Here is a 72,089-nt window from a genome sequence, read left to right as displayed (position 1 = left end):
TTCTGAGTGGTGGAGTTCATCTACATATATATTTCTTTAATTGGGACTGAGCATTATGCTAGAAACTGGGGATACAGTGTAGAAAAAGAGGAAATTGTTGCTCTCAGAGTTTATATTCTAGATACTAAACCGAATAAAAGTAAACTAATTAAAATTATTACAGACTGAGGCAGAGAGTATTTTATATAGGCAATAGCTGTATCTTATAAATTTTGATATGTTGTATTTTAATTATATCACAATATTTTATTATTTCTCTTTTGATGTATTCAGAACTGTGAGATATTGAGAACTGTGCTATTTAGTTTCCAAGTATTTGGGGATTTCCAGATATCTTTCTGTTATTGAATTCAAATTGAATTCCACTGTGGTCATAGAATATACTTTCTATAACTTGATTCACAGCTTTTTAAAATGATAAGTAGTAGATGGGAATTAATCCTATTGATTCAGCCTATTTTCTTCTTAAAACCTTCCCTAACTCTTCTGGCCTTCTTGCCAGCTTGCTTTCTTCTCTTAAATCATCAACAAATGTTTATTCTTTTCCCAGTGTTCATTCACCCAAGTAAATGGCTATATGTCTGTTATGAGAGGTTCGGGGATTCGATCGGAGACGTAAAAGACACTTTCCACTCCAAACAAATGGACCGAAGGTATATTTTATTATATAGAGGATAGTAAAGGTGACAGTCTGCAAACAGATCTAAATAGGTCAAATATTAAGAGGGAAAAAACATCAGCCCGACTGGAAAGGGAAAACACCCACATCGGCTGAAGAGAAATGACACAAATCAACCAGAAAGAGAAACACCAGGTTGACCGAAAAGAGAACACATCAAATCAATTACTTCACATCAAATCAATTACTTCACATCAAATCAGTTACTCACAACATCCACGCCCCACTGCCGGGAGAGTCCTGTCAATCGACGCGGCTGGGCAAGGATCACACGTCCTGGGCAAGGTGTCCCTTCCACAGGTGGAACTCTCACTAGGGCTCAGTTTCCAGCAGTTTTTATACCATCAGTAATTTTCAGAGTAAGCAATTACAGAGTTTGCAGAGCAAGCATTTAGTGTTTCCATGCACAAAATGGTTATCAGTGGCGTACGTGCACTGAGCCCCCTGGCTAACGTCCCAGCCCAGTAGTTGTGTACGTGCATTGTTCTCTTTGGTTATCGTCCCAGCCCGGCATAGATGGCCAGTCCATCCCGTGCTACGACGCTCCAAGAGCCTTGAAATGTTACAACCTGCAACTCCCTCTGTGAGAGAAGGGCCGGTTCCCACCATGCAGAAAGCAGCTTTGTATTTCTTTTTGTGCTGGTGGCTGTAGGTCAATGGAGCGGCCAAACATGGCTGTACTCATGTCAAGACATATTCGGCCGTGGCCGTCTCCATTAACCATAAGACACCATATGCACAGACAATGAACTTCGTACACAAGTACATAAGGCACATCCAAGAATCCAAAATCCAATGACTACAATAATTATAAAACTATCTCGCAATAAAGGACCCAAACCCCAAGGTAACCAATCAAACAACCCCTTAGAATATGAAATGTTATTAACTTGATCTTGCAAATCATGTACAGTATCAAAGATAACATTAGATAAGGTAACACTTAGGCCTAACAAACCAGCTTGTAGAAGTCCAGATCAGCCCCCATCACAGAGGGTAGCAGAAGGCAGGGTAATAGAGAAATTATCTTATATTGCGAAGTTGCTTGTTGTTTCTGAGACCAAATTTTTCGGCCATTTGTAGTCCAGGTTATAGGCCCCACTGGTGTAGAGCAGTTGGTCTAACAGTGCAGGGTCAAAGGTTGTCCTACAGAGGCAACTAATGCCTCTGTGTGTAGGTCTGCAGCAGACATGGAGGTGCAGCACAGCATAGCGAACACAGCAGGAGTATCTATTCACGCAAAGAAACAGAATTTTTAGGAACATGATATAACTGTTCGTTTCCTGGATACATAACTATGAGTGTTGCAGTGGGCCCTTGGGCCACTACTTCTGCGGCACGGGGAGCCACATTGGGTGGATGTGTCACCCACATCTTTGCTTCAGGTTTCCATCCATCTGTAGACCCAAATCCTTGCATTCCTCTTTTAGTTAATTCACTTGGAGGTTGTCCTTGTGACACATTTGGAGTCAGGAGGGGAAGCACCAATAATTGTCCCACTCGTTCCCCAGACTCGACAGTTAGTACTGTGTCACTACCATTATATAATATAAATTTTATTTCTCCCTGGTAATCTGGATCAATGACTCCTCCCAGTACATCAATACCTTTTGCTGCCAGTCCAGAGTGTCCTTTTAACAAACCAAAGGTATTTTTGGGAAATTGTACCCCTATCCCGGTAGGGACTATAGACTGCTTCTTAGGGGGCAGTTGAATAGAATGAACAGTAGATAAATCCAATCCAGCCGCTTCGCCGTGGCACGAAAAGGCGGTTTAGCAGACTGAGTCAGGGGCCAATAGGTTAAGGTCATAAGCTCATGGGTGGCGGCTGCCACTTCTGTAATCTTTGTTGGTAACAACCTTGACAGAGGAGTCTCATTAGGGCCTAGTGGCCTGTTATTTAACATATTTAGAGCAGTACTTAGATGGTTGTGCCACCCATTTAATGAGCCATGACCAAGTTTCCTCAATTGTTGTTTAAGCAATCCATTCATTTGTTCTATGAGGCCTGCAGCTTGGGGGTAATAAGGTATATGATAAATCCATTCTATATAATTTTCCTTGGTATAGGTTTGAATCAACTTACCTGTAAAGTGGGAACCGTTGTCACTCTGAATTTGTCTTGGTGTTCCATAATATAACTTAATTGTATCTAATAATTTTATGGCACTCTGTTGGGTGGCCACTTTAGCTGGTATAGCCAATAAATAACCAGAATATGTATCAACAGCAGTGCAGGCATAAGTATATCCACAAGAATTTGGCAATGGTCCAATAAAATCTATTTGCCAGGTATGAGTGGGAAATAATCTCTTTTGGATATGACCTTGGTAGGGGTGTGGAACTCCCCATTTATTTAACTGTTGGCATAACTGACATTGTTTTACTGCAGTGGCAGTAAAACATCATGGGTGACAAGGATTCCCCTTTGTTGTGCCCACCTGTATGAAGTTTGTTCTCCCAAGTGTCCACTCTTTTCGTGGACCTATTGTGCTAAGCCTGGGTTGTGCGTTGCATGACTTTGCACCAGCTGATCAGCATAAGAGTTATACTTCTGTTCTGTAGAAATTAAAGAACTGTGAGCATCAACATGAAATACAGTAACAATTGTATTTTGGCATCATAATCATATGTCTTTTTTGTAATTTCTTTTTTAAGTTAAAAAAACTTTAATTTTGGCAGAAGTTTATCAAAAATATCAAAAGATTTTAAAACACTTGGTCAAATAGGAAACAATGCCTAGTTATTTATTTAATCAAGTTGACAACAGAAACAGTTAAAGGCAAACAGAGAGTTAAAACAGTCAAAAAACAAAAACAAAAACCTTAAGGGAGAGACTTCAGTCCTTTTGAACATAGAAAATTATTTTAACAAAACATAGGTGTTTTGTCTTTTACATAGACTTACTCAAAAGAACACCTTTTAATCTCTATATAAAGAGCACACTAAAAGTTTAAGAAAATTACCTTTATAAGAGAGAAAGCCAAATTTTAATTTTTTATCAGCTTACTTTAGCCAACTTGATCATGTGCAAAACTCCTCAGGGCTTTACTTTTACAAACCTTCTGTCACTTATTTTTTACATTTAGAATTTGTCCTACGCCTTTTTTCTTTTCTTAGTACTTTAGGACAAATTTATTTTTCTTAACAAAACAAACATAAATATCTTTATTCTTTATACCTTCTTTATGGACAACATACCTTTTGCTTTTTTTTGTATACAGACTTTCCAGAAATGTGTACTTTCTCATAGAAAATTCCTCAACATGCACATAACATGTTTATCAATAAATGTAAGCATCTTTCAGTTTTTCTGAGATAAGAAACCAAAGGCAGACAAATCTATGCTTAGTAACCAATTTTTAATGTTTTATCTTATGTGGGAATGACCAGAGACTCAATAAATTTTTATCAACTTAATTTAGCAAAACTCTAAAGCTTCAAGTTACCAAAAAGATTTTGGAAGCTGTTTTTGAAATAACTTTGTCTTTTAGAAGTCTCTGTGTATTAATTAAAGATTGTATTTCATCGTGAGAGGTTTTGAATCCTCTCTTTTAAGAGTGACCCTTAAGGTGAACTCATCTGAAACAGATTCTCCAGAATAGCCATCCCAATTTCAAATTACTTCAAAAGTTTACTTATTTTCACTTGCTTAATTTCAGATCAGAAATTCCGGGGGAGTTGAAGCGGGGAAGCTCAGCAAGAGAGGGGAGGGGAGCAGCAGATTCAGCTTAGGCTGCTGGCATGTTTAATTGCTTCATTATTTTCTCTTAAAGAGGCAATACAGTATTCCTGATTTTATTTAGAAACCTCAAAAGATTAAAATAGGCTTCCCACTAGTGGTTTAACATTTTAGCTGGCTTTTTCTAATTGCATAAGCAAATACATCAGTTTTGGTAAATTGAAATTGCCCCATTTTGGCCACTTTTCCTCTCTGGAGTCTATGGAATATTGTGGCAATGTGGTGCTACAATAAAAAACCTATCTTCTTGGATATGGGCTCCTAGCTGAATGTAGCCCATTTAGCCAAGAGGTGGCCCAGAGGGCTCTCCTTGGGGACAGATGGAACATCCCCCCTTCAAAATTACAAACATACAGAACAGACAGTTAAATGGGATCCCAAACAGAACAGATAGATGCATCTAACAGATTCCGGGTAAAAGTCCTACAATTATTCCCACTCCAGTAGGGATAGCCCTGCCTCTTAAAGAGACAGGAGTCCAGATGGAGGGGAAGGGAGTTGTTGGTGTAAGCAAAAACAAACAAATAGGCAAACAAACAAATAATTCTAGAGCCTGTTTCCCTGTCATAAGAAAAATGTGCCCAGGGTCAGCGGTGCCAGGTCAGATGGAAAGCACTGGGAGCAGTCCCTAGGGCAAATCACCTAGGCAGCTGCTGGACTGTTTCCCAGGACATCCCACCCAGCCCAGGCCCACCGAGCCATGGACAAAGAGCCTCCCGGCTGGCTCGCCAAATTATTATTGGATACTCATTTAGGCTCACTATTTGTCACTTAAGAGGGGCCGAATAAAACTAGAATGCCAGGCTCACGGCAAGGAAAGAGTTTATTTTGGGTGACATCAGCCGGGACTGTAAATTTGAAACTTCTTTTTTCAAGAGTACATTCTCCCTTGTATTTTATCCCTATCGTCCATAGCCCGACGATAAGCAGTCAATAAACATTAACCTCGCCGTGCCAGAAAAGAAACATTATCTCTTTTTTCCTGCTGTCTGCAAAGTTTTGGTCACATCCAATGATTCATATCTTGCAGACGAACATCCCAAGTTTCACATAATCCTGACCTGTGAGCCCACTCCCCAGCCAGAGTGCAAGAGGGAGGGTCCTCCCATCCTGGAATTTCTTCCACCTTGGCTTCAGTTAACTTTTGTTTGAATAGGAAAGGCATCTCCTTAATCGAATCCTGCTCACAGCGCCAATTATGTTATGAGAGGTTCGGGGATTCGATCGGAGACGTAAAAGACACTTTCCACTCCAAACAAATGGACCGAAGGTATATTTTATTATATAGAGGATAGTAAAGGTGACAGTCTGCAAACAGATCTAAATAGGTCAAATATTAAGAGGGAAAAAACATCAGCCCGACTGGAAAGGGAAAACACCCACATCGGCTGAAGAGAAATGACACAAATCAACCAGAAAGAGAAACACCAGGTTGACCGAAAAGAGAACACATCAAATCAATTACTTCACATCAAATCAATTACTTCACATCAAATCAGTTACTCACAACATCCACGCCCCACTGCCGGGAGAGTCCTGTCAATTGACGCGGCTGGGCAAGGATCACACGTCCTGGGCAAGGTGTCCCTTCCACAGGTGGAACTCTCACTAGGGCTCAGTTTCCAGCAGTTTTTATACCATCAGTAATTTTCAGAGTAAGCAATTACAGAGTTTGCAGAGCAAGCATTTAGTGTTTCCATGCACAAAATGGTTATCAGTGGCGTACGTGCACTGAGCCCCCTGGCTAACGTCCCAGCCCAGTAGTTGTGTACGTGCATTGTTCTCTTTGGTTATCGTCCCAGCCCGGCATAGATGGCCAGTCCATCCCGTGCTACGACGCTCCAAGAGCCTTGAAATGTTACAACCTGCAACTCCCTCTGTGAGAGAAGGGCCGGTTCCCACCACGCAGAAAGCAGCTTTGTATTTCTTTTTGTGCTGGTGGCTGTAGGTCAATGGAGCGGCCAAACATGGCTGTACTCATGTCAAGACAATGTCCCTTTGGGGAAAGGCCTGGGAAAATCATCACCAGTATATAATGCAGGGTCTTCTTCCTAGGGGCCTGGCCATCTTTTCAGCCAATGGGTTCCAATTCTGGTCCTGAAAATCAGCTCAGGTCTGGAAAATGAGCAAAAGATTGTAAATTTTTATTGGAGCAATCACCTTCAATGTGATGTCCTGTTCCTCCATTCTTGCTCCCCTCTCCCTAACATTAGAGATGTTAACAACACCTTGGTTGGCTGGCTGTCTATTTTGCTTTTTGGTTCACCATTCTCTATTTCCCCCCGCCCCCAAAGCCCCAGTAGATAGTTTGTATGTCATAGCTGCACATCCTTCTAGTTGCTGCATGTGGGACGCGGCCTCAGCATGGCTAGAGAAGCGGTGCGTCGGTGCGCGCCCGGATCCGAACCCGGGCCGCCAGCAGTGGAGCACGTGCACTTAACTGCTAAGCCACGGGGCCGGCCCTCACCATTCTCTATTAACTGTCTCAACTCCTTGCAGGTCCAGTGGCCTTGGCTACCCCTCTGACCTTGCTGGTCCTCGTAGTAATTGTAGCCTTGTGGGTCCAGCAGTTGAGCATCACACCACCTGATCTCAATTACTTCAGGATCCCATCATCTCCTGAGATAAAACTAGCCCAGTTCCGTGAAGGCCTTTCCTGCCACCATACCTGGTCTGCAAGGAGAGCTGCCACTGAACTTCTCAGTGGTGCGGGCGCCCCTCTCACCAGCACATTCCTGATGGCCTTGGTGAACAGTGTGGACTCTGGGCCCTCCCATGGAACATAATCCTCTGGTAGTTCTTCTGCCCTCACATATTATTCCACTTCTCCCAGGGTCTCTATTCCTTTCTCATTTTCTGCAAGGACAAATCAGGCATTTCCGCTTTGTTCACAGTGGCTGTCATTTTTTCCAGCCCTCTAAGAGTCATCCCAGCAGTGAATTGGCCATTCCCTGGAGCCATTGCTAAGGTGCTAAATCCTGTGTCCCAAGAAAATGCCCCCATATCACTGAATTATTGCTTTTGCAGTCTTATAGTCTTTCTTCACTTGATCAAATATCTTCAAAACCCCGTCCTAGGAGTTCTCCCTTAGCTCCTGCTGGCAAATGCTGACTAACTCTTGCAACACTTGAGGTAAATCATCTCTTTCCTCTCTTATCTGATCCATTATGTATCCCGTCTGGTTCTGCTGGGTTTTACCTCTGGTAGTTGTCAGCCTGGTAGATCAAATAGGAAGTTCCTGAGAGGAGCACATAATGCTTTGTGAGGGAGAGGCCTCTGCAGCATGTTCTAGCAAGGCAGAAGTAATAGCTCTTATTAGGGAAGTGTGGACCACTTGTGTAAATCTGTAGGTCTCAGGGGTTGCAGAGTCAACATCCTCAGGGGCATCCATTCGGGATGTTTAAGGGCCTTAGGTTTTCCTACCAGGAAGCTGACTGTTACATAACACACCTGCCTTGGCTGAGCATTCCTACATCTCTGGGACTCTAAGACTAACAATTAAGTCTTTAGCTTACTGCTCAGCTATGTCTGTCTGCCCTTCTTCTATTTGAGGTAAGGACATCCTGTGGGTTATTAGAGAGGACATAGTGCTTTCACATTTAACCCTTAACGGCTTGTTAACATCCCTTAGTCTCTCATTATCCTTCTGCAGTGTGTCAAAACAACTTGGCAATGACTAGGATCATTTTTCAAATGCCTATCATTGCACATGGCATAGCATTCTCCTCCACCGGGACATTTCCCCAGGTTTCTACAGTTGAAATTTTAACATTTGTGCTGCCACCTTGTGTCAAGGACAATCCGTGCCCACTCTACTAACCAGATGACATCCTATTCAACTGCCAGGTAGCAGGGTAACCAACCCAAATTTTGATCTTACTGCCTTTATCTTGGTTTACTCTTGGTACAGCTGAGCTTAGTTTGAGTCATCCAGGAAACAGACACCGAGATAGGGTTAAATGTAGAAGAAATTCATTAATTAGGGAAATGCCTGGCCTCCAGCATGGCCTCAATAAAACTGTGATGGTTTCAGAGTGCTGCTGGGGCCCTGAGTGAACTGACCGAGTCACACTGCCTGCAGGCAGAGATCTGAGAGGCCCATTCTCATGGCCATCGCATATGCCAAATGCTAGAAGAAATAAGTTCTGGACATATTTTTATTTTGAAAGCTATACAAGTGATACTAATATATATGTCTAACTTAGATACGATGGTGAATAATGAAATGAAGAAGGTTCAAAGGTAGAAAAAAGTTAATCTTGGGTGACATCGATATTTTAGGGATGGTAAATTAGGAGTCACATGGAAAAAAAGAAGTGGCCAGAAAAGTCAAATCAAAACCAGAATAAAGTGGCCTCCAGCTATGTCTCTTCATCTCCATCAACACCAGCCTATTCTCAACCATCATCGTCTTTACTTGAACTATTACAGTAGCCTCCTATGTGGCCTGTCCACACTATCCAACCTACCAATGTTTTCTCCTGACTGTAGCCAGGGTGGTCTTTAGTGAACTATTTATATCACGTCCTTCCTCAGTTTTCATCCTTTCTTCTTAGGGTAAAATCTATAGTCTTAAAAATGGTCTGCATTACCTAGTTTCTACCTACCTTTCCAGCTCACCTTCTGCTATGCTCACCCCTACTATCTATATTCCAATCACAATGGCTATCCTTTAATTCTTTGATTCACTTCCCTTGTGCCCTGGAGTCTTTATATATGTTGTTGTTTTTGTCTTGAAAGCTTTCTGTTCCTTTTCCATTCCATCCTCCTCCAACACAAAAGCCAAGGAAGGAAAGAGTATCAATAAGATGACAGCAATCAATTTTTTGTCAAAACCAGCTCAAAAGTCCAGTCATTCAAAACTGAGAAATTCCCATTGGGATTATTGATAAAAATGTCACTGGTTAAGTGGGCAATAATTATTTCAATGGCATAGAAGAAGTAGAAGGCACAGGGGAGTGGGTTGAAGGATAAATAAGAGGTCAGAAAGTGGAGACAATTATTATAGACTGTCTTTGAGAAGGTTAACTGAGAAGAGATAGAATGGTGTCTATCTAAGTAGGACATAGGGTCAAGAAAAGTTTGGTTTATTCGTTTGGTATTTGAGAGACTTGGGATAGTCACATATATATATCAGAGGAAAAAATCCAGTAGAAATGGAGATATGAAGACAAATAAGAATAGGGTATCATTGATTAAGTACAATTCCTGGGAAGTAGGATTGGATAGGATCTAAAATAAAGATGAAGGATTTGCCTTGGGAGAAAGGCACCTACCCTTTCTGTTACCAAATTTGCAACGAATCAGCCCAGACTTGGATTTTTTTCATGTCTTCTCCCTCTTCTCCCTCTTAACAGGAATCCTGGCATCTGTCTAAGAGCAAAAGGTTTGGTTCAACATACAGGTGGCACAACTTTGGGAAAGTCACTTAATACTCTGAGGCATGATTTTCTCATTTCTCATTACTCTACACGTTTTAGGGTAATTTTGATGACCACATGAGTGGTCTTTTGATGTAAAAACTCTTTGGAGAGCTATATAAATAAAGGGCAATATTATGACCATTGTCACTTCAGATGGGGGGGAAACTCTTATTTGCATTTCCTAGATAATTGATTACATTGTATTACTTTTGCCACCTCTCTTGAAGGTCTTTCTTCATTCTTAATGGGAGAAACATAGTTAAGAGAGAATAGTTTATAGGTCTCTAGAAAAAAACAACAAGTTTATAATCTGTGTGTGGTACAGAGCAGTTGGGCAAAATTGGTCTTTATATATCCAATTTTCTCACTAATAACAATTGATAGTGGGAAAAGACAAGTTTACAGATTTTTTAAATAGACTGTATTTTTTGGAGCAAGAGTTCACAGTAAAAGTGATGAGAAGGTGTAGAGATTTTCCATGTATTCCTTGTCCTGACATATGCATAGCCTCTTCCATTATCAACATCCTCTACCAGAGTGGTGCATTTGTTACAATTGATGAACCTATATCAACACATCATTATCACGCAAAGTCCATAGTTTACATTAGGGTTCACTCTTGGTGTTGTACATGCCATGGGTTTTTGCAAATGTATAATGACATGCATCCACCATTGTAGTATCACACTGAATAGTTTCACTCCTGTAAAAATCCTCTGTGCTCAGGTTTATGCATTTTATATATAACTTGCTGGCACAGTTGTATCCTTCCTAGCTTCATAAGATCTCTGCCAAAGATGTTCTTGAAAACATTCAAGATTTACACTGAACATAGCTTCTTTTAGGAGGGCTGCACACCAGTTTTTGCAGGGCCAGCCCCAGCATACAACAAACCCTGAGTCTTGCAGATGGGAGAGGAAACCCCTTCACCGGCTCATCTCATTGGAATTGTCTCCTCATTTTACATTTTTGTTTCTGAGTTCCATACTTGCCTAGCACTCCCTCTATTGACAGAATTCATGAATTTCACATTTTCCCCGGGTTTGATTTTTTTCAATGGCCTTGTCCTGTGATTCCTTCTACTTGTCCTAGGGATGTAATGTTTACCCAGCATCTTCATACCAAAAGAGAACTTCCAATATGAATTAATACAGTGGTTTTCAGAGTTTTAAAAACAATGTAACTCTTTATTCAAACAAAATGTCAACACATAAAACTGACAAAATCATGAGATAGCTCTGTAAAAGAAGACGTACGGGAGAGGTAGAGACTCACCCATGCACCTCGTCTTCCAGGAAGTTTATAAGATACTGTTCCAGAGGCTGCAGGATTCCATGGACGATGAAAATTTCTGCACTAGCTTATACTAACATGGTTATTTCATCACATGAATTAATGTATAGTGCTCCTAATTGAGAAATTAACATTAGTTTTATAAAGGGTCTCTTGGAAAGAATACAATGAAACTAATTAGAGAACATTTTAGACAGTGGTAAAAATATTTTAAGGCTGGTGGGCTATACCATTTAGCTTTTTTCAGTGTTTGTAAGATTGCTCTATCCCTTCAAAGAATTTGAGGACCTCCTTTTCTTGTTTAATTTTAAAATCAGATGGAGAAAGGAGATACTATTTCTTACTTCGATATCATAAGCCCTTCGTTTCCCAATAGTTTTTCTCTGATTGTGATTCTCTGGTTTGGTGTAGTAGACAGAGAATTAGATTTAGAGCTGGGAGACATGAGTTTAAGTCTTGGTTCTTCTATATGGTCCACAACTTCTGTCTAAGCTTCAGGATTTTTTCTAAGTTGGGGAAGATTATGACTACATCCCCTGCTCCCCCAAAATGGGAAAGTCATATCTACAAATGCATGACTTTAGTGAGAGTGACTTAGAACAATGTACAAATAGGACAAGAAGTCTGATTTTCACTGTTAATCATAGAACAACATTCATGCAAACATATACATACTCACACACATGCACAAATGCACGCACACATATGCATACGCCATCTTTCCAACACATTTTTACCACTGCCTATTCAGAGTGACCAGAGAGGGGTAACTTCAGATTTGATGCATCTCAAGAAGCACAATTTTTAAGGCTCTTTTATATGTGGAAAGAAAACTAGATTAGATATATCTACTTGGCTCATATCATGTTGACCAGTTGATATCCAGGGAAGTTAATACCTGGATAGGTTGGTATTAGGATGGGATTCCTTTAATTAATATACACCCACCAGTCCATTCAGTAAAAACTACTTAGTGCAGTTGGTAGACAGAAAGGCCAGCAAGTGAGGCAGTTTTTCATATTTGACTCCTGTTTGTTTTGAAGTGAAAACTTGAATGGCCAGCTGATATTCTACAGGGCCACTTTCATCCTGTAGCTTGTTGTGTATCCATTTTAATCAGTCGAGTCTTCAGGAAACATGTGGAAATCATCTCAGTGGCACCTCCACTTTGCCTCATTCTCCTTCCTCACTGAAACTTCAGCCTGTTTTTACTGGCAGTGGAATACACTTGTTAATCTCTGCAAATGAAACAATTATATGTTTCAGGTTTGTTCTTCAACATCTTTACACTTTTCTTTTTTACATCTTTTTAAACAATAGCTATTACTAAAGTTACAATTATATTTTGATACATAATGCTTTGCACATCTCACATGATTATTGAGAAGATGGGGTTAAATATGGTCTGAGGAAGTGCTGTTGACCTAAGTAATCAGAGGGTGTGGAATTCGCAGCACGAGTGGGCAAAATATAGAATGATGGGTCAGAACTGAAAAGAAAATGACAGGGGGTTCATAGATGAGAAATGAGATCTAGAAAAATTGAGATTCAGGAAGGCAAAGCACATCATGGAAATATAATAACATGTTGAAAAGAATGTGAATCCTTACAGACAGATAGGCCTTGTTTTGACTTTCTCTTCTGCCACTTATCATCTGTATGACCTTGGGCAATTAACATCCCTTGGTCTTAGGCTCTTTGACCAATATGGTGAAATGGGGATATCTATCTCAGAGTACTACTGTAAAAACTAAATGAGATAATACTTTATAAATATGTGCTTGTAAGTGAGTAGACACTCAATAAACACTAGTGTGGTAGCCAGCCTCTGAGATGGCACCCAATGACCCCACCTCCTGGTATTCACACGCTGGTGCAGTTCCTTCCTACACTGTGCCTGTGTTGGTCTGTGTGACAATCAAATACAGCAGAAGCGTCACTTCTGAGATTAAGTGATAAAAAGATTGCAGTTTCCATTTAAGGTTCTCTGTCTCTCTTGGTATTACTTGCCATGGCGGAAGCCATGTTGTGTGCAGTCCCAGAGAGGCTTAGGTGGCGAGGAACTGAAGCTTCCTGCCGATAGCTCTCTGCTTGAGCTTGGAAGCAGATCCTCCTGACCCAGTCAAGCCTCGGATAACTGCAGCCCCACCTGACGCTCCGACTGCAGCCTGATGGAGAGACGATGAGCCAGAACCACTGAGCTAAGCTGCTGCCCACCCAAACTGTGAGATAATAAATACTTCTCTTTTAAGTCACTAAGTTTGCGTTAATTTGTTAAGCAGCAATCAATAACTAATACATCTAGCTATATTTTGTTAGGATTTTTTTTTTTTTTGGTGAGGAAGACTAGCTCTGAGCTAACATCTGTTGCCAATCCTCCTTTTTTTTTTTTTTTTGCTGAGGAAGATTGGCCTTGGGCCAACATCTGTGCCCATCTTCCTCTACTTTACATGTGGGACGCCTGCCACAGCATGGCTTGATAAGCAGTGCACAGGTCCACACCTGGGATCCGAATCTGTGAACCCCAGGCTGCTGAAGCAGTGTGCACGAACTTGACTACTACGCCCCTGGGCTGGCCCCATCTAGCTATTATTTTGAAGATCTGGGAAGTGAGGTTTAAAATGTAAACTAAGTTGGGGCTAGTGTGGGAGTGAGAATTTTAAGTGGATTCGGGAGTGAGAAGGAAATTTAAGCCCTGGTGTCCTAAGCCAGTTTGCAGTTTGTCATCTAGTGGAGGACTCTGAGGCAGGCCTTCCCAGCAGCTATGCTGTGACTGGGTGTGGCTATTTGGAAATATTGATTCTTCTCAGTCCTTGGGTGGTTTGGTGAGGTCTGGGGATGCTGGGTTTTTGGGGCCGGTCACCTCTGGTCTTGAGAAGGTTTCTTTCTTTATGCCTGGGTGCCATGCAGTATTATCATTTTCTATATGTGCCACCATGTGAAAACAGTCAGACAGCACTGTCATTTACAAAGCTAGCCTCTTTGCTTTGAGTACAGAGATACGAGACAGACCATTTTAGACCAACCTTCACAATTCACATTTTATATAAGTCAGAAATTTTAAATCTGGGGTCCTATGGTCCCCTAAGATCTATAAATGGGATTCAGAGATTCCATAAGCAACACAAAATTTTATGCGTAATTGTGTGTGTCTGTTGCTGTGCCATCATGTGTGTTTATGCATTTTTCAGAAGACAAGTTTTATTCCTTTTAGCAGATTTTCAAAGAAGTCTGTAAACCAAAAGAGATTAAAGAGCACCAGATTACATGTTCTCCAAGGCCCTTTCCAGCTCTTAAATTTCTAGAATTCTAGATCTAATAGAATTGGGCTGTAGGAGATCTCTATCTGATTCAGGGTTATGCAGGGCACCTATAATTCTAGGATGGACCCTTTGGGACCAATTTTTGGGCTTGTTATGTTTTCTCATAATGTGAGATTAACAGCATGAGCTGTGGATCCATACCGCATGGGTTTGAACCTTCACTGAGTGACCTTGGGGAAGTGGCTCAATCTCTCTGTGCCTCAGTTTCCTTAATTATACTAGCAGTTTTATCCTATGCAGGATAGCTGTGATGATTACGTGAGTTATCCCATGTCAAGTGCTTAGGACTGTGCCTGCCTAGCACATACTTGGTGCTCAATAACGTTTGTCATGATTATTATTATTGCTCCTGCCCCTGAATCCAAACTTCCTCCTAGCAGCTTGAATGCTTGGAACCAAGCTCAGATTAGGTCTTCCTGTATCCACAGCAGAACTGGGTTCTTGTGGCCCAGAGCTGCAACTCTGCTGTCCATGTCCCTTCTCTTGCTTGAGGAGATATGTCCCTAGAAGATGAGTGTCTCTGGGAGTTATCTGTTCATCTCGCCCTGACTTGGCAAGGACAGGTAGAGGCTGTTGTTCATCTCTATGGGTCTCAGATGTCTTCCTTGTAAAATGAAAGGGCTGAACTATACGACTTCTAAGGTCTCTTTCAGTCGTAATAATACATGAATTTATGAATAATAGAAAGAATGCACAAGTAAGTGACATTAGGGTGAAGTGGGGTGAAGTGGAGTGAAGGGTTACCAGTCCAACTGCATTTTCAAGCTTTAAAAAATTGCTCTGAACATTTAGATAAAAACTTGTCTTCCAAGGGTGTCTAGATATATATTACGTATGAAACAAGTCTAGTTTCTGGAAAAATGAGAAATTTCTTAATAATTATGTTATTAAAATTTTATTCTAATTTGATACTAAATTCCATGTTCTGTGTCATGAGGATGTATCTATATCTATATATACACACTTCATCTAAATATATCTGTATGCAGCCACTATGTCAAATAAAAATGAAGTCATTATTCATGAACAAATTTAATTTGCTTTAAAACATTAATAATATTAAAATTAATATTTTCATCCAATAGTCTTACTTTTAATGTTTTTCTTTTTAAAAAGTAAAGCAACTGTTGTGGAAATGAAAGACTCAAATTGCTGAAAGTGCGGTAGAACCAATAATTAAAGTTTTAGGAAGGCAATTAAGGGATTCTAAGTAAAAAGGAATACTTCAGATTAAAGCGAGAGTTTCACCTTTCCTCTTGTCAGTATTATGGTTTAAAAAAAATAATGCCTCAAAACTGCCAGCAGAGGTCCTCAGTCCCATAGTTTATCAATTGTATTTACTGAACAATCTCTCTCCTTGTGGTATATAACAAACTGATTTCAAGGACTCATTTGTTTACTTCAAATAACTAATCATAATGAATGGCCTACAGGTTTAAACTATTAATGCAAAAGAATACATTTATATTAAAAATGCAATTAATATGTACAACAGTGCATAATGTGTTGGAAAACATTATACAGACATAAAAGAACTAGAGAATAAAAGTGCAAGTTACATGTTTTTAAATTGATGGTTTTTAGAAAAATTCAGCAGATAAAGGTGCAGAATGGTGAGGAAAAGAGTCAACTATTATGTGTGGGTATAATTTTTTTTTAATCTTTTCAGTTTTGTTCTTTTCTTGGTTTGAATTATTCTACTTCTGGGAGAAAAATAAAAGGATTCATATAGGATCTCCTCTAGGTAAAAATTCTGAATATTCTATATTTTTTTCATTAAAGATGAATTTTAAAGAGGAAATAAAACAATCAGATATAGAAATAAGTAGTGGGAGGTTATTCTATCTGAAATAATTAGATAAGGCTTTTTGAGTTGCCAGTCTTCCTCATCTCTGTTTCTTTTTTGGCTTTACACTGAGATATCCCTGTAAATTCTTTCAAAAAGAAACAGTTAATAAGGTGACTGCCAGAGAAACTTGGGTATGCGTCTTGATAGAGCTTATTAGCTCCCTGGTGTTGCATTAGGGGTTAGTTGACAATATATGTGCAAAATATCAAAAGTTTACATTTGATCATAAGAAGACAACTAAATTTCAAGGCAATGGCCAAGGCTCAGTCTCTCTGGGCCTCAGTTTCCTAATCTAATCTTCCTAATCAACTTCCTAATGCCTGGGGTGTGGTTGTGGTTATGGAGGGCCTGTTTCAGGGAGTGGAGGCAGAAGGGTGTAACTAAATGATCTGACATAGACATAAATGCTAGGCAGATTAAGTAGGTATTATCTCGTGGCCAAGAAGTAATATAATGGAAGTTAGATAAAGAAAAAGGAAAGATTCTAAAGAATGAAATTATGATAATCTCAAAGTAAAAGAAAAGAGAAAGACATTTCTGAGTCTTTTCATTCTTTTTAATTCTTCTTGAGTTTGCTTACGTTTTCTTTTTTTCTGATATTCTCTGCTCCCTACCTTTTTTTGTGGCCCCTGGCTGCCTTGAGAATTAGAGTCTTTTGAAATCAAACTAGAGACAAGCTAATGGAATATGGGAGACGTTCTTAGCCTTTCTCAAGAGTTGATCTAGAAGACTCTATCTATGAAAACTAAACAGCCTTTTAATATTTTTTTTAAGGCTTCTGCAGAGAAGGGGTGGGTGGCACTTAATTAAATTCATGGTAGCTTCTAGAGCAAGTAAACATCTTTGGAGAAGGACTTGTTTATCTTCCTTCCTTCTATACCTTAACCAGCAAGAATGAACTGAGTGAGAAAGAATAACCAAAAGGAATGCTATTGTCATTTTTAATTTGTTTGTTGAGTGTGACTGTCCACTTTCTTTCTAAAAAGCAGGCTCTCAGATATTCTCAGTGCTACACAGAATGATCTGAGTAACTAATTTTCACGTGCATGATAATAAAATAGGCATAGACATGCATAGAGGTTTTCAGAGCTAGTTATCACAGGCTTTGGTATACATAAAGATGTTTGGGGTATATGTAGTGTTTTATTAATTCAAATGTTGCATGTACATAGCACAGCATCTTTCCAGTGCATTAAAAATGCTGTTCAAGTGTATACATTTTATTAATCTGTCTTTTCCTTTCTCATAAAATTCTTTAAGTGCTACTCTTTGTTTGAGGCATTCCATTATACCCAATATTTCTACGAACCACCTCTGAATAGTAATAACTATCTCTAAAATATTTGTTGACCAAGTAAAATTATTATATAACATATTGCAAAGAGTTATAAAGAAACTCATAAACATATCTGTTTTATATACAAATTAGATCTTAAGAGCATATCCAACCATATTATAGAACCCTTAAAATAACATTTTGTTAGACTCAAGCTTTTATGTATTGTTTTGCAATTATACTCATATGCATTCTTAAATTCTCTCCATATAGAAAATGAATCTGTAAATTTCATGATTCACATTGGTAAATTATACTTCAATTCTTGGCTGTTATCCTAGTCTGGTTTGGTATTTTTCTGTGACTTGATGAAGTTGAGGGGATTGGATTTTATTTTCTCATTTCTCTATCTCTAAGCAACAGCAAATATCTTAAACTATGGATTAAAAAAATTTGATCCCCTTCTTGCTAACTAAACTCAAATAATATAAATCAGACTACCCGTTTATAGGGTAGGGCATTCATTGTTCAAGAGGCACGAATGTTCTTTCTTCTGTATTTCTTAATCAGTGGGGCTTCTAATCTAGTGTGGTGTTTACTAGTCTTTAAGGGAAAAGAAAAGGCAGGAGAGCTGACCATTGTCCCTAAGGGACTGGCATTGGAAATGCACTAAACATTGCCCAGAGCGTGATGAGAGCGACTTATGTTTCCTTCCTTACACATGTAAATGTTACAAGACACATCCGGATTGTAGTATAATGGAAATTCTGAAATTAGTTTTAAGAAGTGAGTTTGGAAGTATTATTTTCTTTTAGTGCTTGAAAATGTAATCTAGAATACCCAAGGAGTACAACCATTCATTTCCACATATTTCAGAGCCATTTTGTACTTATTTACTCCTGTTTAGTTCCTAGGTGGTGAGTTACTCACAGTCTCTTAATCTTTCTCATTTCGTTAGTTTTCAGTTTTGCTCATCAAATATCTTCAATGATGACTGCTTCTTTTCCATAGAGAAATGCTGATGTGCTCAGGCTGTTACAGAGAAGAGTGGAAGGGGGAAAGAAATGGAGAGAAAGCTAATGGACAATTTCTCCCCGAAGGCCACCTAACTGGCAAAAGGATGGATTGGTTCCTAAGTCCCCACATTGGGGTTAGACTTTGGCATTCTAAAAGAAAGTGATAGTGGTGGTGCTGGAAAAATTTGATCTTCTGGTTATATTAAAAATAGAAATAAATTTTAAAATGAAGTTTGAATTTTTAATTTTCACATTAATATTTGTTGCCAGTTCCCTTACATTAGATGGGCAAGAAGAATTATTCTGAAACCAAACCAAGCCAAACAGAAACCAAGAAAACTTATGTTTTATGATTGTGCTAAGAACCTTTACACTGAGATAGAGACAAATATCCTGGGCCAGTATCTAGTCCTGATTATTATTATTATTATTATTTTAAATCATATTTTTATGTCATTCTATCAGTAACTCAACACAGGTATGTGTGTGAATAAGGAGATTGTATTGTTCTTTTGATAAAGGGACAATTTGTAAATCTTCTCCTGCTCCTAAAATCATTTACTCCTTTTGGGTATTTATTATTTCTACTTTCTGAAAAAACATATGAATGCTAATCTCTTTCCAATGTTGTACTAACTTTGCCAGGATGGAAAAAGGGTTAAATCAAAGAAAGGTTAAATTTAACATTTGTTAAATAAGCATCAGATTAGATATGGTGGCACAGGGGATGAGCTGACTGGTAGGTATCCCATTGCTTCTGCTTTTATTCAGGTCTTGTTCCTAATATATGGCCAGTAGTGGCAGTAAGACTGAATCTCCTTTTCAGCATTTTCTGGTGGCGGTGGTGGGGGAATCTGGGAGGGAGTTGGTCCGTCTTATGATCAGACTGTTAAGGTTGGTCGACATTTACAGAGGAAATGAAAAGTTCAGAAAGGGAAGGTTCTGGTGGCCGTAAAAGATGGGAAGGAAGCTCATACCATATCAGTCTATGTATTTGCCTCTCTCTGTAGTTTTGCTCTTCTACCTTTATCTAAAACTTATGAAGAATTACTTGGGGCAGAATATTGATAGGTCTATTTTCTAAATTGATTATTTTGTAACGCTAAGGCTTAAAAAGTAATTAAGGTTGACAAGGGGCTGGTGGAAAAGGATATATTTGTTTGTAAGCTCTTTTCTTCAAGCTTCCCTATTCTTTTCATTTTAGAAAATATCATGATAAATATTTTCCTGCACACTTAATTTTTTGTTATTTAAATGTTGTCACTATTAACATATAAAATATTTTATTTCAAATTTCATTAATTATGAATGAATATTAATTTGAAGAGGGGCTTAACTGAAATTTACCTTTGTTTTCAATGAAAATTTTGCTAAGAAAATTAATAGTAAGTGAAATTTCAATGGCATATCTACCTAATTAGGCAAAATAATTATTTTCAGCCAGTTTAGAAACACTCTAAACTTAATATAGTATAATTGCTATTTATGAAATAAGTATATAAATTAGATTTCAGGTACTTCAATAATTTAATTAAAATTATTTTTATCTATTCATTAAAGTAGGACTGTAATGTTGAGTAGCTCAGTTAATGTAAACAACTGGATAATAAAGCCATACACTTAAAATTATACTATATTTATAATTAGATATATAATAATGGACACTTTTCATTAGATAAGATAGTTTTTTTACAATTAATAAAAACTTGATGAAGTTTTACAGTACCAGTTTTTCAAAAGACAGTAAAGGACAAGGAAGATTTGGAAACACATCAGTTTATTCTTTCGTTAACTCCTTACAGTTAAAAAGATTACATTAGAAGTTACTTCTACATGCTGAAGTATAATATTGGCAAAATATTTTAAAGTATCCTTAGAGATTACAGTATTGCTCATGTAAGTAATTGCTGGAAGTGTGGGTACTTTGATTATTTTTAATAGAAAACACTGCACAGTATAAAAATAGTATCAATGCTGCAGTAGTACAAAAACAGTATAATAGTACAAAATAGTATTAATTCATCTTGCGGCATTGATTGAGTCACTAAGCATCTCTGAGTCTCAATTTTCTAATCCAAAATGTGAAGAATTTGGACTGAATGATCTGTAGGGTTACTTGTAATTCTAAAGTAGTCTATATCTATAATATTACTATCACATAGCCTCAAAGAACATCAGTGTCATGTAATTTTTAAGGGTGTATTTATTTAAAACAGCAAGACTTCTGGGATATGAGTTTATTCATAAGGTTAGTTTATTAGATCAAAACATTTCATTTTGAGGAGATTGCTGAGATTGCATGATTGTTACTATTCAAGGAAAAGCTGCTTTATTCCCTGGCAGAGGGAATGATATGCTATCTGGAAGTTTCATTCTGTTGCTGGCACTCACATTTTAGGGACACCTGGAGAAAGCAAAGTGGCTTTTTCATATTGGTTGTAGTTGGTACTGATGGTACCAAAGGATGTAATCAGTTATTTGGAGTGAGATGTTCAATACTTTCCTTCCTGCATGCAACATTTAAAAAACCTTGCTTGGAAGAGAAGTTTATTTTTCATACAGGAGCTGGTGATCCTTTTGAAATGGAATTATCTTGTTGTCATGGCAACATAGGATTCCATGCTCCTGCTTTCTACAATGTGTATTTCTCTGAGTCTGGTTGTAAGTGTTTTATTCATTGGTGGCAGTGTGTGGTACTGGCATCAAGAAAATAGATCAGTCAGATGACATCTATAGTGCCTATCAACTTTGTTTTTTGGTTTTTTATTGAAGCATAGTTGACATACATTATTATGTTAGTCTCGGGTGTACAACACAGTGATTCGACATTTATATACATTATGAAATGATCACCACAGTAAGTCTAGTAACCATCTGTCACCATAGAAAATTTTACAATATTATTGACTATATTCCCTATGCTGTATATTTATATCCCCGTGACTTATTTATTTCATAGCTAGAAGTTTGTACCTCTTAATCCCCTTCACCTATTTTGCCCAATCCCCCACTTCCCTCCCCTCTGGTAACCACCAGTTCTCTGTATCTATGAGTCTGTTTCTGTTTTGTTTTGTTTGTTCATTTGTTTTGTTTTTTAGATTCCACATATGAGTGAAATCATACAGTATTTGTCTTCCTCTGTCTAACTTATTTCACCTAGCATAATACCTCTAGGTCTATCCATATTGTTGCAAATGGCACGATTTCATTCTTTTTTATGGCTGAGTGATATTCCTTGTGTGTATATATATATATATATATATATATATATATATCCCCCTCAACTTCTTTATGGTATATAGAAGTGTCCATCGATAGATGGACACTTAGGTTGCTTCCATATCTTGGCTATTGTAAATAATGTTTCAATTAACATAGGATACATATATCTTTTCAAATTAGTGTTTGTGTTTTCTTCAGATGAATATCCAGAAGTGCAATTGCTGGATCATATGGTACTACTACTTTTAATTTTGGGGGGAATCTCCATACTGGTTTTTTTTTTTTTTATTTTGTGAGGAAGATTAGCCCTGAGGTAACATCCCTTGCCAATCCTCCTCTTTTTGCTGGGGAAGATTGGCCCTGGGCTAACATCCATGCCCATCTTTCCTTTACTTCACATGGGATGCCTGCCACCGCATGGCTTGGTAAGTGGTGCATTGGTGTGTGCCTGGGATCCAAACCTGCAAATCCTGGGCTGCCGAAGCAGAGTGCACGAGCTTAACTGCTACACCACCAGGCCAGCTCCCCTCCATACTGTTTTTGATAGTGGATGCACCAATTTACATTCTTACCAAAAGTGCATGAGGGTTCCCTTTTCTCTATTTCCTTGCCAACACTTGTTATTTGTTGTCTTTTTGATGCTGGCCATTATGACATTAAAAGGATCATGCACCAGGATCAAGTGAGATTTATCCCAAGGATGCAAGGATGGGTTCAATATCCACAAATCAATCAATGTAATATACTACATTAATAAAACAAAGAATAAAAATCAGACAATCCTCTCAATAGATGCAGAAAAAGCTTTTGACAAAATTCAGCATCCATTTATGATAAAAACTCTCAATGAAGTTGGGAACATACCTCAACATAATAAAGGCCATATATGACAAACCTACAGCTAACATCCTACTCAAGAGTGAGAAGCTGACAGCATTTCCTCTAAGATCAGGAACAATGCAGGGATGCCCACTCTTGTCACTTTTATTCAACACAGTATTGAAAGTCCTAGTCACAGCAATTAGATAAGAAAAAGAAATAAAAGGCATCCACATTGGAAAGGAAGAAGTAAAACTCTAACTGTTTGTAAATGACGTGATACTATATATAGAAAACCCTACAAGACTCCACCAAAAAACTATTAGAACTAAGAAATGAATTCAGTGAAGTTACAGGATACAAAATTAATATACAGAAACCTGTTGCACAGGATTTCTATATACTAATAACAATCTGTCAGAAAGGGAAATTAAAACAATCCCATTTACAATTGCGTTGAAAAGAATAAAATAGCTAAGAATATTTTTATCCAAGGAGGTGAAAGACTTGTACTCTGAAAACTATGAGACGTTGATGAAAGAAATTGAAGACAACACAAATGAAAACACATACCGCGTTCATGGATTGGAAGAATTAATACTGTTGAAATGTCCATACTACCTAAAGCAATCTGAAGAGTCAATGTAATCCCATCAAAATACCAATGGCATTTTTAAAAGAACCAGAACAAATAACCTAAAGCTTATATGGAACCACAAAAGACCTTGAATAGCCAAAGCAATCTTGAGAAAGAAGAATAAAGCTGGAGGTATCACACTCCCCGATTTCAAACTATACTACAAAACTATGGTATCAAAACAGTACGGTACTGGCCCTGAAACAGACACGTGGATCAATGGAACAGAATAGAGAGCCTAGAAATAAAACCATGCTTATATGGTCAATTAATCTATGACAAAGGAGGCAAGAATACACAATGGGAAAAGACAGTCTCTTCAATAAATGATGTTGGGAAAACTGGACAGCTACATGCAAAAGAATGAAACTGGACCACGTTCTTACACCATATATAAAAATAAACTCAAAATGGATTAAAGACTTAAATGTAAGACCTGATACCATAAAACTCCCAGAAGAAAACATAGGCAGTAAACTCTTTGACATTGGTCTATGTAGGCAGTAAACTCTTTGACATTGGTCTATGTAGGCAGTAAACTCTTTGACATTGGTCTATGTAGGCAGTAAACTCTTTGACATTGGTCTATGTAGGCAGTAAACTCTTTGACATTGGTCTATGTAGGCAGTAAACTCTTTGACATTGGTCTATGTTGGCAGTAAACTCTTTGACATTGGTCTATGTTGGCAGTAAACTCTTTGACATCAGTCTTAGCAGCATATTTTTGGATTTGTCTCCTCAGGCAAGGGCAACAAAAGCAAAAATAAACAAATGGGACTACATCAAACTAAAAAGTTTTTGCACATAGAAGGAAACCATCAACAAAATGAAAAGGCAACCTACTGAGTGGGAGAAGATATTTGCAAATGATATATGCGATAATGGGTTAATATCTAAAATATATAAAGAACTCATAGAACTCAATATCAAAACAAAACAAACAATCCAATTAAAAAATGGACAGAGGACCTGAAAAGACATTTTTCCTAAGACATACAGATGGTCAACAGACGCGTGAAAAGACGCTGAATATCACTAATCATCAGGGTGCCTGCCAACTTTGAATTTCCAAGATACACTAAGCATTCCAAAAAAGGTGATTACAGTGTCTCTTTTAGGAAGAAGGTGGAATACTAATTTTTACTTTCTGTATTAGTCAGTGTATTAATGCTAGTGGCTGTAACAAGCAACTCTCATATGTCAGTGGCATAGCACAACAAAGGATTTTCTTTTCTTGCTCATGTCAGACGTGGACAGGGCAAATCTCTACCAGAAGATGACTCATCTTTGTTGACCCTTAGAGGCTACTGGGAGTCCTCCACTGTATCTCTTTCATCTGCCTGGCTAAGAAGCAAAAAAGAGAAAGCATGCAGGATTGTATAGGTAGTTTTACAGCTAGCTTTTGAAGTGGTGCACATCAATTCTGAGCACATTCCATTGGCTGGAACCCAATCATGTAGCCCTGACTAACTGCAAGGGAGGCAGGGGTATGTAGTCTTACCAAGGCCCAGAAAGAGAAAATAGGGTTGACAAGCATCCTATCTCTGCCATAGTGCCTTTCTGTTTACAAATGTTTTATGTTTAAATGGAATATCTTTGGAGAAATTTAGATCTCTCTATTTAAAATTCACTCTGAATTATGAACAGGTGGTAGCTGATATATTAATTAAAATTTATCGTTGTTGCTTTTTCATGAAAGACTTATTCACTTTTTTTCCTTACAATTTAGAGTATTCTGAACATAACCATTAAGTTCTTATTTTTATATTTATTGCTACCTTAGGATCTCACTTTAATTATCAAGCTCTTTGCTTCTGTTGAAGAGAACTCCATAACTTACCAAGTAATAATCATAACAGGACTTTTTGTAATTCCTTAGAGGCCAGATGAACTTCATTTGAAGTAATTTAAAGTAAATTATTTTGTTCTGAAATATCACTTTTAGTTTAATTATCTGGTAATACAAAAAAAAACTGTTCTTAATGATCTCTTTGCTGTTCCTTACATCTGCAGTGAGTGTCTAGCCGTCTGTGGCCAATTAAAGGTGTTCGCAAATTCTTTGACCCTTCTCCATTGAGAAGAGGAGTCCATGGCCTCTCTCCTTAAATCTGGGTGAGCTCTGTGACTACTTTGACAATAGAGTATGGCAGGGTTAGTGCTGTGCCAGTTTTCAGGCCTAGACCTTAAGAGAACAGCAGCTTCTACTTTTGGTCACTTGGACTAGACACTCTTGGAATAAAGCCACCTTACTCCAAAGCTTAAGCCACTATAGACGCCATGTGTAGGAGCTCTGGATAACAGCTCCAGCTGACCTCCCATCCTGCAGCCAGTATCAGTTGTCAGCCATCTTGGATGTCAGTCCAATAGAGCTTTTAGATCAGTTCTGCTTGCTGAAAACAATCAATGAGAGACTCCAAGCAAAAACTATCTGACTGTTCCAGCCAAGTCAGAAAAGTGAGGGGTCATAATAAATTGTTGTTTTATGTGACAATAAAATCCTGGAATATGCTAGTTTTCTGTATTAAGATTTTACTCCTAAAAAGCTTTCAGCACCATTCAAGTTTTCAATAACCTTTGAATATAGTTGAACAGCCTTTGAATTTGGAGAAATGAACATGAATCACTTTTCTATCTATTATGTATCCGTCTGTCTATTATCTGTCTATCTATAATCTATTATCTGTCTATCATCTATCTATCTGTTTATGTTGGTTGCAATCTAGCTGGCAGCTGGGACAAGTGGGTGGAATAATATTTGAGTCTGAGTGACACTGCCAAGGACTGGGTTCACTAAGTTATATTTCTCAAGGTTGGAAGTAGGCAATGTTCTTACAGTTTTCTGGGTCACTGTCATAAACTAGATTTCTAAGAACATAATAATTTAGTTTAAAGGAACATCAAGCTCACTAGTTTGTCCCTGGTGACAGTGTCAAAGTGTAGTTGGGGGGGAAAGCTTTGTCCTCAGGGGAAAACTGCACACTTGAAGCTGTACAAGACGAAGGGGATGCAAACATTATCGTGTACATGTGAATGCACAACAATGCATGTGAATGCAAGGAGGTCAGACTGTATGTAGCTTATAATGAGCTGATTCCTTATATTGGATGACTTGGAAGAGCTGGTAAGGATCAGAGTACCTTAAGTACTTCCCTCGTATAGGAGTCTAAATCCTGAAATATAGCCATTATAGTTTAGTCATTTGTTTTCTTTTCCTCCAAAACCACCATTAAAATGTCAATATTCTTTGGAGAATATTACTGGAACAAACTATATTCAGATAATAGGGATTTTCAGATATGATCTTTCTGCTATGGGGAGAAGACTCTTCAAAGAGTTGGTGTTCTCCTTGTTTAAAGAGTCTTTCAACAGCTAGTGGTGTTCTTGGGAAGATGCTGAGTATTGAAATAGAGAAAAAGGAGAGGACATATATTGCATACTTCAAAATTGTATCAGAGCTTATGCTAAACGCACTGTGTACTTAGAATTCTATATATGCTGCATTCTGCTGGTCTCCTTTGAAGTCATATGCTCTTTGAGGAAGGTTCATATATTGTACATATTTTATAAAATAGTAAGTCAATAGCATTTATTAAAACCTACTGTTAACTGATAAGCCTTTTATCAGCCTTATTCCAGGGCATATGTAAATTTTTGGAAAATGGCAATGTGAATTCTGAACAGAATATGACAGTGCTTTCTTCAACAGGCACGTGCTTAGAATGATAATTCTTTTGGCAGTTCCTTAATGCGTTATGTATAAATGGAATAATAACCCGAAAGAACAGTTTCTCCGGGTAGTACAGCTAAAGTAATTTCACTGGCAGACTCCCCTTCCTCCTACCATTCCATTTTCTCTTTCTTTGGGAGCACATAGCCACCTAGCTAGAGACTACATTTCCCAGAATTCTTTTCAAGAGTGCCCACATGACTAAGTGATCACTAGTAGAACGGGACTAGAAGAGATGTGGACAACTTCTGCCTCATTTGCTTAAAAATAAAAAAAATATTCTGGATTTCCTCTCTTTTTTCCCCCTTCTTGTGAGTAGGAACATAATGTGTTTGTGATCCAGTTTGCAGATGAAGATAATATTTCAGGGAAGTGGTAGCGCAAGAAGACGAAAGGGATCTATAATCCTGAAGGACTTTGTGTATCAAAGCCGCCCCAGCACCCTTGAATGCTCTCCTCGGGATTGTTATATGAAAGAGAAGCCAATTATATCTTATAGAAGCCACTGTGGTTTTTTCTTCTTTTTGAGGAAGATCAGCCCTGAGCTGACATCACGCCAATCCTCCTCTTTTTGCTGAGGAGGACGGGCCCTGAGCTAACATCTATTGCCAATCCTCCTCCTTTTTCTCCCCAAAGCCCCAATAGATAGTTGTATGTCATAGTTGCACATCCTTCTAGTTGCTGTATGTGGGATGCCGCCTCAGCATGGCCGGAGAAGCGGGGCATCGGTGCATGCCCGGGATCTGAACCTGGGCTGCCAGTAGTGGAGCACGCGCACTTAACCGCTAAGACACAGGGCTGGCTCACCACTGTGTTTTTTCCCTAATCCCTTTGTTAAAGCACCTTACCCTTTACTGTAACTAAAATATCTCACCTTTTATGGTTAAAATAAATATTCTCTTCTCTGAAAGAGTTCAACATATACCCTATGTGGTTGTTAATTGCCTCAGTAACTCAATGATGTTAAAAAAAGTTCTGAAAATGATGTACTTGGTTGAATGCTTTCATAAATGTAGTCATAAAACAGTATGTAAGTGACCCAATGAGCATATCTAATTCAGGGTGTAGATCCCGTGGGAAGGCATCAAATTTCTTCCTGTCAAAATATTCCTTACTTTTGTTGTTCACTTATTTCTTTAAAACTTAGACTTCTATAGCTGCTTAATAAGTATCTCTTTCCTTCCCTTATTGTGTCCTACTTTGTTTTAAGTACTAGAGAAATCAAAGAAGTATTGGCTCTGATGTGAAGGAGAACATGCCCTTGTATGTTTTGATAAACATCATCTCCCAGAACTCAGAACAGTGCCTACCATGTAGGATACTTGACAGAAAAGCTTAGTAATACAAGGCAGGACTGGAATGACAAGTGGCCTTGAAATAAGAGCCATGGAGTTTAGAATAGTGACAGTCGACCATAGAAGTAGAAGTTCTGAAGGATGTATGAATAATGTTGCAAAAAAAAGAGTTCTCAGCAATATATGCTTTACTTTCTAACAAAATTATTTGTAATTTGGTATTTCATGAGTCTGCATATAGCCATGGGAGTGTGCTGCACACTAAGAACAACCTCCATCTACTGCTTTTAACTTTGTGCATACTATCTGTTCCCATCCCCAGGAACCAACATGAACACATATTTTATTACTTGTGCTTTTAACTTAGAAATTGTGGATAATTCCAAGCATATGCAAAATAGTGACAGTAGTAAAAGGAACCCTCATGTACACATCATCTAGCTTTCACATATTTCATCTCATGGCCAGTCTAGTTTAATCTGTAAATTCTGTCTACTGCCCCTCTCCCACCCGATTATTTTGAGACATATAATTTCCACGTGTTAGGCTACTGCAATAAATTAAGAGAATCAGCCATTGATCACTTGAGCATTCTTGCCTTAACCCCTGGAGAACAAATAGGGATGCTCTATTAATCTTGGCTTTTTAGTCTGCATTTTTTCCAGCTTTACTGAGATATAATTGACATAATATATGTGTAAGGTTAAGGTGTACAATGAGTTGATTTGATACACTTATATATTGCGAAATGATTACCACCATAGTGTCAGCTAACAGCTCCTTCACATCACACATTTCTTTTTTGTGATGAGAATATTGAAGATTTACTCTCTTAGCAACTTCCAAGTACACAATACAGTATTGTTGACTATAATCAGGATGCTGTGCTGAGATCCCCAGAACTCATTCATCTTCTAACTGGAAGTTTGTACCCCTTGACCAACATCTCCCCATTTCCCCCACCCCCAGCCCCTGGTCACCACCATTCTACTCTCTGTTTCTGAGTTCAGCTATTTTAGATTCCACATGTAAGTGAGGTCACACATGATTTGTCTTTGTCTGACTTATTTCATTAGTATAATGCCCTCAAGGTTCATCCATGTTGTTGCAAATAGCAAGATTTCCTTCCTTTTCATAGCAGAGTAATATTCCATTGCATATATATATATATATATATATATATATATCACATCATCTTTACCCATTCATCCACTGATGGACACTTAGGTTGTTTCTGCACCTTGGCTATCCTGATTTATTCTGTATTTTTGATGCTTTGACTGTGTGCATGTGTATAAGTTTTGTAAGCCTGAAATATTTTGTAATTTCAAATTTTGAAATTAAAAATGTATTTAGAAATAAAATAATGAAACCCTGTAGTTCCAGCTTTATTGTGAGTTTTCCTTTCATCTCCCAGATGAAACAAAACTACAAGGCTACAAGCTTCTCAAAGTGGAGCAACAACAGCATCAGCCTCACCTGGAAGCTTGTTAGAAATGCAGATTCTCAGGCCCCACCCTGGACCTGCTGAACCAGAATCTTTCGGCAGGACCAGAACTCTGTGTTCTAACAAGCCCTCCTGCAGATTCTCGTACACCTTTAAGCAAGAGGACCCGCTGGTCTGAGACAACTGCCTCACAAGCCAGACTCACTGTCCATCTTTCAGACGATAGGGGGAATGAAGAATTTAAGAATTTTGAAGACCCAGATCTGTAGATCTCCAATTGCCGCACATTAAGTTCTTCTGGGAGCTTTTAAAAATCACTGATGCTTGGTCTCCATCTGCAGAGATTCCCATTCAATCGGTCTGGGGTGCAGCCAGGATCTGGGGATTTGTTTAAGTTCCCCCGGTGATTCTAATTTGCAACCAAGGTTGAGAACTCCCGACCAAGAGAACACAGTAGCTGCAGGGGAAGGAAAAGATGCTGGTGGTCTTGGGCGCCCCCTGCCGGCGGGAAGCTGTACATGTCGTCTCCCAGCACCCTCAGGCAGGCGGATAGAGATGCCGGCCCACGTGGGCTTTGGAGGAGTTGGCTGCACATATCTGAAGTCTGGTTGATGTGTGTGCACGAAATGCCCTTTCAATGGAAATGCCTATTTAAATCCATTTAATCCTGCATAATTCCATTTCAAAGCTGTTACTTGGATGTTTCCAGTTGTCATTTGCTCACACACACGCACATACAGACTACATTACCTGTAATTTACCTAACACTCTCATATAGCACTTACTATGCGCCATCCACGGACCTTAACCCTGCACAAATAACTCATCCCTCCCCATACCTGCCCTTTGACGTCAGTACTATTATTACGTACAATTTGCTAATGGGGAAGATGAGGCACAGAGAGAATAGTAGTTTGTCTCAGCCATGAAGGGGAGGAGCTGGCTCCCCAGCAGCTGGCTCCAGATCTGTGGTCTTAACAATATCACGGCATTGCTGCCTCTAATCATGACGGTCTCTGCCCTGTTTGCTGTGGTATCCCAGGATCTAGCATCTGTTATGTGCCAGACACAATATCCCCTCAGAGAGTCCCAACCTCCACTTCCACCGTTTGGGCTGGATCTGAGACCTCACAATTTCCGGGACTCACAGTCAGTCACTGCAGTATCTCAGAGATCTGGGTTCAAATCCTGCTCCTGCCACGCCCCAGCTGTGTGACTTTGGGCAAGTCACTTCACCTCTCTGAGCCTCTATTTCCTGATCAGAAAAAATGGTCATAGTACCCATTTCTAAGTCATCATGATGCCCCCTTCCAAGCTGTCATCTATCACCCCTTTCACTTGCCATGAGGAATCTTTAAAGGGAAAAAATGTTTATTATTGTCTTAAGTGGCTGTAACCTAAATTCGCCACAATACTCTTTCATGGGGTCAAGGGTCCATCCTGCAGATGTGCTGAACAAGGAGGAGAAATGGGAGACACCTCCTCGTCCACACACAGCTGTATCACTATCGGCACTAAAGGCTGGACCCTCAACAGAGTCTGTTCAATTCTTAATGGAATAATCCATCTGAGCTAAATGTGTCCTTTTAACATGCTGATACTCAAAGCTCTATTACAACCTCACACTCATTAGGATAGCTGTAACTTTTTTAAAAACCAGAAACAAGCATTGACGAGGATGTGGAGTAAGTGAAACCCTCTACATGGCTAGTGGGAATGTAAAATGGTGTTGCAGCTATGGAAAACAGTATGATGGTCTCACAAAAAAATAGAAATAGAACTACCATATGATCCAGCAATCCCACTTTTGGGTGTATACCTAAGAGAATTGAAAGCAAGGTCCCAAAGAGATATTTGTACACCCATGTTCACAGCAGCATCATTCACAATAGCCAAGAGGCAGAGGCAACTCTAATTTACATTGACGGATGAATGGATAAACAAAATGTGGTATATACTTATAATGGAGTATTAATCAGCCTTAAAAAGGAAGGGAATTCTGACATGTGCTACAATGTGGATGAACCTTGAGGACATTATGCTCAGTGAAATAAGCCAGTCACAAAAAGACAAACACTGTATAATTCCACTTATAGGAGGTCCCTAGAGGAGTCAAAGTCATAGAGACAGAAAGTAGGATGGTGGGGTCAGGGGCTATGAGAAGCTGTGGTTTAATAGGTTTAGAGTTTTGGTTTTATGAGATGAAATGTTTTGAAGATTGGATGCACAACAATGTGAATGTACTTAACACCACTGGACGGCACACTTAAAAATGACTAAGATGGTAAATTTTATGTTATGTTTATTTTACCACAAATGAAGCTTCCTTAAATTTGTTTTGAAAGTGTGATTTCAATAAACTCTCCAAATGATAAAGACAAAACCATCTGATTACATCACCACTATGGCTCTTTGTATAAGCATGAGGACGAAACACTTCTAGCCAAAATGCTTCCTCTTATTCTTTAAACAAAAATATTTGAAAACAGCAAGGCTGTGCACCAAAGCGTTAATCAGGTCACCTCTGAGCAGGGGCATCAGAAGGTCGGAGGCAGAATCCTGACTTCTTAAGCAGTGAGATTATGGGTGACTTCATTTCCTCCTGTTGTTTTTTTCAGCCTTCTGAGAATTAAAAAGTAAAATTGAAAACTAAATTTGAAAATAATGGAGAAGATGCTGTTGTTTAGTATATTTCTGGTCATTGTGAACAGTCCAAAAAAGTGCCTGCATCCAAAATAAGTAAAGAACTCATACAACTCAATAACAAAAACAAACAAACAATGCAATTGAAAAATGAGCAGAGGATGTGAGTAGGTATTTTTCCAAAGAAGACCTATAGATGGCCAACAGGTTTATGAAAATGTGCTCAGCATCACTAATCATCAGGAAATGCAAATCAAATCCACAATGAGATATCCCCTCACACCTGTTAGAATGGCTGTTATCAAAAAGACAAGAAATAACAAGAGTTAGTGAGGATGTGGAGAAAAGGGAACCCCTGTGCATTGCTGGTGGGAATGTAAACTGGTGCAGCCACTGTGGAAAACAGTATGGGAGTTCTTCAAAAACTTAAAAATAGAGGCACCATATGATCCAACTATCCCACTTCTGGGTATATACCCAAAGGAAATGAAAATAGGGTCCTGAAAAGATATCTGTCCTCCTGTATTCATTGAAGCATTTTTCACAACAGCTGAGATATGGAAACAAACTAAGCATCCATCAATGGATGAATGGATAAAGATGTGGTATATATATACAAAGAAATATTATTCAGCCATGGCAAAGAAGGAAAACTTGCCATTTGCAACAACATGGATGAACACATTATGCTAAGTGAGATGTCAGACAGAGGATAAATACCGTGTGATCTCACTTATATACAGAAAATAAAAAAGGCAGACTCATAGAAACAGAGAGTAGAATGGTGGTTACCAGGGGCTGGGGGGTGGAGGAAATGGGGAGATGTCGGTCAAAGGGTATAAATTTCCATTTGGAAGATGAATAAATTATATATACTTGAATGAAATAATAAAACAAATTATATACTTGAAAGATGCTAAGAAAGCAGATATTAAATGTTCTCGCCACAAAAATGGTAACTATGTAATGTGATGGAGGTGTTAGCTAATGCTACAGTGGTAATCATTTTGCAATACATAAGTGTATCAAATCAACATGTTGTACACCGTAAACTTTCAAAATCTTGTATGTCAATTACATCTCAATAAAGCTGGAGGAAATAAAAGCCCCTGGACCCTCAATAAATGGCTGAGTAAATGAACATTTCAAAATGGCCACACACACAATTAATTGATTGATTAATTAATTTAATAAAAACTCAACCCTGCTCTCTGGCCACGGTAATAAATCTAGACACAACTAGGAAATGAAGTCTCTCTCAGCTCGATATCTCCACGGCACATTTAGCACTAGTCATGATGATTTCTAGCACTCCACACAAACACACACACACAAATTTTTAATTTGTTATTTGTTGTAACAGGTGATACCTACCACCACCAAAAACAGGTTTTGAAGCAACTCTCCTGATCCATTGTCCAGCCTGCTCTCCTTAGTCAAGACTATTACTTCCTCTCACATGCAACCACCTTTTATCTGTACTGAAAGCCCCTTTTGGTAGCCCCATGGATGCCCCCTCCCCACCAAGGGGAAGCAGAGAAAATCCCTAGAGAGAAGGAAGACACCCCACACTGCCACCATGTAGTAGAGAGAGGGAGTGGAAATCAGGGAAGGCTTCTAGGAGGAGGTAGTGTCCCACTGAGATTGGAAGAGGCAAACGTCTGCTTTGCAGGAAGGGGGCACAGAGGCTGTTCCAGGCAGTGGGAAGAGCAGAAGAGTCAAAGAACCTAGTACAGGGGTCTCTGTGCCTCTCCTTGCCTCCTCCTGAAGCTGGTTTCTGTTTCCTCTTGGAAACAAGAAAGCCACACTAGCTGATCACCTTCCGATGACTATTATAAGGATTAATATTTTAATATTCTAAGGAGGCCTGTGGCCAGCTCTCTCATACTACAATGTGAATAACTTCCAGATAAGGCCCCAAGAGACAGATTCCTGGGTCTTACTGGGTTCTGGATCAGGGAGCTGGGTCAGACATCCCTCCTCAGGCACCCTCTATCCTCCTCCTCCGAATTTGGCACTTTGACGGGAATGCAGAATAGATGAGTGTCCTGGGAGCTTTCTGGGACAGGGAGGGGCCCTATCCCCACCCCTTCATTGTGATGTCTTCTAAAGGGGGCAGAGGGCAGGGTGATGTCACAGACCACTGGCCGGCCCCTCTCCCTCTCTGCCTGTGCCTGCCACAGGCCCGGCCTCACCTTTTCCCCCCACACCTCTACACCCTAGAGGAAACGGGTCAGCTTTGCCAAGCAGCCCACTCGGCCACCTGCAGCCATGGATGCAAATCACTCCAACCCCTTGGAGTCTCAGTCCTCCCCAGAGGCCCCCAAGCCTGGCCTGACCCCCTGCTCAACCCCGGGAAACAAGACCCTGCAGCAGGACGCTACCAGCACGGTGGGCGACAGGTTGCCACCAAAGACCGGAGCGGTGGTCATCGACATGGGCACAGGCACCTGTAAGGGGGCTTCGCGGGGCAGGTGCGGCCCACCTACACCGTGGCCACCATCGTGGGCTGCCAGCCCCAGAAGCCGGCCCCCACCGGGCAGCAGGCGCTGGAGACGTTCATCGGCGAGGCCGCGCGCGCGCGCGCCCCGAGGTGACGCTGGTGCAGCCGGTGCGGAGCGGCATCGTGGTGGACTGGAGCGCGGCCCAGCTCATCTGGCGCCACCTGCTGGAGCACGACCTCCGCGTGGCCAGCCAGGACCACCCGCTGCTCTTCTCAGACCCGCCCTTCAGCCCCACCACCAAGCGCGAGAAGCTGGTGGAGGTGGCCTTCGAGTCGCTGCGCTCCCCCGCCATGTACGTGGCTTCCCAGTCCGTGCTGTCCGTCTACGCGCACGGGCGGGTCAGCGGGCTGGTGGTGGACACGGGCCACGGCGTCACCTCCACGGTGCCGGTCTTCCAGGGCTACAGCCTGCCCCACGCCACGGAGCGCCTGGACCTGGCAGGCACCCACCTGACGGCCTTCCTGGCGGAGATGCTGCTCGGCTCCGGCGTGCAGCTGGGCCAGCAGGACCTGGACACGGTGGAGGACATTAAGCATCGCTACTGCTACGTGGCGGCCGACTTGCTCCAGGAGCAGGCCCGGCCCGAGCAGGAAGACCGGCAGAGGCTGGAGCTGCCGGTCGGACGGTCACGCTGGGCAAGGAGCTGTTCCAGTGCCCGGAGCTGCTCTTCAGCCCGCCCGCGATCCCAGGGCTGTCGCCTGTGAGCCTCCCCACCATGGCCACACGGGGTTTTCTCAAGGTGCCCCTGGAGGTGCGGGCGGACGTGGCCCAGAACGTGCTGCTCTGCGGGGACTCCTCGCTCTTCGCGGGGTTTGAGGGCCGCTTCCGCGCGGAGCTGCCGCGCGGTCTGCCCTGCGAGGCCCGCGCGGTGGTGACGGCCCGGCCCAGCAGGAGCTTCTCGGTGTGGATCGCGGGCTCCGTCCTGGCCTCGCTGCGCGCCTTCCAGTCCTGCTGGGTCCTGCGGGAGGAGTACGAGGAGCAGGGCCCCCACATCGTGTACTGAAAGTGCTACTGACCCGGAGCAGGGGTGGGGAGTGTTGTGGGCAGTAAAGCTTCCACTACCCAGCCGGCTCTGTCCTCCCTTCCCTCAGGTCCCTGCCTCGTCCACTCCTGGACCCACCCAGACTCGCCTTGCTCTGACCCCACACACCCAACCCACCAAGATCTGCCTCCAAAGACATCCTTGGTTCTGCCCTGTCCTAATTCACCTCCCATTGTCCATCCCGGGAGAGACCCCAGTTCTGATTCCCTAAACCCACCTCCCCCAGGATCAAGGCCCAACACACCACCATGTCCTCACCCTGTCAAACCCGTCTCCATGATCTGTGTCCCCCAGGGCACTCTCAGGTTGGGGCCCCACCCAAGCCCACCCCCAAGACATCCCCAGATTCTAACCCCTAATCTCCCCTCCATCACCTATTTCTTTTGATATATAGTGCCCCAAGATTCCTCTGGGCTCTAAGCTCCCCAATTCACCCCCTTGCCATGTCCATCAAGGATCCTCAACCCACCCCCATACCCTGTTCCTCTCCAAGGAACTGCACTGGGCGCTCCAAACCCCCTCTCAGAATCTTTCCATGAGTGTTGCAACCCCTAGGTGCACCCTCATAGTCTGCCCCCAATTTCTAATCCCCCCAAACATACCCCCGAGATCCACTTCCCAAGACATCCCTGGTTCTAAGCACCTCAAATCCACCCCCTCATTGGTTTTCTCTTGGCTGTTTATCCAAAGTTCTCCTATACTCTGATAATATGAGCACCCCCAAAATTCTCCCCACAAGTGCTGAAACCCCACATTCACCACAAAAATCCAAGTTCTGACCATCAGGGGTCTCCCCTTTAATGGCCCACTAAAGGATCCCTCGTCCAAATCCCATGCCCCAAGTTGCCCCTCCCCTAAACTCTGCCCTCCCCTCAGTTTGCTCCCCTAGACTCCTTCCATCCAAGTGCTCCCACAACCCATCCCCCATTCGTACCCCCAAAGAACACCACATTCTGAAACCCCAAACCCTCAGGATGACGCCACTGCTCTCAGCACAGCCCCTTATTCTGCATCCCTCTGAAAATACCCCTGCATGGTCTGTCTCTCAGTGCACCTCCTGACCCCAGTCCTCAGCCCTGGAATCCTCCCAGGAAGGCTTTGGCCCCCAGGACCATCCCATGATGACCCCACTAATGCCCTAGGTCCCTCCCCTGTGTTCTGACCTCCCAACTCCCTCCCCAAATACACTCTCCCAGGGTCACCTCATGATGAACCCCCAGGACACCCCACCCTGGGGTTTTCAGACGCCCAGGAACCCCCCCCCCAGGTCCCATCCCATTGGTTGAGACACCAATGGCCAGTGATGTTCCCAAGGGCCACCCACGCCACCATGACCCAGCTGTCCACTCCCATCTCCCTCCATTCTGCTTGTAATTCATTCCAAGTTCATTCCATCTCCCCAGACCTCGCTCAGCCTCTTCCTGGGACACACACCCCAGGAGCTTTCTTTGGGACCTGCGTTGAGGATGCCCTATGAGGCCTCTCCCATCCCATCCTGTCCCTGCGGGGGCCTGGAGAGGGAGTCCAGCCTCTCAGGATAGGGAAGCTGGGCATCCTCCCAACTGTCTCCTCCCTTTGTCCTCATCCTCAGCCACGCTGGGCCCCTGCTGAAGGCAGGATCCTCTGCCTCACACCATCATCCAGCCCCACAGACGTCAGGACCCCTGGCCAGCAGCCTGGACACGTCTCCCAAGACACATCCTCCCAGTTTACCAACAAAACAAGCACGAGCTGCCAGAGCTTATCCACATAGATGCTGAGTCCTCTCTTCTCTCAGTCCAAGGAACCATTCATTCTTCATTCCTTCAACCAGTCCCTGTTCACTAAGCATCTCCCACAGGCTCTCTCTGTCTCTGTCTCTCCCTGAGTCTCTGTCTCTGACTCACTTGCCAGCATCATTCTTATGCAGGAATTTTCCAGAGTGGAAACTCGTTTATCTGTGGAGCGCTGAGCCCACCCCACCCATCTGTCACATCTGCCATCAGACAATGGGGGTGGGTGAATGCTCTGGCTATCCCCACCCACCCTGTCCCATGGTGTCCTGGGGAGTGGGCAGTGTCTCCAGCCCCATCCTGGGCCAGATGGTGGTCCTCAGCTGGGGGGACTGCCCCGCAGACAGGCCAAGATCCCCAGTTCAGAAACATGCGAGTTGGACCCCCTGTGCTGTGTTACCCACTCCCGGCCCACACAGGCGGCCTCAACCTGTAGAATCAGCAAGAACCCCCAAGGTTAATCTCCAAAATATATAAAGAACTCATACAGCTCAACAACAAAAAACACTAACAACCGAATTGAAAAATGGGCAAAAGACCTGAACAGGCATTTCTCCAAAGAAGGTATACAGATGGCCAACAGGCACATGAAAAGATGTTCAACTTCATTAACTATCAGAGAAACGCAAATCAAAACTACAATGAGATATCACCTCACGCCCATCAGAATGACTATAATTAACAAGACAGGAAACAAGTGTTGGAGAGGATGTGGGGAGAAAGGAACTCTCATACACTGCTAGTGGGAGTGCAAACTGGTGCAGCCACTATGGAAAACAGTATGGAGATTCCTCAAAAAATTAAGAATAGAACTACCGTACGACCCAGCTATTCCACTGCTGGGTATTTATCCAAAGAACATGAAAACACCAATGTGTAAAGATACATACACCCTTGTTTTCATTGAAGCATTATTCACAATAGCAAGACTTGGAAGCAACCTAAGTGCCCAGCAAGGGATGAATGGATAAAGAAAATGTGGTGTATATACACAATAGAATACTACTCAGCCATAAGAAACAACGAAATCTAGCCATTTGTGACAACATGGATGGACGTAGAGGGTATTATGCTGAGCAAAATGAGTCAGAGGGAGAAGGTCAAATACCGTATGATCTCACTCATAACTAGAAGATAAAAACAACAATGAACAACCACAGAGAGACAGAGATTGGATTGGTGGTTACCAGAGCAGAAGGGGGAAGTGAGTGGGGCGAAAGGGATTAGGCACATGTGTGTGGTGATGGATTGTAATTAGTATTTGGGTTGTGAACATGATGTAATCTATGCAGAAATAGAAGTATAATGATGTATGCCTGAAATTTATACAATGTTATAAACCAATGTCACCGCAATAAAAAATAAATAAATATATATAAAAAAAGATGTCAAGTGAAATAAGTCAGAGGGAGAAGATCAAATACCGTATGATTTCCTTCATTAAGTAGTAGATAATAACAACAATAAACAAACACATAGGGACAGAGATTGGATTGGCGGTTACCAGAGGGGAAGGGGGGAGGGAGGAGGGTGAAAGGGATAATTCGGTACATGTGTGTGGTGATGGGTTGTAATTAGTATTTTGGTGGTGAACATGATGTAATCTATGCAGAAATAGAAGTATAATGATGTACACCTGAAAGTTTTACAATGGTATAAACCAATGTTACTGCAATAAACAAAAGATTTAAAAAAATGGAAAAACAAAAAACAAAAACAAAACAAAAAGATGTCAAGGGGCCAGCGGGGTGGTGCAAGCAGTTAAGTGTGCACGGTCCACTTCGGAGGCCCGGGGTTCGCAGGTTCGGATGCCGGGCGCACACCGACACATCGCTTGTCAAGCTATGCTGTGGCGGCATCCCATATAAAGTAGACGAAAATGGTCACAGATGTTAGCCCAGGGCAAATCTTCCTCAGCAAAAAGAAGAGGATTGGCAAAGGATGTTAGCTCAGGGCAGATCTTCCTCACAAAAAAAAAAAAAAAAAAGGATGTCAGAAGATATATGAAAAACCCAAAACAAGAACCCCCGAAAGGTTACAAAGTGATGAGGAGGAACTGCTTTTTCTTCTCACCAGGGGGCAGCACCTCCAAGCTCAAGGGGCTGAGGGCTGCACCAAATTTAGAACCATGACGACTGCATCCCAGAGCTCAAAGGAGACCCACCCCGCACCACGGGGTCAGGGCGCTGCCAGCCACATGCACACAGAAGGGATGTGGGACAAGCTGAGTCCCATATGCAACTGGAAGTGAGGAGGATGCACAAATCCCCACCACTCTTGGGCTGCTGACAAACCCAAAGGGCTCTCATTTAGACCAGACTAAGGTTCCCCCAGCCCCAAACCTTCCCTGGGACAGAAATTTCCCCTAGAACTCTCCAGAAATGTGCCCCTCCCATTTGCACACTCTCAGGGGTGGCAAGCTCACTACCTCAAGTCTGTTGTTAGAAATCCCACCTCCTTCCAGGAGTTGTAGGTAAACCTCTGTGCTCTCTGCTTGCCACTCCCCTACCCGGGGCACTGAGAGCACCAGAGAGGTCCCCCCACCCGTATTCACACACACCCCTGGAGTCTACTCTCTCCCAAGCCCACCGTCCCCAATTTCTTCCACTTCTGGTTTTAAGTCATTCACGCATTCATTCTACAAACATGCATTGACCACCCACTATGTGCCCAGCTCTGGGCTGAAATCTAAGAAAACCACAGTGCATCACTTGGGATGTACCATGGAGGACAGGACATGCGAAAGATGTCTAATGTCACTGTCTTACTCTCAGACGACATTTGAGGGACAGCGATTGTGTCTCCTTTATTCACTGAGTTTACTAAGTGGGGAGCAGGTGTCTGGATAGGAATCGGGAAAATCCAGTCTCAGCCAACAGTTACAGTTAAATCAGTAAATCCAAAAAAGAAAAGTGAATGGGGTGGCTTTCCATCCATCAGCTGTATTACTCCCTATAAAAGGTCTCAAAAGCAATCTCTGTGCTTTTTTCCCCCCTCAGCCAAGAAAAGCATCCATGGAGCTCAAGTTTGAGGTGAAACCAGGCTCAGGGTCCACCTGTCCTCGTTGATCCTCGGATTTCTGTGTGAGCAGGTGAGTAACGTGTGGACCTGGTACCGACAGGTTCCATCAGCCTCCGCTGTGCAGAAGACCTGCCAGTGGGCTTTCCTGGGCTTGGGTTGTCACCACAAGGAGTCAGGAAGACTTTCGGGTTAAAAATGAAATTACTCGACTTTTTATAAAATACTCAAATGTTTAAAATCTAATTAGAATTCTTCTTTGCATTTGGTCCAAAACTAAGGTGATATAAAAAGATATACCTTACAAAGTCTTGCCCTCACCTTGTTTTCTTTCCATCCCATTCTCCTTCCTCTAGCCACCTATAGGTAATTACTTTGATTGGTTTATCATGCATTCTTACCGTTCTGGATTTTCTTTAAGTAAATGCAAGCAAATATATTTTCATTTCCCCTTTTACTTATACAAAACATTGTAGTACTCTATGCATTTTTCTCTGCCTTTTTTCCTTTAACATATACTGGAGATTTTTCTATTATTAGTGCATAGAGTACTTTGCTCTTTTTAGTGGTAAATAGTCTTAAAAACGAAGAGCTGGACACTAGGTATGCTCAGTGCCTCTGGAGTATCATTGCTTCTAAGACCTTTCAGTGGATATAGTAGCGTCAACTTAAAAAGCAAATTTGCCTGTTATTTCATCTGAAATTGAATTTATTTGGGAATAGCCAAAAGAATTGCAATTCAGGATATACATGCTATGGCAAACCACAGGCAAATCCAGAAAAGAAAGGAGGGGAGCTGCTTTTATAGAGAAGAGCAGGAGTAAGGAGGGGCTGTTCTAAAGGAAAATCCATTGGGGGAAGTAAAGGTCAAGGCAGCAAAGGCTTCTCACTGGCTGAGCTGCGGCGTTTCTCCATGGCTGAGCTGCCACGTTTCTGGTTAGCTTAGCTGCAGTGTTTCTCGATGGCTGAGCTGCCGCGTTTCTCGATGGCTGAGCTGCCGCGTTTCTCGATGGCTGAGCTGCCACGTTTCTGGTTGGCTGAGCTGCGGCGTTTCTGGTTGGCTGAGCTGCGGTGTTTCTCGATGGCTGAGCTGCAGCGTTTCTCGATGGTTGAGCTGCGACGTTTTTCGTTGGTTGAGCTGTGATGTTTCTCATTGGCTAGGATGTTGTCAGGTGGAAAAAGAAATCTTGCTTCAGTAATAAAGCAGTTTTACTTCATGTCCAAGACACAAGTCTCTGTCACTTCCTGTTTGGTGTAATTGACAATACGTGAGAGGGTGTGAGAGCTCCCACTACAGGCCTTCCTGATTCCAATTTAGTTAAGGTTTCTTTTATCAATTTCTGCAGTAGAGAATACGTAATTTTTAAATCATGAGTTTAACATGATATTTCTAATTCGATTTAACTTTACAGTGGTTTTTTGCTTAATTTTCTTTGATTTTATATTAATCTCTTATATGTTATACTAAAACTATTGCCTCTGAATAGCATTAATTTATTTACTTAATGATATTCTCCTTCAGTGTATATAAAAAATTACACCCAGAAGAGTCGCTGTCTTTACGTAGCAATCCCGCTTCTGGAAATATACTCTGAATGTAAACCTCCCAAAATACAAGACCACATCTACACACGATGGTTATTCACAGAAGCATTATTTCCAACAGCAAAAGAAGAGAAACAACTCAAATGTCCTTCAGTAGGAAACCAGCTGATTTAGCAATATACTTAGTTTTAAAGTCCCGTGAAAGCATTCTTTTTCAAACTCTGTTGTAGTCCTGTTTCCAATTTATATGCAAATTCGGTTCATTGAGTTATTTGTTTTCCATTTTGAGGATTGTGGTTGTATTTTTAAAATATGGTTCCGAAGTCAAAACTGTATAATGAGCCATATTTAGGCAATTCTAAATTCAATTCCTGTCTCCTCTTCTCAATTATTGTCCTACCCTTCTTGGTTACCGTTTGTATTCATTTGTTTTATCTTTTCAGCGTTTCTTTTGCAAATATAAGAAAATAGGTGTGTGTATATGTAAAAATATACATATGCAAAATATATGTGTGTATATATGTACATATATTTATATATATATGTATTATATAAAATACATTTGTATTTTACATACAATTACATACAATACATATACATATAAAATGCAAATGTATATACGTTTATATGTATACATATACATATGTATATATCCCCGCCTTTCCCTTCTTTTAAAAAGGAATCATTGCATACACTTTTGTACCTTGATGTTTTTCTCCTTATATTTATTGGGGATAATTATCTCTATAACTACCTAGAGATCTTATCACTTTTTAATGGCTGCATGATTCTTCACTAGGTGAATATCCCATAGTTTATTCAACCAGTTCCCTATTGATGGTCATTTGTGTTGTTTCTACTTCTTTGCTGTTATAAATAATGTCACAGTGAACAGTCTTAGAGGAATATTTTAGTATTTCTGTATCTTTGAGATGGATTCCTAGTAGTGGGAATGATGGAGAAAGGATAAATATTTTTGCAGTTTTGCTTGATTATGGTAAATTTTCTTCTGTAGGAGTTGTACCCCAACAGTGTATGAAAGTGCCTTTCCAGACAGACTTTCCAACAAAGGATTTTTATTGATCTGAAAGATAAGAAATAGTATCAGTATTTACCATCTACATCTCTGTTCTGTGACTAAGATCATTGATGATTCTACCAAGAGTGTTGTCCTTGAAATGGAAGTGGTGGAAACCAGAGTGTCCTGTGTTGGGAACATGAGGAAATGAGACACAGAATGCAAACACTTTGGCAGTGATGAGGGAGAGAGACTGAGAAGTAACTGGAAAAAAAACTATGCTCTTAGGATAGGTTTATTTCCCCGCTACAAATACTGCATAGGGTTGAAATGGTGGGAGGAAGAGTCCAGTAGAGTGGGAGAGCTGGAAGGGGAAGGGTAGATAAGAGATCATCGATAGGCTTCAGATCCTAAAAAGGCAGGCGGGATGGAGCAAAGAACAGAGCTGCAGAGCACGGCCTTACAGAGAAGGGGAGACGGCTCCTGGTTTGTAACAGGAGAGGGAGGAAACCGTGGCGTAGGTTGTGATTTTGGTGACAAGACAGGAAAATGGACTCCTTAGGATGATTGCTTTGAGAAGTAAGAGGCAAGACCATCTGCTGAAAGTCAGAGTGTATTCATCGATACCTATTGCTGCATAGCAAATTATCCCAAACCTTAGTGACTTAAAACAATAACCATGTGTCATCTCACAGTTTTTGTGGTTCTGGAATTCAGGAGCAGCTTAGCTGGAAGGTTCTGTCTCAGGGACTTTCATGAGTTCACATCAAGATATCAGCTGGGGCTGCCGTCATCTGAAGGACTGACTTCCAAGGTGGTTCACTCACATGCTGGCACGGTGGTGCTGGCTGTTGGAGGCCTCAGTTCTTCTCCACGTAGGTCTCCCAACCAGGATGCTTGAGTGTCTTTGCAACATGGCAGTTGGCTTCCCTTAGAGCCAGCAGTCCAAGAGAACAAGGCAGAAGCTACAGTGCTTTCTAAGACCTAGCCTCAGAAGTCACCTCCACAATATTCTGTTGGTCACACAGGTCAGCCCTAATTCGATGTGAGTGTGACAACCAGGAGGCTCGAATCATTGAGGGCTATTTAGGAAGCTGGTTACCATAGGGGAAAAGGTGAGCATGTGAGAGATTTAGAGACATTAGACAAGGTATGATGAATAGGAAGCTTCAGAGACTTGTGGGATTGTCCTACAGTGTCAAGAGCTCTTTGCGTGGTGGAGACCATGTTTTTCTGGAGGTGGCAACGTGACATCTCTTGTGCAGGCTGGCCTGCCCAGATGTTGCCACGGAGCAGGCAGATTATTGGAATCATGCTTGGTTGGAGTTCTGCTGTGCCAGAGTGAAGATAGGGGGTAGGGATAAGGAAATATGTTGAAATGAGAGACAGTGAAATACAAGTTGGGTAAGTATGAAGTGAGGAGAGAAGGTAGTAGATGGACAACAATAAAGTAGGAGAGTGGGTAGACTGGAGCCATGTGTGGTAGAACACATGTCCTGAGAGGAGGAAATGAGTCAGCAGGGTAGATGTTTGGGAATTTGGGTTCAGAGAGAGAAGTTTCTGAACTAGTGTTCTAGATGGTAGAGCAGTGTTAGGTGATGACAAAGCCTGGGGTGGTGCCCATGGAAATGTGTGGCCAAGATGGATGGGGACAAACTCCTAATACTGTGAGACTCATCCTCATGGACGCTGACATCATCCAAGTGAGGTGGGACTGGAGGTTGAAATAACAATGGGAGTCAGGTGCCAAAGTCTCCGTGAACAGGGGTTGTAGCTGGGACTGTGATTGAGACAACCACGCGGATGGGAAGAATGTGCCCTGAGACTCAGGGAAGCCAAGGACTTAAAATGGGGGGAGCAGTAATGTATTGGTCATACCATTGGGGCAGAAGAAGACAAGTTTTGCCATCACATGGCCCTGAGTTCATCACCTGCTAAGCAAAATAAAGGCCCAGTATCAAATATATTATGTCTGAAGGAGGACATGACGGACGGGCTAGGACAGATTCGTCCTCAGTAACCTAGAGAGGGAGAGAGGCTGTGAATACTTTGTATTTTCCCATTTATTCCAGGGCCCTGTCCTGAGTGCTCTGTGGGGATAAGAGGAGGAGCATCCTGGTTCTCCACTGCCCTGTTGTTCACGAACATTTACTGAATCACAGGATGGCGGCCATGGTTCTGTCCCCAACTTGTGCTAAGTTCTTGGGTCCTTACAGCCCTCAGAGTCCAGGCGCTAAAGGCCCCTGCACCACAGGGGAGGGGGCTGAGCAGGGGAGGTGGGAGTGGAGCCCCAGGATCCCTGAGGTCACTGATATCTGATTATGTGGTTCTTGGGATTTGGGACTTCAGTGGTTTGAGTGTCTGTGGAGATGTCACCTGTGTGGTGAGTGTGTGGGATTTTATGAATTTTACCTCTAATTCCTTCTATAAACTTGATGAAGTAACAATGATGTCCCTCCGAACCTCAATTTCTTTATCTGTGAAATGGGAATAATCTGTGAACAGAGGGCATCCCTGGATTCTTGTGACTCCTTCCTTCTTCTCCAGCTCAGTCTCCCCTGTACCCAGCCTCTCCTTGGAGAAGATGCACAGAGGAGGAAGGTCTTGTTCATGGCTTCCTGGCAAGCTGGTTACTGGTAAGTCAGATACTCCTTTCTCCAGATAATTATTCTTTTGACCAGAAATTGGACTTATCTTTTGTGGCCTGGAGCCTCACAGGCAAACCAGGTCCTCAGGCATCCCAGGATCTCCGAGCATCTGATGGAGGGTGAGGGGCTGCCCAGAAAATGTCAGCCTATGTCAACATTTTTTACATTTTCAAAGCTTCCTCCGGGGTCACCGTCTATATTGTGTTCTGCTGAGACTTTTAAAGGAAAGACATGACCGTGTCCTGTACTCAAGTAATTTATGACGGCTACTAGTGAGTATTTCTCTGTTTTCTTCAGTGTCCCAGCCTGTCAACCTTGGAGATTGAGAGAAATAAGATTACAGAGCCCACAGTCTTACTGGAAAAAGACAACCGTGTATGTGGTGGACATGCATCTAACCTTGGGAGTGGGTGGAAGTAAGTAGACAGGAGACGAGCATTGAGGGCTGAGCCTGGAAGCAAAGGAGAGCAGAGCTCAGTACCTGCCCGGACATCGTGTGTTTTGGGTTCCTCTTCCCTAGTTCTGTCATCCTCGGCCCTTTTCCTGTCAACATTGGTGAGGGTGGTCCTTGGCTAAGCCATGATGTTTGTGATGGTTTAAGACTTGGTGACCTTCGAGGATGTGGCTGTGGAGTTCACCCTGGAAGAGTGGGCATTGCTGGATGCTTCTCAGAGAACACTGTACAGGGATGTGATGCTGGAAAACTGCAGGAACCTCGCGTCTCTTGGTAAGCCTGACATCATTCCTGCATTTATTTATTGACTCAGGTAACAAGGCTTTTTTTAATTCATGTAACATTCACAAAACAGAAAGACTGACCATTTTAACTATTTTAAATATACAGTTCAGTGGCTTTTAATAATGTCACAGTCTTGTGCAACCATCACCACTCTATAATTCCGGAACCCTTTTATCATACCCATGATCATTAAGTAATTACTCCCCAGTCCTGCCTACCCCCAGCCACTGGCTACCACTAATTTACTTTCTGTCTCTGTGGATTTACCTATTCTGGACATTGTATATAAATGAATCATACAATATATGGCCTTTGGTGTCTGGCTTCTTTTGTTCAGCGTAATGTTTTTAAGATTCATCCATGTTGTAGTGTGTATCAGGCTTCGTTCCTTTTTATGGCTGAATGTATACCATTGTGCATATATACCACTTGTTGTGTATCCACTCATCTGTTGATGGACATTTTAGCTATTGTGAATAGTGCTGCTACGAACATTCATGTACAAATTTTTCCTTGAACAGTTGTTTTCAGTTCTTTCAGGTATAAACTTAGGAATGGAATTACTGGGTCATATAGTCATTCTATGTTTTAACTTTTTGAGGAATCTCTAAACTGTTTGGCAGAGTACCTGTGCAGCATTTACATTCCCTCCCACAATATGTGAGGGGTCCAATTTCTCCTCATTCTTAACCACACTTGTTTATTTTCCTTTTTTTTTTTTTATGAAAGCCGTCCTTATAGATGTGAAGTGGTATATATCTCAATGTGGCTTTTATTTGCATTTCCCTAAAGAATAATGAGATAAGAATCATCTTCTCTTATGCTTGTTGGCCATTTCTATATCTTCTTTAGTAAAATGTGTATTCAAGTCTTTTGCCCATTTTAGGGGGAACAGGGTTGTTTGTCTTTTTGTTGTTGAGTTGTAAGAGTTCTTTATATCTTCTGGATGCTAGACATTTATCAAACATATGATTTGCAAATATTTCCTCCCATTCTATGGATTTCCTTTTCACTTTCTTGAAGGAGACTTTTGCTGCATATAGAATTTGTGGGTGACAGTTTGTTTTCTTTCAGAACTTTGTTTATTTTTTTGTGTGTGAGGAAGACCAGCCCTGAGCTAACATCTGCTAATCCTCCTCTTTTTTGCTGAGGAAGACTGGCTCTGGGAAAACATGCGTGCCCATCTTCCTCTACTTTATATGGGACGCCGCCACAGCATGGCTTGACAAGCGGTGTGTCGGTGCGCGCCCGGGATCCGAACTTGCGAACCCTGGGCAACCGAAATGGAGCACGCGCACTTAACTGCTACACCACCGGGCAAGCCCCAATAATTTCTATCTTTTTGATGGTCTCTATTTGGTAAGAGTTCCATTTCCTTTAGTTCTTTGTACATGGTTTCCTTTATCTCTTTGAGCATAATTAAAATAGTTGATTTGAAGTCTTTGTCTGGAAAGTCCCTTCTTTGGGGACAATTTCTGTTAATTTCCTTTTCCTGTAATGGGCCAAGCACTTTTGTTTCTTTGCATGACTCATTTTTTTTGTTGTTGAAAACTGGACGTTTGGCATTATAGTCTGGCAATTCTGTAAATCAGATTTCCCCCCATCCCTAAGTTTTGTTGTTGTTGCTTGTTGTAGTTGGTGTTGTTTGTTTGGTGACATTTCTGAACTAATTTTGCAATGTCTGTATTAGTCATGTGTGGCCACTGAAGTCTCTGTTTTCTTAGCTTAATGGCCAGCTAGTGATTTGTCAGAGATTTCCTTAAATACCTAGAACCCAAAAACGCACAGTCTTTGCAGACGGTCTCTGTGTATATTTTGGAGCGTGCTTTCAAAACTCAATCAGGCGATTGCCAACTCTGTCTTAGCCTTCACTTCCTGCTTGTGCAGAGCAGGAAGGTCAATCAAAGGTGAGGGCTTAGTGCCTTCTCAGGTCTTTTCAGAGCATGCACCCAGCCCTGGGTATGTGCATGGTCTTACGTATACCTAGGAACATGTGGGAGCTTTTCGAAGCCTTTTTTTGTCCAAAACATCTTATTCCCTGCTTTCCTCTTAGACTTTTTGGTTAGTCTTTTGTTTGGTTCAATGGTTTTCCCTTGCCCCAGGCAGCAGTGGCTAATACATTTAAATGTGTTTGGCACATGCCCCAGCCCTCCACCCTTCATAGCCACCTCAGCACTCAGAGAGTTTGGAGTTAGACAAAATAAAAGCAAGCCCTTTGAGCCAGTCATTCAGGGAGCCACCAGACAGGTCAAAACAAGCAACCACAGCTCTTTGAGAATAAAATCCGTTCTGCTCCCTCCAGTAGTAGGAACACAGGCTGCTGTCTTCAAGGTGACTGCCATGGTGGGGAACAGGTGATGGGCCAGGGTCAGTTAAATTGTCACAGAGCTCTCTTACCAAATTCACTTTTGTTTTGATTAAGCATTATTCTGGTTGCTGTAAACTTTTTATAACTCTCCAATGTTCCAATCAAGTTGATTCCGACAGTTTTTACCAGTTTATTTGCTGGTGTTTTGTAGAGTGTTGGACGTTGAGAGTTACCTACTCCACCATTGTCACTGACATCACTTCTCACAAGTCTTTCTTAAGCACCTTTATGTTCCTGGGTCTGTGCTAGGAATTAGGAATATGGTGGTGAATGAGGTCTGTGCTAGGAATTAGGAATTAGGGAATTAGGTCCCTACCATCCTGGAGCTTGTGGTCTAATGCCTTCCCTATCAACTGAAGATCTACTCCTTGCCCTGACTTCATGTTCTCCATGGATAAAAGCTTTGGGGCTTTTAAGTCTGTATTTGAAACTGGGCATGAACTTCTGGGACCAGTTATCCCCCGTCACCCTGGATATTGACTGAGGATGCTTGCATTTTTTTTTTCTTGGTGAAAGATAGTTTTACTATATTTGTTAGAATTTAGGGATAATTGTACCTCTGCTCCTAAAGTCACACCTGCTCATCTATAGAAGTGTGGGCCTCAGTTCCCTGGTGAGGCTTCTTGTCTCGTGCAGAGTCCCCTACATCATATGTCTTTTCTCCATGTATAGGGAATCAAGTTGATAAACCTAGTCTGCTCTCCGAATTGGAGCAAGAAAATAAAGCGAGGACAGAGGAAAGAGGAATTCTCCCAGGCACCTCTCCAGGTGAGCACTAGGTATATATGAGTCTTTGTCAGGAACCTCTCTGGCCTGTGGCTTGACAGTTTGGAGTATTACATTAGGAAATATCCATCAGAGATATTTGTAAAATGCCCTTTTTTTCCGACAAGAAGGCCAAAAACGTTTAGTATGAGCCTCCTCGTGGACCTCCTTTTCTTTTTCTTTAACTTTCTGTTCATTATCTCATACTTTACTTTGGCCTCAGAGGGGGGAAAAAGATCTCTCTCTTCCTTTTTAAATTTAAGTCTCATATGAGCTCTTTGTCTAGTTCCTTCTCACTTTACATTCCTGACAATTCCTTCTTTCCATCAGCATCAATCTCAATATTTCTAGAGTCTTCTTTAATACAAACCTAAAATTTTCACACTCGTGTCCCTTTCGTTGTAAACCTCCTGAAAATCTCTAACCCCTTCGAGTCTACCTTCACTAATGTGTGCATTTTACCTTTTCTTTCCTTCATCAACTTAAATTTCTTTTCAATTTGTTTCGGATTTGGAGACTCTACTTAAAGTCCAAGGGTTAACTTCTAAGCAGCATGTTTTTAGAGAAGAACAATCTAAAGGTTTAAAAATGGTAAGATTTCTGATTTTCCACAGTAGGAAAATACCATAAATTAGAAAAGCCACAAAGTTACCAAGAGATTCATTTTCCCAAGAAAAAGTTGTCCCTCTGGAGAGATACCCTGAAACTCTTGTGAATTTGGAGAGAAGCATAAGTTATCCCCCAAAGTTTTTCTTCCCTGAGTGTTCACAAAAGTAAATGTTTCCATAAATGTGACTCAGATATTGAGTGTTTCAAACATAAATTTGTCTTAAACTTATCAGAAGATGTTCTGTGAATCTGATAAGGACTTATGGCAAAGCATCCATCTTTTTTAACTTCTGAGAACTCAAACCAGCAGAAATCATATACAGGCACTCAAAGTGGCAAAAACACCAATTATAATGATGCTATACATAGCAGAATTCCTGGAAGAAAAATTCCTATGATAGCATTGAATATTAAAAATATTATAAATTATAGTCAGCATTCATTTCTTAATCAACAGGAGAGAAGTCATCTTGGAGTGAAACTCAATGAGTGTAATCAGTGTTTTAAAGTCTTCAGCACAAAAGCTAATCTTATTCAGCACAAGAGAATTCATACTGGAGAAAAACCCTATGATTGCAATCAATGTGGCAAATCCTTCAGCAGCAGTTCTTACCTCACTGTTCATAAGAGAATACATAATGGGGAGAAACTCTATGAATGCAGTGACTGTGGGAAAGCTTTCAGTAACCCCTCATCCCTTAGACTGCATGTGAGAACTCACACTGCAGAAAAGCCCTATGAATGTAACCAGTGTTTTCACGTCTTCCGCACTAGATGTATCCTCAAAAGGCACAGGAGAGTTCATACTGGGGAGAATCGTTACGAATGTAATCACTGTGGAAATGCTTCAGCACAAGCTCCTCCCTTACTGTCCACAATAGAATGCATACAGGGGAGAAACCTTATGAATGTCATGATTGTTGTAGACCGTTTAGGAAGAGCTCACATCTGACACAGCATGTGAGAACTCATACTGGAGAAAAACTCTGTGAGTCTAATGAGTGTGGGAAATCCTTCAGCAGCAGTTTTTCTCTTACTGTGCACAAGAGAATACATTACGGAGAGAAAGCCTACGAGTGCAGTGACTGTGGGAAAGCTTTAAATAATCTCTCATCTGTTAAGAAACATGTGAGAACTCACACTGGAGAAAAACCCTATGAATGCAATCATTTTGGGAAATCTTTCACCACTAACTCTTACCTTTCTGTGCATAAGAGAATTCATAATAGGTAGATATGAATATAATAACTGTGGGAAAGCATTCATTGATCTGCCATCTCTCGGGCATCTTCGGGACTCACATTGGATGTATAAATTATTTGTTGTGTAATAAATTATCCCTAAAATTTAGTGGTTCAAAACAACAAGCATTTATTATCTCACAATTTCTGTAGGTCAAGAGTTCAGGAATGGATTAGCTATGTAGTTCTAGCTCAGGATCTCTCATGAGAAACAAGATGTCAGCCAGAAATGCAGTCATCTAAAGTCTTTGGGACTGAAGGGTCCACTTCCAAGGTAGCTTACTCACATCCCCGGCAAATTAGTGCCAGTTGTTGGCAGGGGTCCTTCAGTTTCTCCTTATGTAGGTCTCTCCATGGTGCTGAGTATTGTCACAATATGGCAGCAGGTTCCCTCCAAAGGAAGTGATCCAAAAGAGCCCATGCAGAAGCCGTAAGTCTTTTATGACCTAGCCTCAGAAGGTCATATTCTCTCTTCATCTGGATTGTGTTGGTCACCCAGACTGATCCTGCCACACAGTGGGAGGGAACTACACAGGATATGAATACCAGGAGACAGAGATCACTGGGAATCCTCTTGGAGTCTGGCCTTCAGTGAAGAAAAGTCTTCGGCACACCCTCATCCTTCTAATCTGACAATATGGAGTAGCATTCAATAACCCACACGTTAACTCACTCTGGAGAGAAGAAGCCTTCTAAGTGCACTGTATGTGGTAAAACCTTCAACACAAACTCTGACCCTACTGTGTGCCAGAAGATGACCTACTGGGGAGAAACCTAAAGAATGCAATGGCTATAGGAAAGCCTTCAGTGATAGCCTTCGGGAGTCACGTCACAATTTACACTAAGGGAAAACGCTATGAATATCATCAAAATGGAAAACCCTTCAGAGGACCCTCATCCCTTAAGACACACATGAGAAACACACTGCAGAGGAACACCCTGTATATAAGGAATGTGGAACGGCAAACACTGGCACTCTCCCCTCTAGTCTACGCTGCTCTGTGCTTGGGGAGGTTGATGGACTATATCAAAGAGCTCATTTGCCTTAGGCTTCTGTTTGGGTTGGTCAGTGGGGAGCCCAGTTAGGAGATCAGAGGGTTGGAGGAGAGTGACTCCATGCCATGACTATATCCCTGCAGGACAACTGGGGTCCGGATGTTACCCTTGAGCTCTTCTCAGCCCCTGTGGTGCAGCTGTCTCCCCTTTGCCCACTATGACCCCAGACTCACTCCCTCCCCTCACCTTTTCTTCCTTGCTCTTCCAGTGACTGAATATGCAGTATCCCTCTTTGGTTTCCCTACCCCCTAGTCCTGTTAACAGGAATCATTCTGGCCTAGTGACACATCAGTGCATGGAGAGCATAATGAAAAGTCTGTACCATTTCCTACAGGGGCCCCAAATAATCAGGATTCATCACATCGCTGACCTCACTTTCCACCACTCTCCTATTTGCTCCATCCACTGTAGCCATACTGGTCTTGCTGTAGCTCCCTCACCCCAGCACAGTTCAATGTCAGGGTCTCTGTACTGCCTAGACTGATAACCCCCAATGTAGCCACATGGCTCACTCTCAGTTCACTTAGGTCTCTGCTCAAGTGTCCCCTGAACGGAGAGGCTTTCATTCTCACTCCAGATAAATGAGCAAGTCTCCAATTCCCACATTTCTTATCGTTATTGGGAGATATTCATCTCAATAGCACGTATCACCATCCAATCAACTCTATATATACTTACTTATTTGACTAATATTTATTCCATCCCAACCCCCACTAGGTTGTAAGCACCATGATGGCAACGACTGTGTGTCTGATCCATTACTGTAGATCTTGTGCCACAAACCGTACCTGGTACTGAGGCAGTGCTCTGTAGCATAGAGTTTAAGAGTATGGACTCTGGAGAGAGACCATTTGGGTTCAAGTCTAGACTCTACCACTTAATAACCTGCTCACCTCAGGCAAGTAACATGTTTTGTGCCCCAGTTTCTTCATCTGTAAAATGGGAACATGAGAGTGCCTACTTCGTAGACTTGTATTAAGGATTCAATTGGTTGGTATATGTAAAGCACTTATGAAACTTCCTGGTATATAGGAAACACTGTATATATATTTCATCTTCTATTGTCAATTAATTAAAATTTTTTGTAGGAATATGCCAAGCAAAAGAAGCCAGACAGAAAGGAGTAAATACTATATGATTCTATTTATATAGGTTTCTAGAACAGGCAGAAAATAATCTCTGTTGGGGGAAAAAATCAGAACAGTGGTTGCATCAAAGTGTGAGGTGAGGGAGGTGAGGCAGTAGCTGGGATTGACTGGGAAGGGACAAGAAGGAACTTTATGGGGTGAGAAAAAGGTTCTATATCTTGATAGATGAATAGGTTACACAGGTGTATGCATTTATCAAAATGCATTAAACTGTACACTTAAGATCCGTACGTTAAACTGCATGTAAATTATACCTTAATTTGCATCAAACTCATTTTGCTAAGCGAAAGAGACAGAAAGCCATATGTTGCATGATTCCATTGTATGACATTCTGGAAAAAGCAAAACTGTAGGGAAGGACAACAAATCAGTGGTAGCCAGGGGTAAAAGGTGAGGTATGCAAAGGGGCAGCACAAAGGAATTTGGAAGTGATGGAACTGTTCTATGTTGTGGCTGTGATGGTGGATACACATCTCTATGCATCTTTCAAATCCTGTAGAACGGAACACTCCAAAGAATGAATATTACTACAGCTTAAAAAAAAGACTTAATCCACCAGGTGGCAGAGGGATTACAGACTATAACAAATGAACCTGACTGTATTACAAATGAATGACATAAGCACACTGATGTGCATGGAGAAAAGCCAATTTACTTTGGAAAACTGTACTTTGACCAGATACTATAAGGCTGAAAACAAAAAGAACTGTCTAGAAATCTTGTGCTCTGGTTCATAAATTTGTTTCTCAGAAAGGTATGGGTTAGCAATTCTGAAACCAGTTTATGTATATACTAGGGTTGAACAACTGAAAAAATATACTGTAGATCATGAGAGCCAGTTTCTTGTTGTCAAAGAAAGACGTTACCAACAAGGAAAGAGAGAAGGCTGGAATGAACACTGGGTGTTGGATTGGAATTGGAGGTATGAGTTTGGACATGTGGTTTTTTGATGATTAGATGATGATGATGATTGATAGATAGATAGATAGATAGATAGACAGACAGACAGGCATAGATGTGTGTGTATGCATGAGATGAGGTAATACATATATTTCCAAGCTAGATAGATAGATAGATAGATAGATAGATAGATAGATAGATAGATAGACAGGCATAGATGTGTGTGTATGCATGAGATGAGGTAATACATATATTTCCAAGCTCTGTCAGCAGAAAAGACCTAGAGGCAGGGACATTCCAGTAGCCATGAGTACACGTGGCTCCCAGATGTTGCTTTCTAAATGCCATTCTCTAAAAAAAAAAAAAAAAAAATGTGTCGAGGGTACCAGGGTTCCTTGGTGAAGTGATTGATACCAGGGTTAGGACAGAGAAAATACCAGATTGTCCGGGAATATCTGGTGGTGCTGTAAAGTCAGGAAATGCTCAAAAAGTGGCGGGTCCTGGTTGAAAGAACACAGGTGCCAACCCAAAGGATCTTCTACTGGACAAGAAAGAGCCAGAGAGAAGAAGCACCAAAAATCTGCCTAAAAATTCCCGTCAGGTCTTTGAATACTGGATCTAAGCTGTGCACATGCAGACGCTGAGAGGTTTAGCAGAGAATAGCTACTGAAAGCTGAAGATTGTGCAGAAATTTCAGAGGACACACGCGCTGGGAATTGGAGGTTGGTTTGTGGACTCATCGCAATGGAGTGACCTTGGGAAAAAACCCTGGGTATCAACTAAGACCCTAGAAATGCCACACCCCGATAAGTACCATACCCTAAGAATAAGGGATACACCTAAGGAGTAAGTATAAACCTGAAATAGACCTGGCCTTATAAAATTTAAAACCTAGTCTTCCTGGGCTTAAGATGGTCCATTAGTCCCGTAACTGCCTACCATGACAAGCTGGAGCATCCTCATGGCATGGTGAATGGCTTCCCCTAGAGAGGGAGCAATCTAAGAGATGAAGGAGGAAGCTTCAGTGTGTTTTATGACGTAGCCTCAGATGTGACACACTGTCATTTCTGCAGCATTGTTATTCGTCACGAGTCACTGCTGATTAGTCTTCCAGGGACCTGGTGGGACAGAGAGAGCCCAGCAGACCCGGGAGTTTGGCGGGTAGAGGCGCAAAGAGGCGAACTGTGGCTACGAAAGCAGAGAAAGCAGAGGCCAGGCGGAGAGAGCCGAAGGAAACCGCCTGAGCCGAGGAGCGGCGGGGAGAGGCGGAGAGAGCCGAGACCAGGCGGAGGGAGCTGAAGATGGACTGAAAGAGCCAAAGATGGGAGGGCGGGGAACGGGGAGCCGAGACTGGGTGGAGGGAGGCGACATTGGACGGAAAGAGCCGAGGCCTGACAGGGAGAGCCGAGTGAGCCGAAAAGCGGCGAGAATCGGCGAGAGAGCTGAGCCAAGCCCCTCCTGGGGAGGACTGGGGACCCTGGTGGCGGAGAGAGAGTCCTGCTGAGGCGGAAGTGAGGATGGCGGAGAACGAGGGCGACCTTCCAGGCTTCTGAGCTGCCCCGAGCGCCCTGCACGAAGGGCCGTGGACGCCGGGACAGCGGCGTGTCCTCCACCCACGACGAGGACGCGCGTGTCCCCGCGGCTGCATCCTCCAGATGTGATGGCTGCGTGGAGTCTGGCGCCGGGGACTAACCCCGGGGGTGCAGCCTCTGATCCGCGCTGAGCCCGCGGACCCAGCCTGTGGGGAAGCCGCTGGGGGCAGTGACCACGCCGGCTGACCAGGGGTCTGGTAAGAGGCCCCCATCCTAGACGGAGGCTGGAATGCGAACTGTGGGCCCCTCCTGACCATCTCCCCACTTCCAACACCAACGCCAGGCTCTCATTCAGGGCTCTTGATTGTGTGCAACAGAGGATTGTTAGACTGATCGCTCACGGAGCCTCTGGGAGGATGGGGACAACGGGCTGGAGCCCCGCTGAGGCCGCTTCTATTAGCTGTTGTCCAAATCCATCGTCATCAGAGCGTAGGTCCCCCCTCCTAGGTCAGAGTCTGCGTGGGTGCGTCTGATCCACGGAACTGTGCCCTGGCTGCAGTGGGGAGGCTGCAAATGGCCATATCTGGCATTTTCTGCTTTTAAATCGGGAAGCTGGTGTTATCTCCCCCAGGATCATAAAGTGAGGGAAGCCCTCAAACACAGGATAGGGGTTCAGTGGCTGAGAAACCAAGAAGGATGACAGATGTCTAGTAGGAGGCCCTATACTTGAAGTTTTATAAGAGGAAACACTGGAGACCACATGTGTCAGCAACCTTTGGAATTTCGGCTCTAATTGTTTATGTTATTGTTGATGCACCTGGAAAGCATGTGTTGGACTTGGCAGTCTTCAGCGAGGTGGACACGACCCATCACCACCTCTGCCTTTTAGGGCCCTTGCTAAGGGCTCCACCACTGTTTACATTGAGAAGACCTGGTGCCTAAGCAGAGTGGAGCTGACTGGATGGCAGTGAATAGGAAGGGTGATGGGAGACATTGATGTTGGGCCACTGAAGCTGAGAGTTGGACCAGCAAATGGTGGTCCAGAGCAACCCAAATATCCATCATCTGATGAATGTATAAACACAGTGTGATCCGTATTTCTGTACGTTGTATGTACTTCAGCCAAAAACATATGAAGGACACGTGCTACACCATGGATGCACCTTTAAGACCTTCTGCTAAGTGAAAGCGTCTAGTCAAAGAAGACCACTTATTATATGATTCCTTTTACATGAAATGTCAAATATGGGCAAATCCGTACAGACAAGAAGTCAATTTGTGGTTATTTAAGGTTGGAGGCGGGAGTAGGAAGTGCAACGGTAATACTAAATTATTTCTATTTGGTTCTTTTTACAATTTTTTTCTCCTTATTGATATTCTCTCTGAATTGAGACATCATTCTCTTTATTTTCCTTGGTTCTTTGTCCCTACTTTCCATTAGCCCTTTGAGCATATATTAGAGAGTTATTTTGAAGTCCTTGTCTTATGATTCCAGTGCTTGGGCTTCCTCAGAAAAAATTTCTGTCAATTTCCACTCTATTTCATCTGAACCAGCTATACTTTCCTGTAGCTTCATATCGTTTGTAATTTTGTAGTGGTAACTGGACATTTTGCGTATTACAATGTGGTTGTTGTGAGAGTCAGATTCTCCTAGCTCTCCAGATTTTGCTGTTGTGGCTTTTTATGAGCTGCAGTCATCCTTTTGTTTAGTGACTTTTCAAACGATTTTTGCAAAGACTATGTTTTTTGATGTATGTGGTCACTGAAATCTGTTTTCAGTTATCTTAACAATCAGCAAGTGACCTGACAGAGACAGAGATTTCTTTAAATGCAAGGATCCAAAAGAACACATTTTGGGCCAGCCTCGTGGCTTAGGGGTTAAGTGCGCGTGCTCCGCTGCTGGCGGCGCGGGTTCGGATTCCGGGCACGCACCAATGCACAGCTTCTCTGGCCATGCTGAGGCCGTGTCCCACATACAACAACTAGAAGGATGTGCAACTATGACATACAACTATCTACTGGGGCTTTGGGGGAGAAATAAATAAATAAATAAATAAAAGAACACATTTTAAAAAAAGATAAAATTAAAATCTCCAGCCTTTACAGTAGGTACCCCTGCATTTCTTCCTTAGACTTCACCCCCTACCTGCATGGAGCCCACAAATCTGCCAGAGGTGCAATCCCAGGTCTTCTCAGTTCTCTGAGCACCCATCCAATCCTGGGCGTGTACATTACACTCCAGCTTCTCTGGTAGATGCAGTGGCCTTTCTAAGCTTTCATTCCCCAAAAAACTTTCTCCTCAGATGCCTCCTTTCCAGCTATTTATGTCTCTCTCCTGTCCTGGACATCATCCCTTGCGCAGGCATCTACCAGTAGCATAGACCTTTAAATGTTTCATCAGACAATGACACCACCAGGAAAGTCCCTCCAGCCTGAGGGGGAGAAATACGTGTCACCTTCTGCGCTGTTCCCTCAGGGGCCCGAAAGACAGATCACTACCACCCCGTCACATAATCACCCTATTTTAAGAAGCAGGTTAGTATTTGTCTCCTGGCATGAGGGAGCCATGCAAGGAATCTTTCCTCCCATCCTCACGACCTCCGCTGTACCAGAGATGGCAGCGGGTAGGCATTAACCAAAAACACCACAGTGCTTTCTTACCCAAATTCAGCCATGTTTCCTTCATTAATCACTCTTCTGGATGCTGTAAGTTTTATATTATATTTCCGAGTTCTGAAACACATGATTCTGTCAGTATTGTCCAACTGAACGGTTGCTTCAGTGGAGAGACTTGGTCTATGTGTACGTTAATTTGCCGTTTTTGTTAACAGAACTCGGGAAATGCTTTGATATGTCACCTTTGTCCTTTTTCTCCTTCATGTTTCTTTTGTTTGGTGGTTGCTTCTCAAAAATTATTTCATTTTGTAAATTTTCTCTTCCATATGAATTTAAGAATCACCATCATGATTTCAAAAAACATTATGATTTTTAAGTTTATTACATTGAATCAAGTACTTTTGAGGAAAACAACTCCTCCTTTATTGTTGGTGAAAACAACTCCTCTGATATTGTTACCATTCATATCTGCCTGAGCCAGCTCCCAACCTTAACTTGAGGGTAGAGGATGTAGTCGGTTGAATAACATCTCCCAAAGATTCAAGTTCACCCGGAACCTCAGAATGTGACCTTATTTGGAAACAGGTCTTTGCAGATGTGATTAAAGATCCGCAGATGAACTCATCCTGGATTTAGGGTGGGCCCTCAATTCAATGACTGGTGTCCTTATAAGAGGAGAGGACCCAGAGACAAGGAGGGAAGAAGATCACGTGAAAGACGTAGGCAGAGATTGGAGATCTGCTGCCACAAGACAGGGAAGCAGGTACCACCAGGAGCTGGAAGAGGTGAGGGAGGATTCTCTGCTGCTGATAAACTCTGAAGCAATTGTAGGGCTCCCCTTTGTTCTCATTCAAACCATCAAAACCTAATAGTACCTTGTCCTAAAAATTCTGATTATCACCTGGCTTACATCATTTAAATTTGGGTTTAGTCACATTGAATCTGAGGTCAAATAGTAAACTCAAAAGCTTCTCTAGTAAGCAGAGAATCAGATGAGAAATAAGGACTATAGATAGATACAATTCAAAGTCACTAATAGTTTCATAAAACACATGCAATTTGTTATAATATTAACGACATGATAAAAATCTCTAATTCTATCATTTATAATTACAACAAGTAGGCACATGGCTATTTAAATGTTCATTTTAATTAACTGAAATTATATAAAATTAAAATTTCAGTTCCTCAGTCACCTTTGCTTTATTTCAAGTACTCAGTAGCCACATGTGACAGTGCAGATATAAAACTCTTCTATCACTGCAGAAAGTTTGATTGGACAGAGATAAGCTACTGCACACTAGGTCAATCCTTTGGTATAAAATACATGCTAACACTGGAATAAAGAGAAGATTTTGTACATTTTTAGTACTCATGTACAGCTAATTGTAATTCTTATTTTCTTAATTTCCTTTCAGATCAAACTTCTTCCTTTTATTAATGTAATTCAGGATTTAGTCATTTACAACTGGGAATACTGTAGTAGTTGCATCAAATGGCAGTAATCATATTATAATCTACCTCAAGCACTAAAACAAGAATAGTCTTCTCTGAGGGAATTTAGACTGTAACTTCACTCTTCTCCAATGGCCCCATTCCTTTACATAAACTTGTCAGCATAGTATTTATTGCCTTCTAACATCATTTTTCCTGGGTATAAAAATTACTCTTGACTTATTGTCTAACCCTGTCAAAATATCTCACCATCATAAAAGTCACATTACCAGGACTTTAACATACATAAAATTTAAGATTATCAGCATTTTGAATGATCTCAAAAAAGAAAAATTCATTCTGGGGGCCAGCCCCGTGGGGTAGCAGTTAAGTGCTCACGCTCCGCTGCTGGCGGCCCGGGTTCGGATCCCGGGCGCACACCGACACACTGCTTATCAGGCCATGCTGTGGTGGCGTCCCACATAAAGTGGAGGAAGATCGGCATGGATGTTGCCTCAGGGCCAGCCTTCCTCAGCAAAAAGAGGAAGACTGGCATGGATGTTAGCTCAGGGCTGATCTTTCTCACCAAAAAAAAAAAAAATTGATTCTGATATTGAGCTTGATGTAGAAATCAACCATTTGTCTTATGATCAAACTTCTCTGTCTCCTACCTTTGAAGTGGTGCAGACTGTATCTCTCTGTATTTACCATATCCACCTGATGCTACAAATATTTAAGGCTAAGGTCTCTTTCTTGATTATAAGCTTCAGAGAAGAATCTCAAATTTTAGTATGTGATGGTATCTACCACACAGTACTTGCTCAATCATCTAAATTTAATAACTATCTGAGGACACAGAACTGTAGTTCTGAAAGCAGCAACAACAGAGATGTGAAATAGCTAACAGAAGGTTTTCATTAAGAAAAGAGCCCCCTACTATTTTTGTGCCTTATGCCTCAGCTCTGAGAGATACTGTAGACATTAGATCCCAAAAGCCAGTAGCGCGTAATTACCCAGAACTTTTCACGTCTGTGTATTTTAATCCCAAAGATAACTTAGATCTCACTTAATCTATCCACACCAAGGAAGCTTTTGAACGCAGTTTAACATTTACTTAAAGCTGACTTTTGACTAAGCAGTCACCTCATATCACAGGGACAGATAATATACTCTTAATTATGAAAAGCAATTTTCTCAGTCATTCATACATAAGAACTTGATTCTGGTACAAGAGATTCCTAGAGTACCTCCTTAAAATCTGTGGTTCTGACCAGTCCATTCACATGGACTGTATTACACTCCCAGGGGTATCCCTCAATACAGGTAGCATTTATTCAGCTATGCTTCCTTTTTTCTCCTTCCTCCACCTGGGACTAAACCACACAACAACTTCAGCAGAACACTGAATAAACCTCAGGGTAAAGAACTGCAAAGCTAGGATGTCCAACACATTCTCTTTATTAGGGAACTTGCACATCTTTGCTGGGGACTATGACCTCTGTAAAAAACCTTCCTCTCCATCATGCCTCTGGATACCATTTGTTCTTCCTTCTTTCCAAACTACATCATTGCTCATCATTATCAAGAGGACAAAACTTAAAGAGCTCTGTGAAAACCTGCCATACAGCCCACTACTTTAGTCCAATAATTTGCCCAATTCTATTTTCTTTCACCTCACTTGCATACCTACATGCCCCATGAATTTGAATATACTCACTTCCTTGACTGTGTATTTAAACCTGGCCATTCCATTATCATCTCTAGGTCATAATATCTTTCTCCAAGTTAATTTATAATTTTAAAACATGGCAAGATACTGAATGACTCCAGGTGAATAGCTTCATATATATGCATATGAATTTCATATGCATACAAATCTCCTGGGAATATTGTTAAAATGAAAATTTTGATTCCATAAATCTGGGACACACAGGGGAACTTTTAGATGACGGAATCGTTCTGACAGTACTGTGGCGGAGAATAAATGATTCTATGCATTTGTCAAAGCCCACAAAACCGTGTAGCACAGAGTATATGTAACACGTGCAAGTTTAAAAAAAATCAACCCATGTGACTGAGTATCCCAGGATGGAATGCAAACTGTGACAAATGACTCTAACATTATTATAAATTTATGATATCACCATACTGAAGGGGGTTGGGGGGCAGAAGCTAACTTGAGTAACTTTGGAAAACGGATGTTTTGACTAGAAACTGTAAGGCTAAATATAATAGGAACTGTACACTGTATGCAAACACTGTATTCTAGTTGGTAAATTTGTTTCTTCTGTGAGAATAGCCTAGAAATTCTGCAACTGCTTTACCCATATGCTGAGGGTGAAGAGTATGGATGGTAGGTAGAGGATGGTGGGAACCAGGTTTCTCTGTTGGAGATAGAAATTATAAAGGAGCAAGAAAGGAAGGTTAGGATGAATCCTGTAGTTCAGGATTATAGCTGGAGACATCAGTACAAACTCAAGTTTACCTTAATATGTATACAGATGGACAGATACAGAAAGAACTATAGATATGCCGATATACGTGGTTTACTATATATACATATGTTACTCGCTCTGTCTGCTTTGTCTGCTGAGAGGGCCTAGAAGTAGTGACACCTGAGTAGCAATGAGCATACCCAGCACCCCAATCTGCTTTCTAATACCCTTTTCTCCAATAAAAGGAACCAGAGCTCTTTGGAGAAATGAGTGACTCTAGGGCAAAAGAATGGGAATGTGTAAAAAGGACACAGAAGCCAACTCGACAGAAAGCTCACAATGGGCAAGGCTAGAACAATTTGAGCAACAAAATAAATTCATTGGATTAGAGCCCAAAGTATAAAATACATATACATAAGTCCATGCTTATATAAATGAATGAGTGACTAAACGGGGGAGAAACGACTTCTCTACAGAAGAATTCCATTATAATATATGTAGATACTCCCTCCCAGCAGGAGATGGAACTTAATTCCCACTCCCTCCACCCCCTTGAGAGTGAGCCAGACACAGTCACTTGCTTCCAAAGAATACAGCACGGAAAGGGAAAAACAAACAGTAACTTTACAGTGGAGAAACCTGGCAAATACTACCTTGGCCAAGTGATGGACGTTATCATCAACAGTAATGTCACGTGGATATTATGCTCCCCATACGATGTGACTGGAAGAACACTTCATCTCTGTGATATTCGTGCTAAAAACTGATAACCCTAGTTTATCCTAACAAAAATATCAGACTAATCCAAACTGGGGGACATTCTACAGGACACCTAGCCAGTACTTCTGATGACTGTTAAGGAAATCAAACAAAGGCTAAGAAACTCTCACAGAACAGAGGACACTGGAGAGAGCTGACAATTAAACATAACATGGTACCCTGGGTTGAATCCTGGAATAGAAAGAGAGCATTAATGGGAAAGTCAATGAAATCCAAGTGAAGTTTGAAATTTATTTTTTTTTTTGGTGAGAAAGATTAGCCCTGAGCTAACATCTGCTGCCAATCCTCCTCTTTTTGCTGAGGAAGACTGGCCCTGGGCTAACATCTGTGCCCATCTTCCTCCATTTTCTGTGGGACACTTGCCACAGCACGGCTTGATAAGTGGTGCATACGTCTGCGCCCAGGATCCGAACCTGCGAACCCTGGGCCGCGGAAGGACAGCACGTGAACTTAACCACTACACCACCAGGCTGGCCCCAATAGCTTTTTTTTTTTAATTTTTTTTAATGGTTATAAATCTGGTTTCTCCTTCTAGAGAATGGGACTCATAATACTGTGAACATCACAGGAGTTTTGTGAGGATGAACTGTGATAAATTCACATAATGCACCATGTACTGTGCACCATGCCTGGCTCAGTCAGAATTGAGAGCTCAATGATTATTGGTTGCATTATTGTTTCTAGAGCAATGAAATGTACCCAGCCTCTTGATGGCAGGGCCTATGACACCGTTCTTTGGGAGTTCCCAGAAAATAAAAACGATGTATAACAACATCAGTAACAAAAAAAGCGGCAAGGTGCTGAATGAACCGCTTCATATATATGCGTATGAATTTAATATGAATACGAATTACTGGAGAATCTTGTTAAAATGAAGATTCTGATTCAGAAGGTCTGGGCTAGGGGCCAAGGTTTTACATTTTGAACAAGCTCCCAAGTGACGCCAATGCTGCTGGTCCAAGGACCAAAATTGGGGCTGCAACTTTTCTATTTCTGCATGTTTTTAAATTTTCCTTAAAAAATACAAAAAAGTTTTCTCCATCTATTCTTTATCTCTTCACCACAAAAAATACTCTTATTTTTAAACCCAACTATATCATATGTAACCCACCAGTCGTCAAGATCTTAAATAAGCAACTATTTCAACAGTACAGTCTTCCCCGCTTATACGCAGTTTTGCCTTCCACAGTTTCAGGTACCTGCAGTCAACTGTGGTCTGAAAATATTAAATAGAAAATTCCCAACTTCGTAAGTTTTAAATTTCGTGCTGTTCTGAGTAGCATGATGAAATCTCGCTCCACCCCACCTGGGACGTGAATCATCCCTTTGTCCAGCGTATCCACGCTGCATAAGCTACCTGCCCATTAGTCACTTAGTAGCTATCTCAGTTATCAGATTGACTATCGCAGTATCACAGTGCTTGTGTTCTAACAACCATGGACATCATCTGCTTATGACATCCAACCATCAACATCATCACGGCTCAATGATCCTCTTCATGTATTGTCAGAAGGTCAATATTAACCTAGCGCTACATCACAATGCCTAGATCATTCACCTCACTTCATCTCAACATGTAGGCATTGTATCATCTCACATCCTCACAAGAGGAAGGGCGAGTACAGTACAATAAGGTATCTTGAGAGAGAGAGAGCACATTCACAGAACTATTTTTACAGTATATGGTTATAACTGTTCTATTTTATTATTGTTGTTGTTAATCTCTTACTGTGCCTAATTTATAAATTAGACTGTATCACAGGTATGAATGCATAGGAAAGATAATAGTATACACAGGGCTCTGTATTATCCGCAGTTTCAGGCATCCACTTGGGGTCTTGTAACACATCCCCCGTGGATGAGGGGAGGCTACTGTATAAAAAAGGGGTAACTACACATTAATGTTTGCCCCCACATGATCTCATACCTATGTAGATAAAAGTAATGTCTTGCAAAGTCAAGTCATATACAATTCTCTTAGCCTTATCAGTTAAAAAAGCCTAAATACTTTACAGTAACCTAGATTAACCACAATCCTAGGAAATTGTGTGAAAATTTTAATTTGGTAAATTCTATTTGGAAACAGAGTATCCTATTACTAAGGCTCCTGCTTAACGATTTATTGAGTTTTCAAAGGATAAGAAGCGATCTTAGATTTAGTAGCATATACAGGATATTTGAGAGAAAAAAGAGGAAAAGATGAAGAAAGCACATGCTGAACTGAGAAATAGGGAATAACAAAAAATGAGATCTAAGAGAGTCATACTTTCCTGCAATTAATGACATCACAGAAAATTTTAAAAACCAGTTTCCTTAACTCAATGATTTCTAGCCATTCTGGCTTTGTGATTTCACACTTTCCCATCCTCCTTAAAATGTTTCTTAAACAAACTTTGGAAATTTAAAAAATGACATTTTTTAAAAAACTCTGAGATAACTGCAAAATAAGCTCAGCAAACACCATTTTAACTGGTATTGACTTTAAAAATTGTTCAAATTTATTTAGTGAAAGAAACTAACTGATTTTGATGGCAAGAAATCTTTCTGGTATGTGTATACATAAACACAATGTTTCCAAACACAGTATACCATAGTAGAATTCAACAGGACACTAACAGATCCATGGTGCAAACTGCGCCCTGTGTTCAAATTAACTCTGAATCGGTTTTCCTTATATGTCACAGGTCATTGAGGCTCCAGGGCTTCTCAAAGCCTCTAAAAAGCCTTTTAAACTCTGAATTTCTAAAAAGGAGGTTTTCATTGAGAACATTTCCAGTGATCATATTCCCTATTCACTGCCTACCCACAACACTTTACAAGCTGAGATCCAAAGATTCTTGAACCATAAAATGATAATTAAAATATTTTCTATAAGCCAAGGAAATTGCAGTGTTACAGTCAAGAAAGCTCCATTGCCAGCTAGAGATTAATTCTAAATGGTTGAGACCATTACAGCACATCACTAACCACCTGCCTCACCCTGTAAGAATTTTTCAAGAGCATAATATACAAAGACTAATTAAAGTGATTCAAATAAATTCTCAAATTTACATGGACATTTTATTAAAAATTTAATCTACAGGCAAGCAGAGAAATTCTTCTGAGTATTAAGCATGTATCAATCATCCAAAAATGAGCAAAATATGATAATATATTTCTGGTCTTTACCCATAAATCTAGTCCTGGAGTAAATCATCATTCAAGATAATTTTAAAATAAAAAATATCTACCCAGGATTTGAAAAATTTGGTTGCGAATAACAACACATCCACACAGTGAGGAATTGATGCTCTGAAATCTTCCAATGGTATCTTCAGAAAGCTTAACTTCAGTTACATAATAAACTTTGTGCTGAGTTGAAACTGATGTACAGGTGCATCCTGACCCAGATTTCTTAGTAAATAAGTTTCAAAACTGTCCGTTATAGCACAGCCCAAGAGACATTTTCCTATGTATTCTTCTTCCCTTCAGTCAATGGTTATAGAGAGCTTTCTACACGGAAAGAATCAAAAAACCATTTTTTTAGTAGAAAGCTAATTATACCAACCAAAAATGCTAAATGACTTCTTAAGTCTATTTCATTTCATAAACTTCATTTTCATAAAGGAAAAAAGAAACGCTAAAGCAAAAATACATTTAAAAATTCTAGCCAATAAAAATCAAATTTTACTTTAAAAACGATTTACAGTGTATATTAATTTTAAAAGGAGAGCATATTTCTCCTCTCATCACTCTATATTAACATTCATAGTTACTGAAACTTTTGTTGTTTGCAAGAAAATCCCTATGTCTGTAAAGTTCACCTCCTCACTCTTTTAACTAACCAGGCACAATCTCCCTTCTCTGTACTGCCTTGTTATAAAAGCTTTGGGGAGGGGGTCTCAGGGTTAGTAACAATGACAGTAGAGCAAAGAAAAAGGATAGCATAACAGCAGTAAGGAAGAAAATGAAAGCAAAACAGAAGCAGGTCTTCCTCCTCCTGATAAACAAACACCAAGGCAGTTGAAAGAATTAGATAACTCGACAATCATACTTCTCAGAAGCACATACCTTGTATGGTAGAAATGGTGACTCAGAATAATTACAGAATATGCTTTGCAATTATTTTAAATGAGTATGCATTATAAAAGACTCCTGTAAGTAAATCCGCTTTCACAGGGTTTAACTTTTTTCAACTATACCATCTAATTTGACTTACTACTCACCTTTGCTTTAGATACGGCAGTAAAATACATAAAAGATTACTCGAACAGGTAAGCGGTCAGAATATAACAGCACGCGATCTCTCCGCATACTCAACAAGAGGATTTACTCTCAAGAGGCTTACTTCCTATTTTCCAGGTAGTTTTGTTCCTGTGTCTCCTCTAGGTATTTCTACCTATCAACCATTTCATTGCTCACTAATGAATAAGACAATGCGGGACAATGTGACTCTCCTATTCACTTACTATAGTCAATATACCTGTAGAGATCTGAATCAAAACTGAGATTCAAAAGTCTTCTAATTTACCTCTGAGCTCTGGTGATTCATAGTTTTAGATGACAGAGTTTGACTAGAATCACCAGAAACTCTGTTATCTAAAATTTTATTACACATTGTAAAAGTGATAGGATGAAACTTCAAAATCATTTAGTTCAACTCTTAATTACTTTACAGTTGAGAAATCATTCAGAGAACTAGTTAGATGGTGTCAACTCAGGTTTTGTAACTCCAGACCAACACTTGTTCTGCTAAATCATGCTGCTTTCTGTAACTACTACTTCTTCTCTATGATGTTCTTGTTATCTAAACAGTGCACCTGTGAAAGCTGATAAACTCAAGTATTCCTAGAATGACCAGAAAATCCCAAGTCTCAGGTCAAATACATATACCACTGCTTCATTTTCTACCCCAACATTTTTTCTGAAACCCTCCTAACTGCCAAAACTTTCCTGTTTCTTGTCCATCACATTTCTCTATCACTATAATCAATGTTTTAATTATCTAGTACCCTATGTTACATAAAACATAATGCCAATCATAATAAGCAAATATTGAGTGCTCATTATATCAGGAACTACATTAAGACCTTTAGATGTAGCATCTCACTTAATCCTCAACTTCAAATAAGATAAATAATACCGTAATCCCCATTTCAAAACTGCAAAAATCAAAGCCTCAGAAGTTAATTTTTTCTTTCTCTCTCTCTCTTTTTTTTTTTTTTTTTTTTTGCTGAGGAAGATTGGCCCTGAGCTAAGATGTGTTGCCAATCTTCCTCTTTTGGCTTGAGGAAGATTCACCCTGAGCTAACATCTGTGCCAGTCTTCCTCTATTTTGTACGTGGGTCGCCGCCACAGCATGGCCACCACCGAGTGATGTAGGTCGGTGCCCAGGAACTGAACCCGGGCCACTGAAGCAGAGCACACCAAACTTAACCACTAGGCCATGGGGCTGGCCCCAGAGGTTAAATAATTTGTCCTAATTCACAGAGCTAACCAGATGTAGAACCGGGATAAGTAACCAGGCAGTCTCACTCCAATGTCCATATTCCTGATCTCTACATACGATAAGTATATATAACTACATGGACTTTATTATTAATACGCAGATAACTCAAAATTTGGGGGCTACAGAAGAATTTAAAGAGTCTTTGTATTTGAAGAGGCTTCTTTCATATTAAAATAGCTTAATATGGCTTATTCCCATAAACTATATCTTCCTTAAAAAGACATGGCCCAAGTAAGAACTCTTAACTCACTCATATATAATTAAAACTCAAATTAAAGAAAATAGGAGGAAAAAAGAGTTGCAACAATACTTTAACAAATATCCAGATCAGCATTGTCCAAAAGAACTTTTTGTAGTGACAATAATGTTTTCTATCTACACCGTCCATCATGGTAGCCACTAGCCACATGGGACTATTCAGCATTTGAAATGTGTCTAGTGTGACTGAGTAACTGATTTTTGAATATTGTGTAATTTTAATTAATTTAAACAGCCACATGTGGCTAGTGGCTACTATATTGGACAGCACAGGTAGAAGATAAAATGCCAGAAAAAGATGAGGAAAGAAATTCTTATTGCCTTTATTTAGAGAGTGCACTAACAGTCAAATCAATTTAAATCTCTTTTCCTACTTGTTCTAGCTTCAGTTATTAACCCAAACAATATATACCTCCAAGGAGATTTAAGTAACCCAAACTTCTATGCTTAAATTCTTCTTTGTGTATCTCAAAGGAAAAAAATAATTAAAACCTGTATTATCAACAAAGCTCCTTATATTAGAAACTTTTTACTGTTTGGATACCTAAGAGGAAGAATTTGAACCTGAAAACTGCCATCTACTAAGAAAACTAAAAACAGTCACACAAGTTTTCCATTCTCTTCATAATAAATACTTGATAATAAAGTGCTTACCTTGATTCTCCACTACTGTCTCTAACACTTTCTTCATCACTGTGTCCATTCATTGTAAATATCAAGAAGTTTTAAAATAAAATATAAATCTTCCCAGTTTAAAAGATGAATATAAATACTGACTCCTCCTTGAATACCAAAAATTCACAGACGAATTTTCTTCAACATTCACAGGTTTCCTGGGACCCTTTTTGATTCACCTAAAGAAAACATATTAAGAAAATAAGAAAACTTCCTGTAGAGAAAAAGATAAGCCTATTTAGAACTTATACAAATCTACCTAGGCCAATCAGAAATACCTAGGCTTCCATTAACTACATTCCTGACTACTTACTAGAATTTATAGCACACCAGTGCTTATTTTTGACAGAAGAAATCAGAATATCTGCTGAGTGATAAAACTTTTAGACTAACTGCAGCTGTGTAGCGATACATATATACACATTATGGATAACTAGCTAACTAAAGAAAAACGGTAATATAAAACATATACATACATTCCAAGAATAGAAAACAGAGTCTTATTAGATACTTTGTCAAACCAAGTAAGGGGGGAAAAGGTTACCTTTAATCAAACACTAATTCATATCACCAAGAACTTCATACACTTGAATGAGGCAAAGTTTTGAAAATGCTCACATAAGAACAGAAGAATAAAAGGGTATCATAGAATCTTCGCAAAAACTGTACAGGTCAAAATAAATGTGTGCTTTCACAGGTAAGCCGACAGTGGAATGATACAATTTAAATAATATTTATCCAGGTTGGACTTGCGGAGATTCCATTAAAAAAAAAAAAGGTAACGGAATATACACTATGATTTTTTAAGTAACGGGTTTGGGGCAGAAATCACGGACCAAGACACAGCATTCCCACCTTTCAAGATTTCAGCACAACACTGGAGAGTCACCTACAAGCCATCCACGAATAAACAAAGGAGATCTCTGGCAGGGGAGGGAGAGGAAGAAGCGGGGGAAGGAGACGTCAGATCCTTCCCCAGCCAGAAAGGACCGAGATAGCCGACTGAGAGCAGAGCTGTCCTCCGACCTCAGCAAAGAGAATTCAGTCCTACGATGATTTCCATTCCACAAAACAAGAGGAGGAAAACAGGCTGTTGCCAGCTTAATCATAGCAAACTCTACATCTAGATCGAGATTTTAATTCTCCAGAGACTAAGGTCCAGTAGACTCTTTGCAAGAACTGGTTATCCAAAAAGTAACTCTTCCACGCAACATTTATTCCTCATGTTAAATATTAATTCCAACCCGTCAAAGAGCTTTACTGTTCAACAAGTCTTAAAAATCTAGGGACTCGAACAAACCGCCTCTTTCCCGAAAGTCTCTCTGCGTTGAGAAAGTTCACTCCTCTTTTCGTTCTTTCCTTTTCACCTTCCTTTCGCTCCTCAAAACGGCTTTCTCTGGACATTCTAACTTCCTTTTTCCCCCTCATCTGCCTTCCCCGAGTCAGTCCTCTTTCTGAGGCCCTGCTCACAGCCCTGAGTTCTGCAGCTCCAGGCGCACGCAGCTCTCTCCAGCCTTTCCCGCGTCTCAACAATGAAGTCAAACCTCCCCAACCCTCCTCCCCTGTGCCCGGTCCTTCAACAGCTGCTCTGCTCCTGCTGAGTTTCCGAAGCGGGGCTCGAAAGGAGGCTGGAAGCCTTCCTCCTCCCTCCTCCGTCCACCGCGGCTTCGCTCCAGTCAGTCTCCCGGCCGGACGCACACTCCCACCCCCGTCCCTCCCAGGGCCTCCCTCCCGGTCCCCGAGTCTCTCTTCCCGCCTCACACTTCCCGCCGCCCCGCTCCGCGCCCTCCCGGGCTCGCCTGGGCCGCCGCCCCTCCCCCTCGCCGCCGCCCCCCACGTGCCGGGAGGCCGGGTCGCGGCGGGGGCGACGCGCCGGCCAAGCGCCCGCCGCTCGTGCTCCGCGGCTCTGCCCTCGCGGCCCCGCCGCGCCCACGCCGAGGAGGCCCGGGCTCCGCCGCCCGCCGGCGCTAGGACGCGCTCCGCGGAGCCCCCCGCGCGCCACTCACGCGCCCCCCGCGCGCCGAGCCGGCCGCCGCCGCCGCCGCCGCCGCCCTCGCAGAACCGCCCCGGCCTTCGCCCGGCGCCCCCGCCCCCGCCCTCCGCCCGG

The 72,089-nt window shown here is 41.3% G+C and overlaps 1 pseudogene; it reads left to right on the top strand.

Annotated features, from left to right (window-relative positions):
• Positions 1-34,642: 34,642 nt before the first annotated feature.
• On the top strand, positions 34,643-35,910 carry LOC131403256 (actin-like protein 9; annotated as a pseudogene).
• The last annotated feature ends 36,179 nt before the right edge of the window (positions 35,911-72,089 follow it).

Source organism: Diceros bicornis, unplaced genomic scaffold, assembly GCF_020826845.1.
Source record: "Diceros bicornis minor isolate mBicDic1 unplaced genomic scaffold, mDicBic1.mat.cur scaffold_61_ctg1, whole genome shotgun sequence".
NCBI classification, from domain to species: domain Eukaryota; kingdom Metazoa; phylum Chordata; class Mammalia; order Perissodactyla; family Rhinocerotidae; genus Diceros; species Diceros bicornis.
Note: the sequence above shows the minus strand (reverse complement) of the source record. Positions and strands in the feature narration are given on the sequence as shown.